A 71,888-nucleotide genomic window follows, 5' to 3' on the forward strand; every position below is an offset into this window, starting at 1 on the left:
CTCAGCTGGGCATGGTGGCTCCTGCCTGTAATTCCAGCACTTTGGCAGGCCGAGGCGGGCAGATCATGAGGTCAGGAGTTCGAGACCAGACTGTTCAACATGGTGAAACCCCATCTTTTCCAAAAATACAAAAATTAGCAGGGTGTGGTGGCACATGTCTGTAGTCCCAGCTACTTGGGCAGACAGCTGAGGCAGTAGAATAGCTTGAACCGGGAGGTGCAGGTTGCAGTGGGCCGAGATTGTGCCACTGCACTCCAGCCTGGGTGACAGAGTGAGACTGTCTCAAAAAAAAAAAAAAAAAATCCCAATTTTTGATCAAATGAAAAAAAAAATCTAAAAAGTAGAAAACCCCACAGACCGTAACACTAGATAATAGTTGACCACTAATGCTTGAAATGATTATCATGAGAGATTATTTCTTTGGGTCTAGAAGGCCTTCGTGTAGAAGAGAGACCACTGTGACCAACTGAGTCCTTGCCTACCATCCAGACGCCTTAGCCTCACTGCCAACAAGCTAAGAGATGCTGGCTGAGTAAGGGCCTACTCTGGCTTGTAAAGACCCCTCCAGCTCCAGTGGTTTATAATTCTAAGTAAACTAATACTTTAGAGAGATGAGTCAAGAGCTGCTTGATGGAACATCACTCCAGGCAAAGGATACCGAGTGCAAAGGAATGACGGGGGCACACATGGCTGGAGTAGGATGATAATATGAATCACAGGCGATAACATCAAGAATGTGGTGTGTGTGGATGGGGAAGAGGGAACAGGATGTGTAAACCTTTGATAGGTTTTGGTTTTTACTCAGAGGGAAGTGGGAAACACTTCAGTTTTTTTTTTTTTTTTTTTCTTTTCCTTTTTTGTTTTTGAGATAGACTTTTGCTCTTGTTGCCCAGGCTGGAGTGCAATGGTGCCATCTCGGCTCACTGCAATCTCCGCCTCTCAGGTTCAAGCGATTCTCCCGCCTCAACCTTCCAAGTAGCTAGGATTACAGGCATGCACCACCAAGCCCAGCTAATTTTGTAGTTTTAGTAGAGACAGGGTTTCACCATGTTGGTCAGGCTAGTCTCGAACTCCTGACCTCAGGTGATCCACACGCCTCAGCCTCCCAAAGTGCTGGGATTATAGGCGTGAGCCACCGCGCTCAGCCTAATTTTCATTTTATAATTTTAACTTTTTTTTTGAGACCAAGTCTTGCTCTGTTGCCCAGGCAGGAGTGCAGTGGCACAATCTCTGCTCACTGCAACCTCCACCTCCAGGACTCAAGCGATTCTCCTGCCTCAGCCTCCCGAGTAGCTGGGATTACAGGCCTGTGCCACCAAATCCGGCTAATTTTTAGTAGAGATGGGGTTTCACCATGTTGGCCAGACTGGTCTTGAACTCCTGACCTCAAGTGATCTGCCTGCCTTGGCTTCCCAAAGTGCTGGGATTACAGGTGTGAGCCAGTGTGCCTGGCCAAATAATTTTAATTTTTTAGAGACAGGGTCTCACTTGGTTGTTCAGGCTGGAGTGCAGTGGCACACTCATGGCTCACTGCAGCCTGGAAGTCCTGGGCTTAAGTGATCCCTCTGCCCAGCCACCTGCATAGCTCGGACTACAGGTGCATACAACCACCCCTGGGTAATTTTTTGTAAAAATAGGGTCTCAATATATTGCTCAGGCTGGTCTCAAACTCCTAGGCTCAAGCAATCCTTCTGCCTTGGCCTCCCACATGTCTGGGATTATAGGCATGAGCCACTGTACCCAGCCTGACTCCAACACTTGATTTGAGCAATTGGAAGGATGGAGTTGTAATTTAAGGAGAGGGGGAAGACTGTGAAAAGGGTGGTGGAGGTGGAATGAATCAGGAATTTGGTTTTGGACTTATGTTTGATATGCCTGTAGAAACATCCAAGGGGGGATTTTGAATAGCTAGATGAATATGCTATATGTCTGGACTGGGGAAATCAGGAGTAGAAATAGAAATTTGGAAGCTGTCAACATATAGATGATATTTAAAACCATGGGACTGAATGAGGTCATCAAAGGAATAAGTGTATGCATTGAGAAGAAAAGAAGTCTGCTGGACGCAGTGGCTCATGCCTGTAATTCCAACACTTTGGGAAGCCAAGGTGGGAGGATTGCTTGAGCCCAAGTGTTCAAGACCAGCCTGGGCAACATAGTGAGACCCTGTCTCTACAAGAAATAAGAAAATATTAGCCAGGCCTGGTGGTGTGTGCCTATAGTCCCAGCTACTCAGGGCCTGAGGTGAGAGGATTGCTTAAGCCCGGGAGGTTGAGGCTGCAGTGAGCCATGATCATGCCATTGCACTCCAGCCCTGGGCAGCAGAGTAAAATCCTGTCTCCAAAAAAAAAAAAAAAAAAAAAAAAAAGGAAAGAAGTCCAAAGACTAAGCTAGGGCACTCACTCCAGAATATAGTGGTCAGGAGGGTAGGTGGGAACTAGCGAAGAATCCACTTCTGAGTTGCTAATGGGGCAGATGGAGAATCAAGAGAAGAGCGGGCCTGGAGGCCAAGTGAATAAAGCATTCCAGAAAGAGGGAGAAATCAATTGTGTCCAATTCTACAGCTAGGCTGAGTAACTGAGAAAGGACTGAGAAAGGACCACAGGACTTACCACGTGGAGGTCATTGCTAAACTTGTCCAGAGTGAGTGCTCAATGAATCAGTGAATAAATGAGTGTAACTTTCTCCAGCTATATTTGATCAGGACCCAATAACTTGCGGACTTTGTTTCTCCAGGAAGAGTTCGATGAATTATTTGAATGAAATACCTTTTCCCTCAGTGTCTAAACTCCTCTTTGGAATTGTAGGTGGCGGAAGATTGCATAGTTCCTAATCTCTGGAAGCCAGGCAGTCTGGAGTTGCCTGTGGTCATTTCTCTATACTGTTCCACACAGCCACACAATACTCCAATCCCTTCAGGGCAAAGGAGTCATCAACCCCTGAAAAACAAACACTATGCTCCCCAAATTACAGAAAAACACCTGCAAACTGACTCAAGTGAGGTAGTTCATTTAGTCAGGCTGTGGGAAGAAACCACATTTTTGAGATAATTAACTCATAGCATTGTTCAATAATGTCTTTTCTTGGAAACTGTGGTGAGTCAAGGCATATTCCCATAAAATACAGTGAAATTTTCTTTTTTTTTTTCTTTTTTTTTTTTTTTTCTGTTGAGACGGAGTCTCGCTCTGTCGCCCAGGCTGGAGTGTAGTGGCGCGATCTTGGCTCACTGCAAGCTCCACCTGGGTTCAGGCCATTCTCCTGCCTCAGCCTCCAGAGTAGTTGGGACTACAGGCACCCGTCACCACGCCCGGCTAATTTTTTGTGTTTTGTTTAGTAGAGACGGGGTTTCACCGTGCTAGCCAGGATGGTCTCAATCTCCTGACCTTGTAATCCACCCGCCTCAGCCTCCCAAAGTGCTGGGATTACAGGCGTGAGCCACCGTGCCCGGCCTACAGTGAAAATTTCAATCGAAAGCAGCTGAACCGGCCGGGCGTGGTGGCTCAAGCCTGTAATTGCAGCACTTTGGGAGGCCGAGGCGGGTGGATCACGAGGTCAGGAGATCGAGACCATCCTGGCTAACACGGTGACACCCCCGTCTCTACTAAAAAAAAATACAAAAAACTAGCCGGGCGAGGTGGCGGGCGCCTGTAGTCCCAGCTACTCCTCGAGAGGCTGAGGCAGGAGAATGGCTTGAATCCGGGAGGCGGAGCTTGCAGTGAGCTGAGATCCAGCCACTGCACTGCAGCCTGGGCAACAGAGCGAGACTCCGACTCAAAAAAAAAAAACAAAAACAAAGATAAAAAAACCCACCTGAACCCTGATGTATTGTTCTTTGAAAGAGGAAGATTCCACCTTAAAGGCAGTCATTCTATAGCACTTCCCATTTCTTAGGTGCTTACTATATACCAGAAACTGTGCTAAGAAGTGCTTTATGGACATTTAGCAAAGTGAATCCTCACAACCACCCTAGGAGAGAGGTACTAGTATCATTCCCAGATGACAGATGTAATACTAATAAGCTACAGGTGAGGAAATGGATGCTTGAATAGTTTGAAGGGACATCTTACCAATCAGTTATCTCCCCTGGGGAGGGACCTTCAGGAATGGCCTGATCCATATCAGGAGAACTGTCTGCTGTTCAGGATGTCAAAGGTTCCTGTTCCGCTTCTAGAAGTCAGCTTTTCCTGGGAGGAAAAGTGGGCATGGGCTGAAGTGAGAGCTGGGGTGCAGGTGGAGTATGAAGACTCCTCAGAGAAAGGAAATAAAATATATTTATTGAGCTTCTACCATGTATCCAACCCAGTCACTAGTCACTATTTTATCCTCAAACACCTTTAAAACACACACGTGTGTGTGTGTGTATATATATATAGTAACTTAAAGTTTAGAAAAGATAAGTAAACTTGGGATCACACAGATATGAACAAGGGGAGAAGCCTGTCCGGGTGTGGTGGCTCATTCCTGTAATCCCAGCACTTTGGGAGTCTCAGTGGGGAGGATCACATGAAGCCAGGAGTTCCAGACCAGACTGGACAAGATAGGGAGACCCCATTTCTATTTTCTAATATAAATTAACATAAAAAAGAGAGAAAATTTCTTTATACATTGAGCTGAAATTAAACCCCACTGTGGCTTCCACCTATTTTTGCTCTCTGGGGCTACTCAAAACACATCCAAATCCTCTTCTACAAGCGAATCCTTCAAATATTTGAAAACACCTATGTCTCCCTTCTGTGCTCTTCCGATACCAATGGTTTAAATTGGTAACAGTAGACTTTGTTTTAATAGATCTTCTAAAAAGCAAATAAAAAGTAAGACATGCGGGGTGCGGTGGCCATGCCTGTAATCTCAGCACTTTGGGAGGTGCAAGTGGGCGGATCACGAGATCAGGAGTTCGAGACTAGCCTGACCAACATGGTGAAACCCCGTCTCTACTAAAAATACAAAAATTAGCCAGATGTGGTGGTGCACGCCTGTAACCCCAGCTGCTTGGGAGGCTAAAGAATTGCTTGAACTCAGGAGGCGGAGGTTGCAGTGAGCCGAGATGGCGCCACTGCACTCCAGCCTGGGAAACAGAACGAGATTCCGACTCGAAGAAAAAAAAAAAAAGTAAGACATTACCAATATGATGCAAACCCTCGTGCACTCATGCACTTATCCCCAACCCCACACTTCTCCTCTCCCACCCCTTCTATCTGCTCATGTATTTATTTAGCCTATGGGATCCCAATACAGAGGAGCCCTGGTGGACGCATTTATAGTGCAGCAATGAATAGAAGACAGTGGCAGTCTTAGACTAGAGTTGAAATGTGATAAACACTTATATACTGTGTTTATAAACCGTGTAACTCTAACCAATTTATCTAGTCTTTCTAAGCTCAATTTCCTCGTCCGTAAAATGGGAAGAATAATCATACTTATCGCGCTGGTTGTTATAGGGATTAAACAAGATAATTCTCTAAAGCTTTGGCACTTGGCGCTGAAAGGAGCCATTCCATGTCTTCTTTCCCGCCCCGTCCCTTGTGCTCCCCACCGCTTTCGTGGTGTCCGCAGCTGCAGCTGCCTCTACAATAAAAAACGCATCCCTCCTCCTGCAGTGTCCACCGCACCGGGAAGCCCTCTCTGAATCAGTTACCAACCACAATTGCAGTGAGTTCGGATCGTGGCTTTCCCATAGTCAGGAAAAGTGAGGGAGACGCACGACCCGGTTCTCTAGGAGTAAGTAAAGGTTAAAGGTAGTTCGCGGCATAACCCAGGCCGGGATTAACCCGAGGTCCCAGCGCTCCTGCTATTTGCATTCCAAAGCGGACACCTCATGCGCTCAACCCCGCCCGCAGGCGGCTCCAGCAGTCTAGGAGACCTGGCGCGCGTCCGGGGACCCGGGGGAGCAGCCACGCAAGGCAGGTGACCGGAGGCGGGGCCAGGGCCCTCGTTCCGGTCCCGGGGCGTGGCCTCCCGCAGGTGAGTCCAGCGGCGCCTCGGGTTTCCCTGAAACCTAACCCGCCCTGGGGAGGAGCGCAGAGGCTGCGATTAGGGACAGACGAGAGGCTGACTTTCTCTCGGTGCGTCCAGTGGAGCTCTGAGTTTCGAATCGGTGGCGGCGGATTCCCAGCGCGCCCGGCGTCGGGGCTTCGGGGAGGATGTGGCGCCCCAGCGCGGCGTGGCTGCTGGGGGCCGCCATCCTGCTGGCAGCCTCTGTCTCCTGCAATGGCACCATCCAAGGTGAGAAACGTGGCCAAGGAGGGCTCTTATCGCTGAGGAGCTGGGGTCCTGGGCACGCTGGGCAGACGGTGATCCGGGCAGGTGCGCGAAAGGGGTTCTGCTGCCGGCACCCATCTCCACGAATCCCTTAGCCTCTCCTTGGTGGCTTTGATGGGGGGTCTCTGCGCCAAGGAGGCACCCAGGTGGGACATGCGGGAGCAGCTGAAGTTGGCAGAGCCCGGCAGAGGCAGAGACTTCCCCAAAGACCCCACTTCCCGTAGAGGCTGTCATGCTGGGCACCCCCAGGCGCCAGCGTGGGTTCGGGGAAAGGGAGTGAAGGAAGGAGTAGCTGTGTCTAAAGGGTACCCAGAGGACCCAGTCCCCTCCCCGGGCTTGGTTGCTTTATAAACACTAAGTCGTTAAGAGCTTTTCACTTAGTTTCCTCTCGCTCCCGCGGGGCCAGTGGAGTTAGCGAGCTGATTGCGCAGGGCAGGGCGGAGTGGGTGGGAACCGGCGGAGTGGGTGTGAACCCGCGGCCCGGGAGCCTTCTAAATTGTTTTTTGCGCCCCCCTCCCCCAACTACTGGAAGCCTTTCTTCGGGTTCTGCCCCTGGCGTTCGAGATCCACCCGGGGCCCGCGGCTCCTGGCACCCACGGTGGAAGGCCCGGGGTATGAAATTCAGGGCTGGACTCTGCTGGGTTCTGGTGGTAATGAGCGCTCAGGCCCGTTGGGCGTCACGAGGATTTACGAGCGGAACTTTTTGGACGCTGCCTTATATTTGACCAGTTGACTCTCTGGGCCTTGGGTTCCGGGACTTGCCTAGTGTGCCACCCGGAGCGACCACTGGCTGCCACCCAGGTCTGCAGGCCGGAGGCTGGCCGCCCTGGGAACAGAGCAGCACTTGCGCCCGGCCGCCGCGTTCCTTGGGTGTGCTGCTCCGGGTTTGCTCGAACTTGTACTGCTCGGAATGTGTTCTTCCGGGCCCAGCAGGCCTCGCTGTAGCCGTGGGGGATGTTTGACCTGCGATCGCGCCACTGTGATCCTAACCGAGGCCCCGCTGTTTGGGGCAGCCTGGGTAGCAAAGGGAGGTTTTAATTTCCCTCAGATGTTCAGACTTTCCGTAAAAGGCATTTCTCACTTTTATCCACCTCTTCATAAAGAGGAGGTAAAAGAGCAAGTCACAGTGGGTTGGAATTAGATGGAAGAATGTGATTCTTTTCCCTCTTCACTTAGGGAAAAGGGTGTTGTGTAAGCTTGAAAACTGTGCACTGCTGATATATTTTTTATTAATCAGCATCAGAATAAAGGCATTTAGTTCCAGGAAGTATTGAAAACTGTAATAAACACCTCTCCTCTATGTCCTTTAAAGTTGGGAACTTAAAATTCAGGAGCAGACCGGGCGCGGTGGCTCAAGCCTGTAATCCCAGCACTTTGGGAGGCCGAAACGGGTGGATCACGAGGTCAGGAGATCGAGACCATCCTGGCTAACACGGTGAAACCCCGTCTCTACTAAAAAAAATACAAAAAAATAGCCGGGCGAGGTGGTGGGCGCCTGTAGTCCCAGCTACTCGGGAGGCTGAGGCAGGAGAATGGCGTGAACCCGGGAGGCGGAGCTTGCAGTGAGCTGAGATCTGGCCACTGCACTCCAGCCTGGGCGACAGAGCGAGACTCCGTCTCAAAAAAAAAAAAAAAAAAGAAAAAAAAAAAAAAAAAAAATTCAGGAGCAAAGGTTAGTATGTGCAAACTTTAAAAAAATACGTGTTGGTATAAATGATTCAACATCTTTATGATTCAGAGGTCCCTCTAGGAAGCATGCCCCGATTATTTGGCTTGTTCTTGTTTACCCCTCTTGATGGGGGATTGGGAGATCCCTGGAGTATAAGGCGAACTTGATTTGACAATAAGGAAAAATCAGGTTACTTGTTAACTAGAGCCACTTAATATTGCACCTTGTTCCTCATCCTCCCCCCACCATACTTTTATTCCCTTGCAGGGTAACTTTCCCAAAGGGTTCGCGAAGTAACACTGAGAATTGATTTAGGCAGATGGAGCTTTCCTCCCACCTTAAAACTAAACTGATTTTAGTAAATACCGTGTCAGCAGCAAAGCTTTTCTGCCCTCAGGGTAGATCTTTGCTCACTGCCTTTTAACCAGTCCTTCTGCGTGCCCCTCAGGTGGCTGCAAGGCCGATTTGGGGTTTGATTTTCTTCCCAAAGCCTCACTCCGAAAGACTGCCTCATAGAAAGGAACTCAGCCTAGATCACAGCCTTCTCAGGGTACAGGTGAGAGACACTGAATTGGGGAGGAGGCAAGGCAAGGAAAACACTTGGAAGTCGCGGCCCCTCTTTCCCCTCACAATAGTAATTGGTAATTATTTGGGTAAATATGTTTAATACATGTCCTCACTGCATCGTTAACTCCTGGAGGCAGGGGACCCTACCATCCTTTCCATCATGTCTAGCATAGTCTCATCACCTATGGGACCTCAGTAAATAGCAGATGAATGAAGTGAGGAGTCTTGCCCAGAGTACCCTGGCTGGTCCATGTGGTGTTCATTTCAGTCAGCTTCTCTCTGCCACTTACTTATTTTTTTCCACCATTTTACAGGCCTAGGTCATTCCATTTATCTTTTTGAGACTGGAACTTCTGTTTTCTTTATAATTGGTTTGGTGTTTTTTTTGTTGTTGTTTTGTTTTTTGAGTCTCATTCTGTTGCCCAGGCTGGAGTGCAGTGGTGCGATTTTGGCTCATTGCAACCTCCATCTCTCCCTGGCTCAAGGAAATCTCCTGCCTCAGCCTCCCAAGTAGCTGGGACTACAGGCATGCACTGCCACCCCCAGGTAATTTTTTTTTTTTAGAGGGAGTCTCTCTCTGTCGCCCAGGCTGGAGTGCGGTGGCATGATTTCAGCTCACTGCAACCTCCGCCTCCCGGGTTCAAGCAATTCTCCTGTCTCAGCCTCCTGAGTAGCTGGGGCTACAGGCACCCGCCACCATGCCCGGCTAAGTTTTGTATTTTTAGTAGAGGCAGGGTTTCACTATATTGGTCAGTCTGATCTCAAACTCCTGACCTCAGGTGATCCACCCGCCTTCAGCCTCCCGAAGTGCTGGGATTACTATAGCCCTAGCTATAATTGTTTTTTAAATTATAAAAACAATATGTGATCACTAGGGAAAAATGAGCCAAAACAAAAAAAGGAAAAATTTAATTAAATCACCCTGAAATTCAGTACCAAAGTAGCCAGTGCTAACATTTCAGCTTATGTCTTTTCCCACTCTTTATTACATCCATGCACAAAATATGTATTCACAAATACAGAAAATATGTTTGTGCAAGTATGGGATTATATAAGCAGATCAGTATCATGTCAATACATATAAAACATTTTTAACGACTCCAAAATGTTATAGAAGGATGTATCAATTTTAAAAATTAGTCCTCTGTTGATAGACATGTGGTATTTCCAGTTTTTCTTTTTTTTATTTCCCCTGAGATGGAATCTCACTCTGTCACCCAAGCTGTAGTGCAGTGGCACAATCTTGGCTCACTGCAACCTCTACCTACCAGGTTCAAGTGATTCTCATGCCTCAGCCTCCAGAGTACCTGGGACTACAGGCGCACACCACCACACCCAACTAATTTTGCATTTTTGGTATAAATGGGGTTTTGCCATGTTGGCCAGGCTGGTCTCGAACTCCTGTCCTCAAGTGATCCACCTGCCTCAGCCTCCCAAAGTGCTGGGATTATAGGCATGAGCCACCGTCCCTGGCCAAAGTTTTGTAAAATGACAGAACACTGCAATGAACTGGAAGATAGGACTTTAAATTTGATCCTTTTGCTTGCCTTGTAGTTACTAAGTAACCTTGATAGATGATGTTTTAGTAAATCTGTATTTGACATTCTTATGGTTTCATTAGCTTGGCAAGTGTTGGGGAAAACAGTTCATTCTGAAAGAACACTTGTGAAAATGTACTAAAAGTTTAGGGAGGGGCACCCCACAATTGAAACCTTTGTTTTTTCAGTCTGTGCTCCCAAAGATTGGGAGCAGAAAAGAACATTTGGGGTGAGGGGATCATAGAGAACAGGGTGAAAGGAAGAGAGTTAATGCAAATAAAGTACTTGTTTTACACTTGGTTTGATGGGGAGGATGGGCCACAAGAGGAGTATACTTAAAGTAAAAATTAAATTAAAAATTTTAGACTGGGCGCAGTGGCTCACGCCTGTAATCCCAGCACTTTGGAAGTCGAGGCAGGCAGATCACGAGGCCAGGAGATCGAGACCATACTGGCTAACACGGTGAAACCCAGTCTCTACAAAAAATACAAAAAATTAGCCAGGCGTGGTGGCGGGCGCTTGTAGTCCAAGCTACTCGGAGGCTGAGGCAGGAGAATGGTGTGAACCCAGGAGGTGGAGCTTGCAGTGAGCCGAGGTGGTGCTGCTGCACTCCAGCCTGGGCAACAGAGCGAGACTCTATGTCAAAAAAAAAAAAAAAAGTTTTACATGCAGATTTTCCCAAAAATTGTGTAAATTAGAAGGGTCTAAAAAAAAAAGTGAAACTCATACTTTCTGTTCTCCAATTTCAGCACAACTTCTCAGGTTTTGTTTGGTTGGTTGGTTGGCTGGTTTGTTGGTTGGTTGGTTGTTTTTTTTTTTTGAGATGTAGTCTCGCTCTGTTGCCCAGGCTGGAGTGCAGTGGTGTGATCTCAGCTCACTGCAACCTGTGCCTCCCAGGTTGAAGTGATTCTCCTGCCTCAGCCTCTCAAGTAGCTGGGATTACAGATGTGCACCAACACCTCCGGCTAATTTTTGTACTTTTAGTAAAGCCAGAATTTTGCCATGTTGGCCAGGCTGGTCTTGAACTCCTGACCTCAAGTGATCCGCCTACCTTGGCCTCCCAAAGTGCTGAGATTACAGGGGTGCCTGGCCATCAGCTCAACTTCTCTATGCATAAATGATTTATAGGAATAGACGGAGCGTACTGTACTGTACGTACTGTGCTATGATTTATCTTTTTTTATCTAATCTATTCAGTCAGTGTATAGAAATTTGTACAAACCTTTTTTTTTTTTTTTTTGAGACGGTGCCTTGCTCTGTTGCCCAGGCTGGAGTGCAGTGGTGCGATCTCGGCTCACTGCACGCTCTGCCTCCCGGGTTTACGCCATTATCCTGCGGCTAATTTTTTGTATTTTTAGTAGAGACGGCGTTTCACCGTGTTAGCCAGGATGGTCTCGATCTGCTGACCTTGTGATCCGCCCACCTCAGCCTCCCAAAGTGTTGGGATTACAGGCGTGAGCCACTGCGCCCGGCCCTGTACAAACTTTTGTAGGAGGGGTAATTGAACTAGTCCTCCCCACCGCACTACTGCCCCCTCGCCCCCTGCAACCCCGCTTTTTTTTTTCAAAGAGACTGGTTCTGGCTGTCACCCAGGCTGGAGTGCAGTGGCAGGATCATAGCTCACTGTAACCATCTCAGCTCCCAAGTAGCTGGGGCTATGGCTAGGTTGCCATTATGCCTGACCTGAACTACTCCCCCTCTTCCCGCCCACCCCCAAACCCCAGATGGAGTCTTGCTCTGTCACCCAGGTTGGAGTGCAGTGGTGTGATCTCAGCTTACAGCAACCTCCGCCTCCCAGGTTCAAGCCATTCTCCTGCTTCAGCCTCCCAAGTAGCTGGGATTACAGGTGCCCGCCACCACACCCAGCTAATTTTTGTATTTTTAGTAGAGATGGGGTTTCACCACGTTGGCCAGGCTGATCTCAAACTCCTGATCTCATGATCCTCCCGCCTTAGCTTCCCAAAATGCTTGAATTATAGGTGTGAGCCACTGCGCCAGGCCCTGAACTACGCCCCTTTTTGATAGATGTTGAAATTAATACCGTTTCACCATGCTAGACAACGTTCCAGTAAATATTCTTGTACATAGAATAACTTTGTGCACTTTAGCTGGTAGGTGCAGGGCAAATTCCTAGAAGTAAATTGCTAGGTCATATGGCAAATACATTTAAAATTTTGATATGTTTTGCCAAATTACCCACCAAAAATATTATACTAATTTATACTCCTTTGAGATACAAAATTCAAATAATATAGAGAGGTGTAAAATAAAAGAAAAGTTCTCTTGTCCCCAGCTATTCTACTTCACAGAGCCAGCCACTTTTTATTGTTTGGTGGATATCCTTCTAGACTTCAGATTTTGCAAATTGTACATTATAATTTTCTTTCTTTTTTTTTTTGAGACAGAGTCTTGCTCTGTCGCCAGGCTGAAGTGCAGTGGCGTGATCTCGGCTCACTGCAACCTCCGCCTGCTGGGTTCAAGTAATTCTCCTGCCTCAGCCTCCCAAGTAGCTGGGAGTACAGGCACACGCCACTACGCCCAGCTAATTTTTATATTTTTTAGTAGAGATGGGGTTTCACCATGTTGGCCAGGATGGTCTCGATCTCTTGATCTCGTGATATGCCCGCCTTGGCCTCCCAAAGGGCTGGGATTACAGGCGTGAGCCACCGTGCCCAGCCAGTTTCTTTTTTCAATTGACTGTTTATTGTGGCTGTCTTTCCATTTCAATATTATTGGCTAGTACAATGTCTTCCCTTAGTGATGGGGACGATGCCAGGGACATGCTAAGTTAGGAATAGGAATAAGGAGCTGTTTGTAACTGAGTAGAGGATGCTGCCTTGAGCATCTGTGAGTGTGTATTTTTGCACACTTGGGCAATAATTGTTTATTACAGCCCTAGAAATGGGAATATAATTGTAGCCAGACACTATATATGTGTTTAAACTTCATTTGTGCAGTTAGTCTCTCCTCAACTCTGTGAAATAGAAATGATTTTACCTGGTTGACAATTGGGAGCTGGGATAGTATCGGTTCTCTAGACAAGCTCTGTGAGTTTTGGTGAGTGGTAAGGACGTTGTACAGAGTCAGAGCCCATGCACTGGGCTGAAAGGGCTTCAGAGACCTTCAAGTAGCGTCTTGACATTTACCAGTGTTATATAACAGTTAATACCAACAATAGTTTTGATGGAGACCATTAAAGGTTATATGTTGAAATATTCTAAGAAAAAAAATCCATTTAAAAAAAAAATTGTTATATTGCCTTTCCTTGTTCCTTTTTTGGTCTTTATTTTAGTGTTCTTATTTAAAATAGATTTTGAGCACTCTTTATGTGAGCTTTCCTGACTTGGTACATGCTTATTTTTATGGAGAATTTTAATCTTATAGCAGTATACTATTATAGTGAATTCCGTGTACCCACCACTCAACTTCAATAACTATTAACTGTCGGCTAATCTTGTTTCATCTATTCCCCAACCCACCTCCCACTCCTCTTCCCTGTTATTTCTTTTCTGTTTTTTCCCCTTTCCTATGATACTGAGCCTGTGTTTTTTTTTTAACAGCTTTACCAAGAATTCCATATCAGATAATTTACACACCATACAATTCACCCCTTTAAACTGTACAATTTAGTGGCTTTTAGTGTATTCATAGAATTATTCAACCATTACCACAAACACTTTCAGAACATTTTTATTACTCTGGAAGAAACACCTTAGCTGTCATTCACCAATCTTCCAGTCTTAGCCCTTGGCAAACGATTCTCCTGCCTCAGCCTCCCAAGTAGCTGGGACTATAGGCGTGTGCCACCACACCCAGCTAATTTTTGTATTTTTAGTAGAGATGGGGTTTCACCATGTTAGCCAGGCTGGTCTCAAACCCCTGACCTCGTGATCCGCCTGCCTCGGCCTCCCAAATTGCTGGGATTACAGGCATGAGTCACCGCATCCAGCCATATAGTAACTCTTTAACCATTTGAGGAACTGCCAGATAATTTCCCACAATAACTGTATGTTTTATTTTATTTTATTTATTTTAAATAGACATGGTTTCACTCTGTCGCCCAGGCTGGAGTGCAGTGGCACGATCTTGGCTCACTGCAACCTATGCCTCCTGGTTCAAATGATTCTCCTGTCTCACCCTCCCAAGTTGCTGGGATTACAGGTGTATGCCACCATGCCTGGCTAATTTTTGTATTTTTAGTACAGGTGGGGTTTCACCATGTTGGCCAGGCTGGTCTCGAACTCCTGACCTCAGGTGATCTACCCACCTCGGCCTCCCATAGTGCTGGAATTAGAAGTGTGAGCCACTCTGCCCAGCCGTGCGCCATTTTGTATTCCTACCAGCAGTGTCTGAGGGTTTCAATTCCTGTGGTTGTGAAATAAATCTCAGATATCATTTCATCCTAAAATATTTTAGAATGTATTAATAAAGTATGAGGGATTTCTTTTTCAAATATAAACATAATGCCATTATAGTATCTACTAACATTAATTTTTAATATAATCAAATATTCAGTCAGTATTCAAATTTCTTTTTTTCTTTTTTTTTAAGAGACAAGGGCCTTACTCTGTCACCCAGAGTGGAGTGCAGTGGCGCAATCTCACTGAATCATTGAACTCCTGGTCTCAAGTGATCCTCCCATTTCAGCTTTCCAAGTAGCCAGGACTACAGGTGTGCGCCACCATGCCTGGCTAATTTTTTTTTTTTTTTAATGTTTTGTAGAGACAGGGTCTTGCTATGTTGGCCAGGCTGGTCTCAAACTCTTGGCCTCAAGCAATCCTTCCACCTCAGCCTCAAAAAGCACTGGGATTATAGGCATGAACAACCATGTCTGGCTCTGCGTTCAAATTTCTAATTGTCTCATAAATGTCATTTTAGGCCGGGTGCAGTGGCTCATGCCTGTAATTCCAGCACTTTGGGAGGCTGAGGTGGGCAGATCACTTGAGATCAGGAGTTCGAGACCAGCCTGACCAACATGGTGATACCCCATCTCTACTAAAAATACAAAAATTAGCTGGGTATAGTGGTGCGCACCTGTAATCCCAGCTACTTGGGAGACTGAGGCAGGAGAATTGCTTGAACCTGGGAGATGGAGGTTGCAGTGAACCAAGATCGTACCACTGCCCTCCAGCCTGGCTGACAGAGTGAGACTCCATCTCCAAAAAAAAAAAAAAAAAAAGGTATTTTTATGGTTTGTTTGAATCAGGATTCAAACAAGGTACATACATATGACTGATATGTCTTTCAGATCTTCTACTCTATAAATTTCACCTCCACACCTTTCTTTTCCTTTTTTCTTCTTCTTTTTTTTTTTTTTTTTTTAAGAGATGGGGTCTTGCTATGTTGCCCAGGCTGGTCTTAAATCCCTGGTCTCAATAAATCCTCCTGCTTTGGCCTCCCAAAGTGCTGGGTATTGAAGGTGTGAGGTACTGTGCCTGGCTCTCTTTCTTATTTTTTGCCTTATAATTTATATTTTGTGAAAAACAGGCCCTTATCCTGTAGCAGTTCCCAGAGTCTCGATTTTACTGACTACATTCGTAGTGTTTAACACTTTGCCGCCTTCATTTCCATTAATTTGGTGTTGGATACATCCCACAATAACTGCACCAGTTGCTCAGTCTATAATGCTGATCAAGCACTGAATCCAACACCAAATTAATTTCCAGTGTGTTACTTTCTAATTGTTACATTGTTGTCATTCTAAGTTAAGTGGCCTGTGAAATCAATGTTAAAGAATAATAACTGGCTTTTTATGATAATGGAATAGAATACAATAGAAAGTATCAGTGCACCCTGTATAATAAGAATAATTATTATTTTGTGAAACTTTTTTCCACCATGGATATGTGTATTGGGAAATGGGTTACTATGTAGAATATGGTTCTTAGGCGTTATGGTCAAATATTTGAAGAACACTGTAATATGTAGGATTTTTTTAAAATTTAAAAACAACATACGTTCTTTTTGAAGAATTATTGAAAAAAAAATAGAACCATTAGAAATAGGACTATCCTAGGCATATTAGTTTCTTGTGGCTACCGTAACAAATTGCCATATACTAAATAAATATGTAAAACAACACATTTATTCTGTCAGTTCTGGAGGCCAGAAGTCTGAAATCAAGGAATTGGGGCCACACGCCCTCCAAATGCTCTAAGGGGGAGTCCGTTCCTCGCCTTTTCCAGCTTGCAGTGGCTGCCGGCATCTTGGCATTCTTGGCCTATTCCTTGACGTGACTCCAATCTCTGCCTCCATTCTCATGTCACTCACTCCTCTGGCTTCTCTTTTTCTGCGTGTTACAGATCTCTTTCTGCCTTTCTCTTTTTTTGTTGTGGTTTGATACAGACTTTAACTCTGTCGCCCAGGCTGGAGTGCAGTGGCACAACCTTGGCTCACTGCAACCTCTGCCTCCTGGGTTCAAGCGATTCTCCTGCTTCAGCCTCCCAAGTAGCTGGAACTACAGGCACACGCCACCACACCTGGCTAATTTTTGTATTTTCAGTAGAGACAGGATTTCACCATGTTGGCCATGCTTGTCTTGAACTCCTGACCTCAAGTGATCTGCCCACCTTAGCCTCCCAAAGTGCTGGGATTACAGGCGTGAGCCACCGCGCCAGGCCTCTGCCTTTATCTTAAAAAAGATACTTGTCGTTGGATTTAGGGCCCACCTAGATAACCCAGGGAGATTTTCTCATCTCAGGATCCTTAATTCTATCTGCAAAGACCTTTTTGCTAAATAATGTTCACGGAGTCTGGGGATTAGGACATAGACTTCTCTTTTGGGGGTACCACCTTTCAACCCACTACACTAAGTGAAAAGTGAAATGTTGATCTCTACATCCCCCAACACTCCACCCAGGCTAGCATCCCAAATAGAAGCGTTAAGATGTGAAAAATTCTGCGGAACATTAGTGTAAAGCTTCTAGTGGAAAAATGATGACCAAGCATAACATTATGAGATCAGAGCATAAGTAGGTTTAATATCCTCCCTGGTAATCTGCAGTGCCAGTATTGCCCTGTCTTCTCTGCCTGGTGAGGCCTACTTTTCCCCAGAATTAGAGTAAAATTCTTCGCTATCCTTAAATTGTCCTTATTTACTCCTGCAGGTTCATGAATACTTATGGGCAGAATGTAGGGAGGACATGCCATTCATTTCTTTGTGGTTTTTAAGATCAACTTCATAATATAAGAGAGGGAGAACAAGTTAGCTTGTCATGCTACATGCTTGGAAGTCAGAACACAAATCTGTCATCAGTACAGCCACCTGTCCAGGCCAGACAGTTTCCCTGCCAGCTGGCCTCCATGGGACGTTCTCCAGGAAGCCAGCACATGAACAGGGGAAATCCCTGCCCACTGTTGAGGCTATCCTTGTGGGTGAAAAGGGAATGTCCCTTGTGGTCCTGGGAATCTCCCTGTGGCAAGGTCTGAGTAGGGTATGATGAATTGAATAGTCCAGGATGGATCCTGGCTCAAGACTAGAGTGGAATAGAAGGCCATTATGAAGTGAGAAATTAGAAAACTGGTGTCAGGAGGGGGATCGCTATTTTACACACTTGAGAATTTGGAAAGGAATTACTGCACATTCCTAAACTGATGTCTCTGTTACCCAGGCTGAAGTGCAGTGGCATGATCTTGGATCACTGCAACCTCCACCTTCCGGGTTCAAGCAATTCTCCTGCCTCAGCCTCCTAAGTAGCTGGAATTACAGGCGCGCCTGGCTAATTTTTGTGTTTTTAATAGAGTCGGGGTTTTGCCATGTTAGCCAGGCTGGTCTCAAACTCCTGACCTCAGGTGATCCGCCTGCCTCAGCCTCCCAAAGTGCTCAGATTATAGGTGTGAGCCACCATGCCCAGCCAAACCAAATTTTACTAATTGATAAATCAAAGGACTGTTGTTGGTCATGTGATAAGAATAGCTAGAGCTGGGTGTGATGTCTCATTCCTGTAATTCCAGCACTTTGGGAGGCTAAGATGGGAGGATCACTTGAAGCCAGGAGTTCAAGACCAGCTAAGTTAACATAGCAAGACCCCATCTCTAAAAAAATAAAAATAAGTAAAATAAAAACAATAGCTGGGGACTAATGAATGTGGACAGTTTGTAAAAATAAATTGAAATATTGTTAGTCTTCTTTATATTCCTAGAAATAAATGTTCCACATGTATCCCACAACTCCTTACAACTCCCAGATACAAAAATACTCACTGTAAGAAAAAAACCCCATAAAACCAAACTAAACCAGACAATAGAAATCCCAATAATCTCATTACACAAAGAAAAGCCCCTATAAGCATTTTGTGTAATCCTCTAATAGTATATTTCTGTTTTCATCTAAGGTACTTTTATTTGAGGCTGGGCTCAGTGGCTCACACTTGTAATCTCACCACTTTGGGAGGCTGAAGTGGGAGAATCTTAAGGCCAGGAGTTTGAGAAGAGCCTGGGCAACATAGCGAGATCCTATCTCTACAAAAAGTAAAAAATTAGCCGGGTGTGGTGGTGCGTGCCTGTGGCCTGGCAGTTCAGGAGGATTGCTCGAGCCCAAAAGTTTGAGGCTGCGGTACATTATGATCGTTCCAGTACGCTCCAGCCTGGGTAAATTAAAAAATGAATAAATGAATGTACTTTCATTTGAACAAATCAGTGTTACTGCTGAAACATTTATTTCTGTAATGACCCTTGTCTTCCTTTCTTGAACAGGAACCAATAGATCTTCTCAAGGAAGAAGCCTTATTGGTAGGGTTGATGGCACATTCCACGTCACTGGAAAAGGAGTTACAGTTGAACAAGCCTTTTCTGTGGATGAGTCTTCTGCATCTGTCCTCACTGGAAAACTGACCACTGTCTTCCTTCCAATTGTCTACACAATTGTATTTGTGGTGGGTTTGCCAAGTAATGGCATGGCCCTGTGGGTCTTTCTTTTCCGAACTAAGAAGAAGCACCCTGCTGTGATTTACATGGCCAATCTGGCCTTGGCTGACCTCCTCTCTGTCATCTGGTTCCCCTTGAAGATTGCCTATCACATACATGGCAACAATTGGATTTACGGGGAAGCTCTTTGTAACATGCTTATTGGCTTTTTCTATGGCAACATGTACTGTTCCATTCTCTTCATGACCTGCCTCAGTGTACAGAGGTATTGGGTCATCGTGAACCCCATGGGGCACTCCAGGAAGAAGGCAAACATTGCCATTGGCATCTCCCTGGCAATATGGCTGCTGATTCTGCTGGTTACCATCCCCTTGTATGTCGTGAAGCAGACCATCTTCATTCCAGCCCTCAACATCACGACCTGTCACGATGTTTTGCCTGAGCAGCTCTTGGTGGGAGACATGTTCAATTACTTCCTCTCTCTGGCCATTGGGGTTTTTCTGTTCCCAGCCTTCCTCACAGCCTCTGCCTACGTGCTGATGATCAGAATGCTGCGATTTTCTGCCATGGATGAAAACTCACAGAAGAAAAGGAAGAGGGCCATCAAACTCATTGTCACTGTCCTGGCCATGTACCTGATCTGCTTCACTCCTAGTAACCTTCTGCTCGTGGTGCATTATTTTCTGATTAAGAGCCGGGGTCAGAGCCATGTCTATGCCCTGTACCTTGTAGCCCTCTGCCTCTCTACCCTCAACAGCTGCATCGACCCCTTTGTCTATTACTTTGTTTCACATGATTTCAGGGATCATGCAAAGAACGCTCTCCTTTGCAGAAGTGTCCGCACTGTAAAGCAGATGCAAGTATCCCTCACCTCACAGAAACACTCCAGGAAGTCCAGCTCTTACTCTTCAAGTTCAACCACCGTTAAGACCTCCTATTGAGTTTCCTGAGTCCTCAGATGGGAATTGCACCAGAGGATGTGGAGCCTGTTTAATGTTATGGGGACATGTCTCTTATTTCCTAACCAAACGCATCTCACCGCATACCATGTGGATGCAGCACCTCTTAGGATTGCTAGGAGCTCCCCTGTTTGCATGAGAAAAGTAGTACCTCAAATTAACATCAGTGTCCGTTTCAGAATTCCTCTACTCAGATGTCCCCAGAAACTGAACCAACAGAAGCAGACTTTTCAGAAGATGGTAAAGACAGAAACCCAGTAACTTGCAAAAAGTAGACTTGGTGTGAAGACTCACTTCTCAGCTGAAATTATATATATATATATATAACATCTGGGATCGTGATAGACTTGTTAGGGCTTCAAGGCCCTCGGAGATGATCAGTCCAATCGAATGACCTTACAAATGAGGAAATCAAGATAAATGAACTACCAGAATCAGGTTTCCAATCAACAGCAGTGAGTTGGGATTGGACAGTAGAATTTCAATGTCCAGTGAGTGAGGTTCTTGTACCACTTCATCAAAATCATTATGGATCTTGGCTGGGTGCGGTTCCTCATGCCTGTAATCCCAGCACTTTGGGAGGCCAAGGCAGGCAGATCACTTGAGGTCAGGAGTTTGAGACCAGCTTGGCCATCATGGCAAAACCTCGTCTCTACTAAAAATACAAAAGTTAACCAGGTGTGGTGGTGCACATCTGTAATCGCAGTTACTCAGGGGGCTGAGGCACAAGAATCAAGTATCACTTTAACTCAGGAGGCAGAGGTTGCAGTGAGCTGAGATCGCACCACTGCATTCCAGCTTGGGTGATAAAATAGTCATGGATCTTGTTAAAATGCAGATTCCTCAGATTCAGTAATGAGAGCTCAGACTCTGGGAACAGGGCCCAGGAATCTGTGTGGTACAAACCTGCATGATGTTTATGCACACGAAGATTTGAGAACCATTGTTCTAAATGCTGCTTCCATTTGACAATGATAGTTTTCAAAAAGAGAAGCAAACAGTGGTGTCTCTTTTATGTTCAGCTTATAATGAAATCTGTTTGTTGACTTATTAGGACTTTGAATTATTTCTTTATTAACTCTTTGAGCTTTTGTATATATTATTATTCAAGAAAAATACAATCAGGATTTTAAACGTGTAAATACAAATTTTGTATAACTTTTTATGACTTCAGTGAAATTTTCAGGTAGTCTGAGTAATAGATTGTTTTGCCACTTACAATAGCATTTACCACTTAGTATTTTAAAAAATTATTGTTGGAGTATTTATTGTCAGTTTTGTTCACTTGTTATCTAATACGAAATTATAAAACTTTCAGAGAGTTTGGACCACATCTCTTTGGAAAATAGTTTGCAACATATTTAAAAGGTACTTGATGCCAAACTGACTTTATACAATGATTATATTTGTGACTTTTAAAAATAATTATTTTATTGTGTAATTGATTTATAAATAACATAACTTTTTTTACAGCTTATTTCTGAGTTGTGTGTTTGTTTTGAGGGAAGGAGTGAGAGAAGGGAGGCAACAGCTTCACCCCTCTAAAAGGAAATGATGGACACTCACACCAAACTCTGTGACAACTGTTTTTCATTTAAAAATGTTTTTAGAGGACTGGCGCTGTGGCTCATGCGTGTAGTCCCAGCACTTTGGGAGGCCGAGGTGGGTGGATCACCCGAGGTCAGGAGTTCAAGACCAGCCTGGCCAACATGGCAAGATCCTGTCTTTACTGAAAATACAAAAATTAGTTGGGCGTGGTGGCAAGTTCCTGTAATTCCCAGCTACTTGGGAGGCTGAGGCAGGAGAATCGCTTGAACCTGGGAGGCGGAGGTTGCAGTGAGCCGAGATCGTGCCATTGCACTCCAGCCTGGGCAACAAGAGTGAAACTCTATCTCAAAAAACAAAAAACAAAACAGTTTTAGAATTCTTTCCACACCTGTATCTGTAGGTTGACCGCTTTTCAAGGATAGAGGCTATTTAACATTTGGTGTACATTGTGATGTATGTAATTTTTTCCCTACCAACGGCTCCTTAGGTTGTCATCCCCCCACCCTTCTTTTTTTGACTATTAAAACTGCTGCATCCAGAAGTCCAGACCGGGCTCGCTGACAGGGCCTCTGTTGTCCAGGTGTTCTCTTCAAGATTCCATTTGGCCATGCAGCCTTGGAGACATAGGAATGGGATGGAACTTGCTATGTTTATGTTTAATCTCTTACCTTATATGCGTAGTGTTTCTTTTGAGTTGCGAATAAATATTCTATTTTTGTTTTCTCAAAAAAAAAAAAGCTGTATGAAATATCTGTGTACAGACATCTGTGAGCATATTTTTTGAAGAGAAGTTTCCAGAAGTAGAATGGGCAACTCAAAAGTTAGATGCCCATTTTAAGTTTTGATAAGTCTTGCCAAATTGTCTTCAGTAGTGTATACTTCTACCAAAATGGTATATTTTGCACCTGTTTCCTGAAATGCTTATCCACATTCCATGCTCTCAATCTTTGGTTTCCCAATCTGATTGGGGGAAAAAAAAGTCATTGTTGTTTTATTGAAGCAGCAGCACAGCCTAGCGGCTAAGAATGCAAGTCCTGGGCTGGGCTGAATTCGGACTCCATCATTGCTTACATTAGGGACGTTTTTATTACCTCAAGCAGTAAGATAATAAAATGCGGCCGGGCGCGGTGGCTCAAGCCTGTAATCCCAGCACTTTGGGAGGCCGAGACGGGCGGATCACGAGGTCAGGAGATCGAGACCATCCTGGCTGACACGGTGAAACCCCGCCTCTACTAAAAAATACAAAAACTTAGCCGGGCGAAGTGGCGGGCGCCTGTAGTCCCAGCTACTCGGGAGGCTGAGGCAGGAGAATGGCGCAAACCCGGGAGGTGGAGCTTGCAGTGAGCTGAGATCCGGCCACTGTGCTCCAGCCTGGGCGACAGAGCAAGACTCCGTCTCAAAAAAAAAAAAAAATGCGACTCATTGTCAAATGGAGATAGTAGTATCTCAGTTTCCCCACTTGTAAAATTAGGATAATAGTATCTTCCTCATAAAGTTATGAGAATAAAAATATTTGGCACATTTATGTGGTCATAAATTTTAAATAATATTATTACTATGCTCTGTGGACGAGACCTGTTTTCTGCTCTGCCCCCTTTCACTTCAGTGTCACTGCTTTCTTTGCCTTCTCTGCTTTGAGTCTCGTTGCAGGCCTGAGAAGTTGTCCCCATTTGTCAGGTGAGAAATGGGAAAATGGTGGGAACAGGATAAAAGGGAGCAGGAACAAATAGCTCACAGAGACCTGAAGGCCATCTGTAGCTGACTCAGTGGAGAACATTCTTCTAGTGTTCGTCATTTCTTTTTTTTTTTTTTTTTGAGACAGGGTGTCAGTCTGTTACCCAGGCTGGAGTGCAGTGGCTATTTCCACATGTGATGCCACTACTGATCACTATGGGAGTTTTTCCTGCTGCATTTCCTGCCTGAGCTGCTTCACCCCTTCTTAGGCAACCTGGTGGTCCCCTTCTCCCTGGAGGTTACCTTATTGATGCTGAACTTAGTGCAGACAATGATCAGCATAGCCCACTACAGCCTCACCTTCCTGGATTCAAGCTGTCCTGCTTCAGCCTCCGTATTAGCTAGGGGCTACAGGAACATGCCAACACTCTTTTGTGGCTATACCCTCTTTTTGTGTGTGTGTATGTAACTATGCAAATCTCACTACAATGTGGCTATACTTTAAGAATAAATATGTGGCAGGGCACGGTGGCTCATGCCTGTAATCCCAGCACTTCGGGAGGCCGAGGCGGGTGGATCACGAGGTCAAGAGATTGAGACCATCCTGGCCAACATGGTGAAACCTCGTCTCTACTAAAAATACAAAAAATTAGCTGGGCGTAGTGGCAGGTGCCTGTAGTCCCAGCTACTTGGGAGGCTGAGGCAGGAGAATCACTTGAACCCGGGAGACGGAGCTTGCAGTGAGCCGAGATTGTGCCACTGCACTCCAGCCTGGTGACAGAGTGAGACTCCGTCTCAAAAAAAAAAATAAATAAATATGTATGCAATATGTGTACATACATATATACTTTAACTCCTAAATCAGTTTATATAAATTGTCCTCATAATTTTTTTTAACTCATTCACTGTTTCTCATTAATTTATTTTTATTTTATTTTTAGTGAGACAGGGTCTTGCTATGTTACCCAGGCTGGTCTCAAACTCTTGGCCTCCAGAGATCCTCCCACCTCAGCCTCCCAAAGTGCTGGGATTACAGGCATGAGTCACTGTGCCCTGACTATTTCTCATTATTTTTAATGACCAGGTAGTATTTCATGTATGAATGACCGACCCAACATTTAGTCAAAAGTACCTATTAAAGAGCAGATATTTTTCTTGGTTTATTTTCACCATTATTTTCACCAAGCCTTTGAATAAAGCAAAAGCTTTTTTTTTGTTTTTTTTTTTTTTTTTTGAGACCGAGTCTCGCTCTGTCATCTAGGCTGGGGTGCAGTGGTGTGATCTCAGCTCATCGCAGCCTCCGCCTTCCAGGTTCAAGTGATTCTCCTGCCTCAGCCTCCTGAGTAGCTGGGATTACAGGCATCTGCCACCACACCTGGCTAATTTTTTGTATTTTTGGTAGAAATGGGGTTTCACCAGGTTGGCCAGGCTGGTCTTGAACTCCTGACCTCAGGTGATCCACCCACCTTGGCCTCCCAAAGTGCTGGGATTACAGGTGTGAGCCACCACGCCCGGCCCAGCAAAGCTTTTCAAATCGTTTTGTTTTGCCTTTGAAAAGTGGCTTAGAAAAGTCCCTGGTCTGTCTGAATTAGGCCCCTGATTGGAAGTGTGAGGAACTCTGGCCCTAGCAGAGTAGTACCTTGGATGTGGTTGTCTTTGCTCTTGTGTTATATGTTATATTGTGGTTTAATTTCTCTAAACGGAGTCCTAAAATGTCTGAAAATGTAAATACTTTGAACTCCACAGGCTTATTTACTAACAGTGAGACCTCTTAAGTTGAAAGTGAACAAAGATTAGCAGTCCTGATGCTCAGAACAAAGGCCAGTGCTAAACTGATTTGGCTGGAGTTGTTTTATGGGCTTTTTCCTAGTGTGTCACCTCAGTGGTTTGCAGCAGGAGTTTCAAACTTGTAATTAATTTCCTGGTTATCAAGATTTCATAAACTTTAGGGCTATAATCTCATCAGTATGCATAGTTTAGTGATTACAACTTTGTTCCTGAAACATTAACCCTTTGGAGCCCCCTGAGAGGACTATAATTTATTGCAGAATCAAAGGTAATCCTTAGTGTCCTCCAGATCTTGATTAAAATGATGAGTTTTTGCTTTGGTGTTTAAATGTCTTCTCAAAGAGAAGTTTCTGATGTGTCCAGTCCTTTCCTGATCCCCAGTTTTGAAGACAAAAACCAAACCCTTAGCGATAAGGGATCTAGCCCCTACATTTTATTCAAGCCTTGGAACTTCACTGAGATGGTTGTCCTACTTAAATGTCAACAATTAGAGTGACTCAGACCAACCTTGGAAAGCCTCTCTGGAGGGACAGTTTGAAATATTCTATGATTTGAGTATGAGCTGCTCTTGCCTCTACCAGTGAGTCAATCTATGGACTCTTTCTCAGCCTCTGTCTTTATTGGTGAGAAATTAAGCCTGACCAGAGTTACAGACCACCTCCGGTAGAAACCACAGCCCATGCTTGTGGGCCCATCAAGAACCCAGCAGCAGTGTGGGTGGTTCATTCCTTCATCCTGTGAAAGGAAAATAAATCCTGGGGCCCCCAAATCACTAAGCTAAAGGGAAAAGTCAAGCTGGGAACTGCTTAGGGCAAACCTGCCTCTCCTATTCAAAGTTACCCCTCTGCTCACTGAGACAAATGCATATCTGGGCCAGACACGGTGGCTCACGCCTGTAATCCCAGCATTTTGGGAGGCTGAGGTGGGAGGATCACAAGGTCAAGAGATCGAGACCATCCTGGTCAGGAGTTTGAGATCAGCCTGGCCAATATGGTGAAACCCCATCTCTGCTAAAAATACAAAAAAATTTAGCTGGGTGTGGTGGTGGGCGCCTGTAGTCCCAGCTACTCTGCAGGCTGAGGCAAGAAAATCGCTTGAACCTGGGAGGCGGAGGTTGCAGTGAGCTGACATTGCACCACTGCACTCTAGCCTGGGCAACACAGTGAGACTCCATCTCAAAAAAAAAAAAAAAATGCATATGTGATTGCCTCCTTTTGAGAGGCTAATCAGAAACTCAAAAGAATGCAACCGTTTTGTCTCTTATCTACCCATGACCTGAAAGCCCCCCGCCGCGTCAAGTTGTCCTACCTTTCCAGACTGAATCTAAGTTCATCTCACATACGTTGATTGATGTCTCCTGTGTCCCTCAAATGTATAAAACCAAACTGCTGTGAGCACTGTGAACCCCAAACATTTGAGACAGTTCTCAGTTAATTTAGAAAGTTTACTTTGCCAAGGTTGAGGACGCATGCCTGTGACACACACAGCCTCAGGAAATTCTGACGACATGTGCCCAAGGTGGCCAGGGCACAGCTTGGTTTTATACATTTTAGGGGGACATTAAACATCAATTTATGTAAAATGTACATTGGTTTGGTCTGGAAAGGCGGGATAACTCGAAGCAAAGGCCGGAAAAGTGGGGAGGGGACTTCCAGGTCACAGATAGGTGAGACACAAACCCTCTTGCATTCTTTTGAGTTTCTTCCTTTCCAAAGAAGGCAATCAGATAACACATTTATCTCAGTGAGCAGAGGGGTGACTTTGAATAGAACGGGAGGCAGGTTTGCCCCGTGCAGTTTCCAGCTTGAGTTTTCCTTTTAGCGCAGTGATTTTGGGGGCCCAAGATATTTTCTTTTCACACCACCTTGGGCACAAGTTGTCAGGACCTCCAGAGGCTGTGTCACGGGCACGCGTCCTCAACCTTAGCAAAATAAACTTTCTAAATTAACTGAGCCCTGTCTCAAATATTTGGGGTTCACAATCCCACAAACATTCATTGCAACATTACTGCATTATTAAATGCAAATAATTAAATTAGGATTTCTACTTTAGCAGCTGTCCAGTTGAGGGGTTGATGTTCTCTGGAATACATCAATATTTAAAAAACAAACTGCAAAACCTAATCCTCCAGTATATGGGCTTCTCCAAAGCCTTTAAAGCATAGTCTATTTCAGAGCTAGATCTTGAGACTGGCAGAAAGTCAAAGTAAACGCGAAGGACAAGAAGGTTCCAGAAGGGCAGCTACTATGACTTACCCCTCTAACCACTGCTTTGTTTACACCATTGCTTGAGCCCAGCAGTTCAAGGCTGCAGTGAGCCATGAAGCCATGATCATGCCCGTGAGTAGCTATTATACTCCATCCTGATCAACATAGCGAGACCTCATATCTAAAAAATGAAAAATAAACAAAAAGCAGAACTGAATAGAATAGATGGCAAATAAGCATATTGAAGCATAAAAGACGCTTAGCATTAGTCATTAGAAAAATGCAAATTAAAAAACCCATACCAAGGCCTGGCGCGGTGGCTCAAGCCTGTAATCCCAGCACTTTGGGAGGCCGAGACGGGCGGATCATAAGGTCAGGAGATCGAGACCATCCTGGCTAACATGGTGAAACACCGTCTCTACTAAAAAATACAAAAAACTAGCCGGGCAAGGTGGCGGGCGCCTGTAGTCCCAGTTACTTGGGAGGCTGAGGCAGGAGAATGGCGTGAACCGGGAGGCGGAGCTTGCAGTGAGCTGAGATCCAGCCACTGCACTACAGCCTGGGTGACAGAGCGAGACTCCGTCTCAAAAAAAATAAATAAATAAAAATAAAAAAATATATATATATATTTGTAGTGATGGGGTCTCCATATGTTGCCCAGGCTATCATGAACTCTTGGGCTCAAGTAGTCCTCCCACTTCTGCCTCCCAAAGTGCTGGGATTATAGGCTTGAGCCACTGCACCCAGTCAAGAGGTTTTCTTTGTTTGTTTTGTTCTGTTTTGTTTTGTCTTGAGACGGAGTCTCACTCTGTCTTCCAGGCTGGAGTGCAGTGGCACAATCTTGGCTCACCACAATCTCTACCTCGTGGGTTCAAGTGATTCTCCTGCCTCAGCCTCCTGAGTAGCTAGGATTACAGGTGCGTACCACCATGTCTGGGCAAGAGTAGTTATTTTGAAAAGAGAGACATTTTAATCTTCAGAACATATCTTTGGCCCAATGCATTGGCTGGTGCCTGTAATCCCTGCACTCTGGGAAGCCAAGTTGGGAGGATCACTTGAGCCCAGGAGTTCAAGACCAGACTGGGCAGCATGGTGAAACCCCATCTCTACAAAAAAATAAAAAAATTAGCCAGGTGTGGTGGCATGCCCTGTAGTCCTAGCTATTTGGGAGGCTGAGGTGGGAGGATCACTTGAGCCTGGGAGGTTGAGGTTGCAAAGAGCTGTGATTGTGTCTCTGCACTCTATCCTAGGCAACACAGCAAGACTCTGTCTCCAAAAAAAAAAAAAAAAAAAAAAAAAAAACAGAAAGAACTTATCTTTGAGTTCTTTCTTTCAATATATTGAATATATTGTTCTCTGTATTTCTGTATTGAGTGCTTCTTGACCTGTCTCTGCCCTTTTCTGTGTATTTATTTATTTATTTAATTGACAAGTAAAAATTGTATATGTTTATGGTATATAACATGATGTTTTTATTTATGTATACATTGTGGAATGACTAAGTCAAGCTATTTGACCTCATTGCCCCATATGCTTGTCATTTTTTCGGGGGGGGGGGTAAAAATGCTTGACACCTACTGTCTTAGCAATTTTCAGTATACAATATATTATTAGCTGTAGACATCATGTTGTACAATAGGATCTCTTAAACTTATTCGTCCTGGGCCAGGCATGGTGGCTCACGCCTGTAATCCCAGTACTTTGGGAGGCTGAGGCGGGTGGATCACTTGAGGTCAGGAGTTTGAGACCAGCCTGGCCAACATGGTGAAACCCTGTCTCTACTACAAATACAAAAATCAGTCAGGCATGGTGGCGTGTGCCTTTAATCCCAGCTACTTGGGAGGCTGAGGCATGAGAATCGCTTAAACCCCCGTGGGGCGGAAGTTGCAATGAGCTGAGATCACACCACTGCACTCCAGCCTGGGTGACAGAGTGAAACTCCATCCCCAGAAATACCAAAAACAAACAAACAAAAAAGCCTTATTCCTCCTGTCTAACCCAAATTTTGTGTCCTCTGACCAACTTCTCCCCAGCGCTTCCATCCCTCTTTCCTCTCTTCTTCTCTAGGCTGAGAGCAGCCGTTAGGCCCAGGGCTGATTGTCCAGGCATGCCCAGCACTGGCCAGTGTGAGGAGGAGGAGCACAGATCGCTACGGTGACTTCCTGGGAGTGGGCTTACACTGGCATCTGAGCAGGCTTCAGGAAAAGACGCGAAATCCCCGGAGTGGGTCTAAGGGGACCAAGCCTCACCTTGAAGGTTCTTCTGGGTCTTTGGCTTGGACAGGAACATGAAACTTGAATTTCTCAAGGTGAGGTGAAGGCCAAGCAGGAAGCCAGGATGGTCACCAGGAAAGGAGCCAGAATGAACTAAGTGTTCTTTAGGGCAAGGAACTTACCAGAACCTTTAGGCTCCGAGCTATGATCAGGCTGTGCTCGCTCTCTCTCTCTCTCTCTCTCTCTCCCCCTCCTACCCCTTTGTGGCCAAGGTAAGGCCACATTTTAGAGTGGAAGCCCCAAGGCAACCCCCCACCTCACAACCTCCACCCTTGTTGCCCTCTCAAATCCAATGCCTGCCAGGCGCACACTTCAACAACTAGACTGAGAAACAAAAATCTTCCACAAAAATAATCTTTTACTTTACAGCTGCCTCCTGTGGAGATGAGGTAAGGAGAACGCTCTTGTCTGAATTTCTGGGCATGGAGATTAGCACGCCTTTTTCCTCCCAGGAGCTAGAGCGAGCAAGAGGCCCTGCTGTGAGTAGTGCTGTTCTGAGGCTGCGTGGTCCAGACTCACCATGTTGCAGATATGTTTGTTCATCAGGTGGGAAAGCAGGAAGAGGTTTAATTTAGGACCTAAAGCTGGTATATCTCTGAGTAAAAGAAATGGGAAGGCATCAAGTCTCTAAAGTAATTGTGCTGGGTGCAGTGACTCATGCCTCTAATCCCAGCACTTTGAGAGGCTGAGGTGGGTGGATCACTTGAGGTCAGGAGTTTGAGCCCAGCTTGGTCAACATGGTGAAACCCCGTCTCTACTAAAAGTACAAAAATTAGCCAGGCGTGGTGGCAGGCGCCTGTAATTCCAGCTACTCACGAGGCTGAGGCAGGAGAACGCTTGAACCCAGGAGGCAGAGGTTGTAGTGAGCTGAGCTCGCCACTGCCCTCCAGATTAGGTGACAGAGTCAGATTCTGTCTCAAAAAAAAAAAAAAAAGAAAAAGAAAAAGAAACTGCTTGTGATCCAACACTCCCCCACTGGTGCGTCCTCATGGTGAAGAGTAATTACTCTGGCACCAGAGTCTCGGGGTTCAAATCCTCACTTCGCCAGTATGTGACTGGAAAAGCTACCTAACCTGCTTGCTCAAGCTTCATGGCTAATCACGCCTCATGGTATTTCTTTCTTTTCTTTTCTTTTCTTTTTTTTTGAGACAGAGTCTTGCTCTGTCACCCAGGCTGGAGTGCAGTGGCGTCATCTCAGCTCACTGCAACCTCCACCTCCACCTCCCTGGTTCAAGCTCCTGCCTCAGTCTCCAAGTAGCTGAGATTACAGGTGCTCACCACTATACCTGGCTAATTTTTGTGTTTTCAGTAGAGATGGGATTTCATCTTGTTGGTCAGGCTGGTCTTGAATTCCTGACCTCAAGTGATCTGCCCGTCTCGGCCTCCCAAAGTGCTGGGATTACAGGCATGAGCCACTACTCCCCAGCCTCCTCATGGGATTTTTGAGGATGAGATGAAGGAATACATTTAAACTGCCTAGAAGGGTGCTTGGCCCAGAATATGTGCTAATTAATGTTGGCTACTATTATTTTCCTTCGACCCAGTGCCTGTGCAGGTCTAGAGGAAAGCATGAGGTGATACAGGGGCACCCAGAGGCTGAGGGCTCCCAGGAGCTGAGGGGCATCGGAGGCTTTCCTGGAGGACTGGCCCTGAGTAGAGGAATGGGCGGCACAGTGGCAGTGTGCCACGTGTGCAGCACAGATGGTGCAGAGGGGATGGGTGGGTGCACTGCGGGGAGTTTAGATTTAACCAGGGGATGGCAGGGCCTGTCCAGGAGGTTAAAGTAGGGAGGAGCTCAGGTGTGCATCCCAGCAGGCAGTGGAGGCTGATTTTGAAGAAGAGCAAAGTAGGTGCAGGAGGTGAGTCAGGATCTCGTACAATAATTCAGTCCAGAAGTGACAAGGGCCTGAACTATGGCGCTAGGGTTGAGGAGGAAGGATCACAGACTAAGGAGATACAACCTGGCAACTGATTGCATGAGAGAGAGAGGGGCCAGGAATAGCATCACAGTCAGGTTTCTGGCCATGCAGTTGGGTGAATGAGGGTATTGTTGTTGATTGGAGCAGCAAAAACAGGAATCCCCTTTGGGGTAGAGGAAGGAGGGGGCAAGGGATTGGAAAATGCCAAAATCAGTTTGCTGTGGTTTGGAGCCTGAGACTCTGATGTGTTATCTAAGTGGAGATGTCCCGTGGTCAGTTTATTTATACTCTGCTGGGTCCTGGGTAGGATTTAAAGTGACATAGGATGATAACGTAATGTAGAGTAAGATATTATAAATTAAGTAGGAGAGAAAGCACACAGAAAAGAACGAGACGTAAACTAGAGGAAGGAATGAGGTTAGATACAAAATACACAGCAGAAAGCAGAAGTCACCAGCTGGCCAGCATTCACTGAATTCACTATTTGAGTTGTCCTGCAGTCTTATGTTTTTGGGTTTTGGTGGGTTTTGTTTGTTTGTCTTGAGTTGCAGTCTTAAAATCCAGGAGTTCTCAAAAATTAAAATTTCTAACTTTTTCTTTAAAAAAAAAAAAAAGGTGAAGTTCTGGGAGCTCTGAGCCATATCCCATCTGTCAATGATTATCTGGGTCTGAGAAACAGTCTCGCCTTCTTGGGAGGGCACGGGCTCTCTAATTTCCCACTGGCCTGCACTTCACTTGGCTCCCCAGCACTGAAGCAGTGTCGGTACTCTTATCAGCATGAACTGTTTCTCTAAACTCACCCTTCTGTCAAATGTAATAAAAAAAATTAGTCGAGAGTTTTTTTTTCTTATTCTCAATGTTGCCTGTTTACAGTAGCAGCCTGGCCGTGGAAGCAGGCTGATGCTCCCTGTTCACAACTGCTTTTCATTCTGCTTAGTGCCTGTGTTGTACTTGTTGTTAAACAGTTTGGGCTGGGTGTAATGGCTTACACCTGTAATCCCAGCCACTTTGGGAAGCTGAGGTGGGTGGATTGCTTGAGGCCAAAGTTTGAGAACAGCCTGGCCAACATGGCGAAAACCCATCTCTACTAAAATACAAAAAAATAGCCAGGCATGGTGGTGCACACCTGTAATCCCAGCTACTCAGGAGGCTGAGGCACAAGACTTGCTTGAACCCGGGAGGCGGAGGTTGCAGTGAGCCGAGATCCCACTACTGCAGTGCACTCCAGCCTGAGTGACAGAGCACGACTCTGTCTCAAAAACAAACAAACAAACAAAAAAAAACAAAGTTTGAACACAACCTGGCTGTAGGTATTTGAGTTTGCAACATGTGGTAAAATCATGTATTCGGCCTAGGTGGTTCAGGAACTTAACTCTAGGCTTTCTAGCAGCCAAAGAAAAAGAGGTTACATTATCTATCTTATCAGCTGGGCTATTCATAGTGTCCATGGGATGATTGCTTAGGCAAGTCAGGACTCTTCTCAACACAAAAACCAGGGCAACATTTTTCCCTTGAGCGTCTTCACAGAGGGGGAATGATAAGTTCAAACAACATTCATCCCAGAGTCGATTCAAGTCTAAGGCTGATGATTCTAAGCTTCAAGCAGTTTTTCCCTTGAAGCACAGCTGCTTAAACAATTCTAGGAGGGGCCAATGTGATACAGTTCAGACACCTAATTTTCTACTGATCTGGCTATATTAATGTTAGAAACTTTAGAAAAATCTGAAGAAATGCCTAGACTCCCCCCAGATAATTCTCCATAGATGGTCTGAGGATGTGATGCCTGGAATTGCAGCAGTCATCTTGTGACTGTGTGGGGACAAGTCAGAGATGAGCGCTGGCACACAGAAGATAGGGAAGAAGAAAGGTAGATCTTGGGCCCTTGACAGCATTGACGAAACACTGAAACAACCAACCTTTATAGTAAGAGATAGCAAATTACCTTATTAAGCTCGAACTACTTTTATTTGCTTATTCTATTACTTGCTAATATGGTTCGGATCTGTGTCCCCACCAAATCTCATGTCAAATTGTAATCCCCAGGCCAGATGTGGCTCATGCCTGTAATCCCAGCACTTTGGGAGGCCAAGGCGGGCAGATCATCTGAGGTCAGGAGTTCAAGATCAGCCTGGCCAACAAGGTGAAACCTAGTCTCTACTGAAAACACAAAAAATTAGCCAGGTGTGGTGGTGCACACCTGTAGTCCCAGCTACTTGGGAGGCTGAGGCAGGATAATTGCTTGAATCTGGGAGGCAGAGATAGTTCCACTGCACTCCAGCCTGGGTGACAGTGCAAGACCCCATCTTGAAAAAAAAAGAAATAAAGAAAGAAAGAAATTGTAATCCCCAGTGTTGGAGGTGGGGCCTGGTGGGAGGTGATTGGATTATGGAGGTGGAGTTCTCATGAATGGGTTAGCACCATCCCCTTGGTGCTGTTCTCATGATAGTGAGTAAGTGAGCTAGCGTTAGATCTGGTTGTTTGAAAGTGTGTGGCACCTCTCCCCTTTCTTTCTTCCTCCTGCTTTGGCCATGCAAGATATGCCTGCTTCCCCTTTGCCTTCTGCCATGATTGAAAGTTTCCTGAGGCCTCCTCAGGAGCCAAGCAGATGCTGCCATGCTTCCTGTACAGCCTGTGGAACCATGAGCCCATTAAGCCTCTTTTCTTTATAAATTACCTACTCGCGAGCATCTCTTTATAGTAAGTAGTATGAGAATGGACTAATACAGAAAAATGGTACCAAGGAGTGGGGCATTGCTGTAAAGAGATCCAAAAATGTGAAAGCAATTTTGGAACTGGGTAATGGGCACAAGTTGGAAGAGTTTGGGGGGCTCAGAAGACAGAAAGATGAGGGAAATTTTGGAACTTCCTGGAGACTTGTTGAATGGTAGTGACCAAATGCTGTTAGTAATATGGACAGGGAAGGCCAGGCTGATAAGGTCTCAGATGGAGATGAGGAACTTATTGGCAACTGGAGCAAAGGTCGTTTTTGTTGTGCATTTAACAAAATGTTGGAGGCATCGTACCCCTGCCCTAGAGATCTGTGGAGCTTTGAACTTGAGAGTGATGATTTAGGGTATCTGACAGAAGAAATTTCTAAGCAGCAAAGCATTTAAGATATGGACTGGCTGCTTCTAACAACCTATGCCCAGAAACTGAAACTTAGGCTGAGACCAGCTTGGTCGGGGAGACCCTAACCCAGCAGTGCTAGAGGAATTAAAGACACACACAGAAATATAGAGGTGTGAAGTGGGAAATCAGGGGTCTCACAGCCTTCAGAGCTGAGAGCCCGGAACCGAGATTTACCCACATATTTATTAACACCAAACCAGTCATTAGCATTGTTTCTATAGATATTAAATTAACTAAAAGTATCCTTTATGGGAAATGAAGGGATGGGGCAAATTAAAGGAAGAGGTTGGGCTAATTAACTGCAGCAGGAGCATGTCCTTAAGGCACAGATTGCTCATGGTATTGTTTGTGGCTTAAGAATGCCTTTAAGCGGTTTTCTGCCTTGGGCGGGCCAGGTGTTCCTTGCCCTCATTCCTGTAAACCCACAACCTTCCAGCTTGGGCATTAGGGCCATTATGAACATGTTACAGTGCTGCAGAGATTTTGTTTATTGCCAGTTTTGGGGCCAGTTTATGGCCAGATTTTGGGGGGGGGCCTGTTCCCAACATGTCCCCCTTCTTTGATTAGTAAATCGATAAAAGCAAAGGCAGCTTTGTCAGGGTGAGCTACTTCTCCCAGGAGTCAGGATCCACATCTGCAGACTATACAAAGACAACACAGATCAAAAGCACAATCATCATTGAAATCACAGAGCTTCCAAGTGTTTTTATCCATTTTAATGGGTTACTAGCTGCTAACTTGTCTGTGACTCCTTTAAGTGCTCCAGTTCCTAGCATTAAGGTCAGGTGTGCCTGGGATGCTTTAAATATTTGTTCTTTCAATTTTGCTATATCCAAAAACAAGTTTGTAGGGTGTCCTTCTAGATGCTTTTTTATTATTTCCCAAATTTTGATCTTATTAAGAGCTATTAATAGTTTCCACAAATCCTTATGTTAAGCTCCTAGAGTGGGCCATATCATTTGAGGTTGAGGTGCCACTATACCACCATGGTTCCAGATAATAGGAACTTTTGTTGTACTTCATATCATTTCTACCCTCTGACCATTTTGTTCAGATCATCTGAACATAGTGTGGCCATGGCATGCAGACTGAGAACTGTGATTCAAGCTAAACATCCCCTTAGGGGACCAATCAATAATGATTCCATAGGAATCATTGTGCAGCACCTCTGCCTGTTCTGCAGTGCAATCTTCCTAAACAAGTACTTTCATTATTTCTGGCTGGGTACCGTTTTGTTTGCAAATAGGTTTTTGAAGGTGGTCAATTATAGGAGCAGATTTGTTATGGTAAATACTGAGATCAGAAAGCATGTGTAACTGTGTCAGAGTGATTGCATCCAGGCAAGCCAAGATTGATCAATATGCCCAATAAGTATAATTGTTATCTGTGTCAGCCCTTTTTGAAGGAATACTCACAGCAATGGTGATCACTTGCTATCATAGCTACCATTAAATTACTCATTGTGACTGGTTGTCCTGCTTTCCTCAGGTTTTCTTCCGTCATCTGTGACAGCTTCTTGATCTGTCCCCAGGTGGGTGGCTGTGTTTGACAGGTGTTGCTCATGACAGTTGGGGTCTTCCTCAGCGTCAGTCTCAACATGGCTGCAACCGGGGGGGTCCTTGGGATCCTCCCAGGGTCTCTTCCTTAGCATCTGGCTCATGATAAGGTTTCAGGTGTCTTGATGGGATCCAAATCAGCTGTTGATTTTGGCCTGGAGAAGCACAAGCATAACCTCTACCCCAAGTTATTATTTTACCTATTTCCTAACTTTTTGTTATCAGATCTCTCCACCAAACTAATTGTTCTGCTTTTGTCTTTGCAGCTGGTTTCTGTAGATGCTCTTCAGCTGCTGATAACATCTGGCCTTTGGGCAGGCTCAAAAAATTTAAAGTTAATAATGCTAGATTCAGTGGTATCTGCAGTGTTCCATATTCTCTATTTTCCCCTTTCTGTTTTTGCAACTGCTGTTTTAGGGAAAGATTCATTCTTTCCACTGTGGCTTGTCCTTGAGAATTGTATGGGATACCAGTAATGTGTTTAATATTCCACAAAGAGAAAAATGTAGCTAGAGCTTGGCTAGTAAAACCTGGAACATTATCTGTTTTAATAGAAGCTGGAATGCCCATCACTGCAAAACACTGCAAAAGATGACATTTAACACAGGCAGAAGACTCTCCTGATTGGCATGTAGCCCAGACAAAGTGAGAAAAGGTGTCCACACATACATGTACATAAGCTAGTCTCCCAAATGAGGGAACACGTGTAGCATCCATTTGCCAAAGAGAGTTAAGTTCCAATCCTCGAGGATTAACTTCTCCTATAAAAGATGAGGAATATACCATTTGGCAAGTTGGGCATTGCTGGATAATAGCTGTAGCTTCTTTTCAGGTAATGCTGTATCTGCATTTGAGACCAGAGGCATTAACATGGGTTAAACTGTGAAAGTGTCTAGCATTAGATGTTGCATTAGCAACTAGGCGATCAGCCATTTGAGTCCCTTCAGTCAAAGGTCCTGGAAGAGGTGTACGAGCCCTAATGTGAGTGACGTAAAAAGGGCGCATTCTACTTCTAACTGCTGTTTGCAGTTGGGTAAATAAAGTCATCAGTTGTTTATCTGTATGAAATCATAACTGAGCATTTTCAATTAACTGTGTGGAATGAATCATGTGTGAAGAATCAGAAATCACATTATCAAAAGCAGTCAATACCTCAATTACCGCTACAAGCTCCGCTTTTTGACCTCAAGTATAGGACGTCTGGAAAACTTTACTTTCTGAGCCAAAATAAGAAGCTTTACTATTACTAGTCCCATCTGTAAAACAATGAAAATGCTTAGCAGGCTGCAGGTTGTTTACTGCAGGAATTGTAAATGCAAACGATTCATAGTTTTGCTCAGCTAAGGGGATAGTAAAATGATATCCTACTCTTTGGCGGGAATTTTGTCTTTCCACTTGAAGCGGTTTTTTTCAAACCTTGCAAATTTTTTTCTAGTCCCATACCAGGGACTACCCCATTTCATGCATCGTATGTTGACTTTGAGGGCTATATAATTGTTCTGGAATTAGAACTTGTGCTCCCCATTGAAATGTCCGCTCCTGTATCTACCAAACTTTTAAATTTCTTTCCCTGAATAGTTATTTCAGAGGTAGGACGTTTATCGGTAATTTGATTTACCCAATAAGCTGCTTTGCCTTGTTTATTTGTGCTTCCAAATCCTCCTGTTCGTTTAATTTCACTTTTTCTCACTCCCACTACGGCCCAATCAGGAGCTGTGTTATGCGCTCTGCTGGCTCTGCTTTCCAGGGAACAGAAGTAGATATAACAATTTGAATTTCCCCATTGTAGTCTGAATCAATGACTCCTGTATATATTTGTATCCCTTTTAAACTTAAACTAGACTTTCCTAAAAGTAATCCTATCATATCTGCTGGCAAGGGTCCACAGACTCTTGTTGGGACCTTTTGCGGGGATTCCCCAGGCAGCAGGCTCACAGTTTTTGTGCAGCATAAATCTACTGCGGCACTACCAGTTGTGGTGGGGGACGGACATTGTACAGGGGTGAGGGAATGGCCTGAGCTGGAAATGCCCCGGTTTAGAACAGGGTCCGGAACATGGCGTTTCCCGAAATCGGGTTCCCATCTTTATCAAACTTAGAGGGACACTGACTAGCCCAATGGTTTCCTTTTTTACATTTTGGACATATTTCAGGCTCAACAGTTTTCTTTTTTCCCCCATCTGGTGGCCTGACTCGCTGATTTTTTCTACATTCTTTTTTAGTATGACCATGCTTCCCACAGTTAAAACAAGCTCCGGGAAATGGAGTATTTCCTTTATCCACTCTCAGTCCTGCCATTGCCTGTGCCAACAAAGTAGCTTTATGCAGATTACCTCCAATACCATCACAGGCCTTGATATAATCAACTAAATGTGCTTTCCCTCTAACAGGTCGCAGAGCAGCCTGGCAATCGGGATTAGCATTGTCGAAAGCTAATAACTGCAACACTATATCCTAAGCAGCCGAATCTGCAATCATCTTTTTAAGAGGCTGCTGTAACCGAGCTATAAAATCAATGTGTGGTTCTCTTGGTCCCTGTTTTATATCACTAAAGGAAGGGTATTGTTCCCCACCTGAAGTGATTTTTTCCCAAGCTCTAATGCACACTCCTCTACGCTGTTCTATGGCATCATCCTGCATGACTAGTTGTGCCTCTAAACCAGCCCAGCTGCCAACCCCCAAAAGTTGGTCTGCAGTTATATTAATTTGAGGTTGGGCCTGGGCATTGCAAGCAGCCTCAATGGAAGCTTCATCTGCCCACCAAGTTTTAAATTGTAAGAAATGAGCAGGAGTTAGACAAGCTTGAGTAAGAGTGTCCCAGTCAGTAGGAATCATCCGACTGGAAACAGCAACATTCTTTAACAGTCCCATTACAAAAGGAGAACATGGTTCATACTGATTTATAGCTTGTTTAAATTCTTTGAGTAATTTAAAAGGAAAAGGCTCAAATGTAGCCGTAATATTTCCTTGTTGATCTGGGGGGTGTATTCTAACAGGGAACTGTCAAGCCTCTAAATCACCCTCTTGTCTAGCTTGAATAGAATTCCTGCCTGAATAGAACTAAGAGCGGTCGCTCGAGGCGCTGCTCAAACAGTCACTGGGGCAACTACTTTTCACCCAGTGTCCTCCGGAAAAGAAAGATCTGGAGGGTCATTTTCTTCAAAATAATAAGAAGGGGGTGCAGAAGGGTAGGGATGAACCTCTCCTTCCTTTGCCACTTTAGCTTTAGCTGGTAAATAAACATGTTCTGTAACCTCTTCTGTTACTTCGCTATACCCTCCTTCCTCCTCATCATCAGTGTGAAAAAGTTCCAAGGTGGAATGAACCAGACCCCACACCTGTCCCATCATTACCCTGACACCTCCGAGCTCCCCTTTTTACTCACCACGGGGATTGCTTTAAGAGTACTTGGGTGTCCTCCAGCTAGTTTTCTGTTCCAACCATCGCTCTGGCGACCCTTTGACCTGGATTCGAGCCTCCATGAATGGACGCCCCTTGCCGAGACCTGCTCAGTCAGGGAGACCCTAACCCAGCGGTGCTAGAGGAATTAAAGACACACACACAGAAATATAGAGGTATGAAGTGGGAAATCAGGGGTCTCACAGTCTTCAGAGCTGATATCTCAGAACTGAGATTTACCTACATATTTATTAACAGCAAACCAGTCATAAGCATTGTTTCTATAGATATTAAATTAACTAAAAGTATCCCTTATGGGAAACGAAGGAATGGGCTGAATTAATGGAATAGGTTGGGTTAGTTAACTGCAGCAGGAGCATGTCCTTAAGGCACAGATGGCTCATGGTGGTGTTTGTGGCTTAAGCGGTTTTCTGCCCTGGGCAGGCCAGGTGTTCCTTACCCTCACTCCCGTAAACCTACAACCTTCCAGCGTGGGCGTTAGGGCCATTATGAACATGTCACAGTGCTGCAGAGATTTTGTTTATGGCCAGTTTTGGGGCCAGTTTATGGGCAGATTTTGGGGGGCTTGCTCTCAACAAACTTATATTTAAAAGGGACACAGAATGTAAAAGTTTGGAAAATTTGCAGCCTAGCCATGTGTTAAAAAAGAAAAGCCCTTTTTCAGGGGAAGGATTCAAGCAGGCTGCAGAAATTTGCGTAACTGAAAGGAAGGCAAACGCTAATAGCCAAGACAATGGGAAAAAGGCCTCAAAGGTATTTCAGAGACCTTCCAGGCAGCCCCTCCAATCACAGGCCCAAAGGCCTAGTAGGGAAGAATAGTTTCGTGGGCCAGGCCCAGGGCCCCATCACCCTTCCCTGTGTAAGCAGGCTTGGGACACTGCTTCCTGCATCTCAGCCATTCCAGCTGCAGCTCCAGTTCCAGCCATGGCTCAAAGATCCTGCCACTTCAAAGGTTGCAAGCTGTAAGCCTTGGTGGTTTCCATATGGTATTAAGCCTGTGAGTGCACAGAATGCAAAAGTTGAGGCTTGGAAGCCTCTGCACAGATTTCAGAGGATGTATGGCAAAGCCTGCATGTCCAGGCAGAAGACTGCCCCAGGAATGGAGCCTTCATAGAGAACGTCTACAAGGGCAATGTGGAGGGGAAATGTGGGGCTGTAGCCCCGACACAGAGTCCCCATTGGGGCATTGCCTAGTAGAGTTATGAGAAGAGGGCCATTGTCCTCCAGACCCCAGAATGGTAGATACAAGGACAGCTTGTACCCTGTGCTTGGAAAAGCTGCAGGCACTCAATGCCAGCCTGTGAAAACAGATGCTGTACCCTGCAAAGCCTCAGAGGCCGAGCTGCCCAAGATCTTCAGAGTCCACCCCTTGCAGCAGTGTGTCCTGGATGTGAGACATGAAGTCGAAAGAGATTATTTTGGAGCTTTAAAATTTAATGGCTGCCCTGCTGGGTTTCAGACTTGTGTGGGGTCTGTAGCCTCTTTTTGGGGGCTGATTTCTCCCTTTTGGAACAGGAGTATTTACCTAATGCCTATACCCCCAGTTTTATCTTGGAAGTAACTAACTTGTTTTGATTTTACAGGTTTATTGGTGAAAGGGAGTTGCCTTTTCTCAGATGAGACTTTGGACTTTGGACTTTTGAGTTAATGCTGGAATGAGTTAAGACTTTGGGGGGACTGTTGAGAAGGGATGATTGTATTTTGCAGTGTGAGAAGGACATGAGATTTGGAGTAGCCAGAATAATATGGTTTGGCTCTGTCTCCCCATCAAATCTCATGTTGAATTGTAATCCCCACCGTTGGAGGTGGGGTCTGGTGGGAGGTGATTGGATCATGGGGGTGGAGTTCTCATGAATGGGTTAACATCATCCCCAAGGTGCTGTTGTCATGAAAGTGAGTGAATGAGCTAGCATGAGATCTGGTTGTTTAAAAGTGTGTGGCACCTCTCCCCTCTCTCTCTTCCTCCTCCTTCCTCCTCCTTCGGCCACATAAGATGTGTCTGTTTCCCCTTTGCCTTCTGCCATGACTGAATGTTCCTGAGGCCTTCCGAGAAGCAGAAGCTGCTATGCTTCCTATAGAGCCTGTGAAACTGTAAGCCAATTAACCTTCTTTACTTTTTTTTTGAGATGGAGTATTGCTCTGTCACCCAGGCTGGAGTGCTGTGGCATGATCTCGGCTCACTGCAACCTCTGCACCCCCTACCTCCGAGTTCAAGCGATTCTTCTGTGTCCGCCTGTTGAGTAGCTGGGACTACAGGTGCATGGCACCACGCCTGGCCAATTTTCGTATTTTTTAGTAGAGATGGGGTTTTGCCATGTTGGCCAGGCTGGTCTCAAACTCCTGACCTCAGGTGATCCACCTGCCTCAGCCTCCCAAAGTGCTGGGATTAAAGGCGTGAGTCACCGCACCTAGTCTAACCTTCTTTTCTTACAAATTACCCAGTCTCAGGTATTTCTTTATAGTGGTGTAAGAACAGACTAATAACGCTTGCTGACAAAAGCACTGTAACTAGTTGAGCCATAACCAATTAAAGTCCAAAGAAAGAGAACCAGAAGCCACAAACAATTTAAGTTTTTCAGAAGAGTTTAAGTATAAAAGCAAGATAGGCAACAGCTGGCTATGAAAAACGCTGGCATGTTGCAAGAAGGTGTAAGTCTATGTTCCAGGTGAGTGGAAATAAATTGTACTGATATGACTCTCAGGGGCCTTGGGTTAGGATTGGGGAAGTAGAGTTGAGAATTGAAATAATTTAATTTATAGGTAAAACCATCACAGTAGATGAAATTGGCTAGGTTGACCATGTAGAGCCCTGGAGAATGCTCACATCCAAAGGGCAGTTCTTAAAAGATAAGGCTCTGGCTTAGGAAAGAGGATGAAGGGAGAAGAATTAGAGAAGTTGGAGGAAATCCAGCATAGTGAAAGGTCACAGAGGCTGGGTGTGGGGGCTCACACCTTTAATTCCCGCACTTTGGGGGGCCGAGGTGGGCAGATCACAAGGTCAGGAGTTCGAGACCAGCCTGGCCAACATGGTGAAACCCCGTCTCTACTAAGAATACAAAAATTAGCCGAGTGTGGTGGCAGGTGCCTATAATCCCAGCTACTCGGGAGGCTGAGGCAGGAGAATCACTTGAACCCGGGAGGTGGAGGTTGCAGTGAGCCAAGATTGCACCACTATACTCCAGCCTGGGTGACAGAGCGAGACTCCGTCTCAAAAAAAAAAAAAGAAAGAAAAGAAAAAAGAAAAGCAAGAAGAGTCATAGAAACCAAGTGAATAGAGGCTTTCAGAAAGGTAGGAATAGGGAACAGTATAAAATACAGCCCAGTAATATGAGGATGCACATATCAAGTGATATCTGTGCTTCCATATGTATACTCTCTGAGATGGCATTTTGTCAGAACTGTCTTGAGTAGGATTTGCCCACCCCCCTGTTCCCCCCCCCCTTTTTTTTGAGACAGAATCTTGCTCTGCCACCCAGCCTGGGGTGCAATGATGAGATCTTAGCTCCAACCTCCACCTCCCAGGTTCAAGCAATTCTCATGCCTCAGTCACCTGAGTAGTTGGAACTACTGGCATGTGCCACCATTCCCAGCTAATTTTTGTATTTTTTTAGGAGAGACAGAGTTGTGCCATGTAGGCCAGGCTGATCTTGAACTCTTGACTTCTAGTGATCTGCCTGCCTCGGCCTCTCAAAATGCTGGAATTACAGGTGTGAGCCATCATACCTGGCCCTATTCTTGTTTTGATAACCAAACCTGTGGTCTTCTACAGGAAATTTCTTACCCAGTAGTTTTTAGAAGTAATTAATAATTAATAAGTTTATAATAAAATGTAACTCCATGAGCTCCTAGGAAGTTCTTCCTTATTTGGTATTAACTGCCATTTTCCTAAGCTAACTTAAAAAGTGGCTTCCTGGAAGTTTTTATTTAACCAGAAGTGATAAAGCCTGTACTTGCTAAAAGATGGGACTGCCAGGGCCAGTTTTGCTTAGTCAGTTATCTTTTGATGTAAGGTCTAAGGCATGGAGCCCCTCTCCTGAGGCTATCAAAATGAGGTTCCAGACGTGTGTGAGAGTGCAAGCTACTCGACCACACTCATTCCTTTCAGGCTTCTGCCATCTTCTCTTGCCAGTTCAGTCATGGCACCAACTGGCTCAGGGAACATGTCAAGAATGAGATGATGGGCTGAGTGTGGTGGCTCACACCTGTAAGCCCAGCACTTTGGGAGGCCGAGGTAGGTGGATCACCTGAGGTCAGGAGTTTGAGACCAGCCTGGCCAACATGGTGAAACTCAGGCCTCTACTAAAAATACAAAAATTAGCTGCGTATGGTGGCTCATGCCTGTAGTCCCAGCTACTAGTGAGGTTGAGATGGGAGGATCACTTGAACCAAGGAGGCAGAGATTGCAGTGAGCCGAGACCACGCCACTGCACTCCAGCCTGGGCAGCAGAGAGAGACTCTGTCTGGGGAAAAAAAAAAAACAGGGGGTGATGGGAAATGACTGATCCAACTTAGGTCCAACGTGCCCATCATCCGTTGTCCTGCCTGGACAATGACAAGTGAGGCAGGGGCTAATTGTTACAAAGTCTAAAACACAAAGTCTTCACAATTAGCTTCTCAACTTTTATTTCACAGTGATAAATTATGTTTATAAATGATTAAGACTGGGAGTTTTTCAATTCACATCCCTATACAGAGATGATACAAAATAAACAATCCTTCTGGTGACATTGTAACTTTCAAAGAGAAATATCTCAACTTGGTGGATACATAGACTATAAAATAATTTGAGGCCCAGCTGGGTGGCTCAGGCCTGTAATCCCAGCACTTTGGAAGGCCCAGGCAGGCAGATCATTTGAGGTCAAGAGTTTGAGACCAGCTTGGCCAACATGGTGAAACCCTGTCTCTACTAAAAATACAAAATAATTAGCCAGGCATGATAGTGCATGCCTGTAATCCCAGCTACTCAGGAGGCTGAGGCACGAGAATTGCTTGAACCCAGTAGGCGGAAGTTCCAGTAAGCCGAGACTGCACCACTGCACTCCAGCCTTGGTGAAAGAGCGAGACAGTGTCTCAAAATAATAATGATGATGATGATAATCTGAAAGATTATTAAATTATAGCCAGAGAGTTTGCGTTGGCTGGAGAAATGTAAATATTAGAGCATATGATGCTCATATAATTAAGAGTAAAATCAAGATAGGAGGAATATATCCTTATTGCAGGAACTTTGGAACCCAGACTTGACTAAGATTACGATTCGGAGCTGCTTTTACCACCACACAACTATGTCTGAACTGCTGAGAAAAGAAAGAGCACATTGAAAATAAGAGAATGCTCTTTCTAGAATCGAGGTCTTTTGGAGACAGGTAGTATTAAAGGTCCCAATAAAAGCAAATAATGCAGGATCTTTACCCCCCCAGACCGCATTCAGCTCTGTTTGAAAGTGAGAAGCCTTGGCTGGGTGCACTGGCTCACGTCTGTAATCCCAGCACTTTGGGAGGCTGAGGTGGGCAGATCACCTGAGGTCAGGAGTTTGAGACCAGCCTGGCCAACATAGTGAAACCCCGTCTCTACTCAAAATACAAAAAATTAGCTGGGAGTGGTGGCGGGCACCTGTGATCCCAGCTACTTGGAAGGCTGAGGCAGGAGAATCACTTGAACCTGGATGGTGGAGGTTGTAGTGAGCCGAGATCACGCCACTGCACTCCAGCCAGGGCAACAGAGCCAAAAAAAAAAAAAAAAAAAAAGAAAAAGAAAGAAAGACAGTGAGAAGCCTTCATCACAGAGAGGCGAACTCCCAACTCCAGGGAAACTATCTGTCTAGAATGATGCAACCATAATTAGCCTCTGCAACTTTGGGACTTTGAGTAAATTGGGTTTGTGACCTAACCTGAAACTGGCAAATCCAGTCTTTTTTTTTTTATGTTTTTAACTTTTTAAAAAATTTTTTATACTTTAAATTCTAGGGTACATGTGCACAACGTGCAGGTTTGTTACATATATATACATGTGCCATGTTGGTGTTCTGCACCCATTAACTCATCATTTACATTAGGTATATCTCCTAATGTTATCCCTCCCACCTCCCCCCTCCCCACGATAGGACCCGGTTGTGTGATGCACCCCTTCCTGAATCCAAGTGATCTCATTGTTCAGTTCCCACCTATGAGTGAGAACATGCAGTATTTGGTTTTCTGTTCTTGCGATAGTTTGCTGAGAATGATGATTTCCAGCTTCCTTCATGTCCCTACATGAAGGAATGACACGAACTCATCCTTTTATATGGCTGCATAGTATTCTATGGTGTATATGTGCCCCATTTTCTTAATCCAGTCTGTCACTGATGGAAGTTTGCGTTGATTCCAAGTCTTTGCTATTGTGAATAGTGCCGCGATGAACATACGTGTGCATGTGTCTTTATAGCAGCATGACTTATAATCCTTTGGGTATATCCCCAGTAATGGGATGGCTGGGTCAAATGGTATTTCTAGTTCGAGATCCTTGAGGAATCGCCACACTGATTTCCACAATGGTTGAACTAATTTACAGTCCCACCAACAGTGTAAAAGCATTCCTATTTCTCCACATCCTCTCCAGCACCTGTTGTTTCCTGATTTTTTAACCATTGCCATTCTAACTGATGTGAGATGGTATCTCATTGTGGTTTTGATTTGCATTTCTCTGATGGTCAGTGATGATGAGCATTTTTTCATGTATCTGTTGGCTATATGAATGTCTTCTTTTGAGAAGTGTCTATTCATATCCTTTGCCCACTTTTTGATGGGGTTGTTTGTTTTTTTCTTGTAAATTTGATTGAGTTCTTTATAGGTTCTGGATATTAGCCCTTTGTCAGATGAGTAGATTGCAAAAATTTTCTCCCATTCTGTAGGTTTCCTGTTCACTCTGATGGTAGTTTCTTTTGCTGTGCAGAAGCTCTTTAGTTTAATTAGATCCCATTGTCAATTTTGGCTTTTGTTGCCCAAATCCAGTCTTTTTTTTTTTTGTTTGTTTTTTTTTGAGACTGAGTCTGGCTCTGTCGCCCAGGCTGGAGTGCAGTGGCCGGATCTCAGCTCACTGCAAGCTCCGCCTCCCGGGTTTACGCCATTCTCCTGCCTCAGCCTCCCGAGATGCTGGGACCACAGGCGCCCGCCACTTCGCCCGGCTAGTTTTTTGTATTTTTTAGTAGAGATGGGGTTTCACCGTGTTAGCCAGGATAGTCTCGATCTCCTGACCTCATGATCCGCCCGTCTCGGCCTCCCAAAGTGCTGGGATTACAGGCTTGAGCCACCGCGCCCGGCCCCAAATCCAGTCTTTTAAGGCTAATTCTTTGTGGAGAATCTGCTGGTTTTCTGGATCAAGGGCAGGGCTCTTTGGAGATTCAACCAGCTTGGCAGATATCAGTCTTGAATGAGGTATATATATCAGGCAGGGCTCTTAATTGCAGGCAATGAAAGTTGACTCCAGATGCTGAAGCAAAGAAAGAACTCTGGGTGGCTCATAGAACTCTTTTGAGAGCTTCAGGTGAATCTTCCAGGAATGATGTCCAAAACCACAGAACAGAACCGGCCAGATGAGAAGACCGCTCCCACTGTGGCCACCAAGCACCAAGGCTCTGCTTGACTCTGCAGTCATTGCCACCGTAGCCAGTACAGATGCTATATTGACTCCAGCAACTTTCACCTCATCTGTGGCAGAAAACAGAGGGCAAATATGGGCTTGCATCACAGATCAAATTTCAAAGATAGAAAACTTTTAGAGTTGCCATTTATTGAAGGGAGCTATAGATAGAGCGAGGAGAAACTTTTCTCCTGGAGGCTCTGAGATGGCCCGACCCTCTCAGCTGCTCAAGAGGGGCTGGCAGGAGGCTTTTGGAGTTCTATGTTGCATATCACAGAAACAGACTCACGACAAGTAAGCCCTAATTATTTCAGTGAATTGTGGGAAATAATCAGATATGCTCCAAGCAGACATTGCTCAGCTAATGCTGAGGAGGGACAGAGTAATGCTTTGTGATGTGAGGTGATGCTTCAGAGTCAGCAACAATGATTTTTGTTTAAACTGTGATAAGTTAAAAGCCTATTATTAATTCTGTTAAGATATTCAAAGAGGTCATTTGCAGAAAACTCATTGCTACTTCCCATAACTTTTCATTTCCTTGGTTGTAATGAAAAGTGCTATAGAAAATAGGAAACAGCGCCCTCTCCTGTAACAGCTTGGCATGTGTGCTCTTTGAGAGGCCACACATGATTTCATTACATATTAATTTGTGGAACATTCTAATAGAAGAAATGTATCTATTTACATTGCACTATTTTTGAAGAGTCATGTAAAAAGGATTCCAAACTTTTAACTAACAAGCTATATTAGTTATCTATTGTTCCATAACAATTTATCCCTAAATTTAGTGTAAAACAACAACAAACATTTATTGTTTCATACAGCTGTGGGACAAGAATTCAGGAGCTGTTTGGTTGTGGTTCTGGCTTTTGGTTCTCACAAGGTTGTGTTGCAGTCAGCAGAAGGCTTGACCCTGGCTGAGGATCCACTCCTAAGGTGGTTCATTGCGTGCCTGGTCAGTTGGTGCTGGCTGCCAGCAAGTAGCCTCAGTCCTTTGTCCGGTAGATCTCTTTGTAGGGCTTCTTGGATATCCTCACAAGGTGGCAGCTGATTGCCTCCAGGGTGAGTGATCCAAGAGGAAGCGACGCAAGAGCCAGAATTTTTTTTTTTTTTAGACGGAGTCTTGCTCTTTCGCCCAGGCTGGAGTGAAGTGGCGTGAACTGGGCTCACTGCAACCTCTGCCCCTTGGTTCAAGTGATTCCCCTGCCTCAGTCTCCCGAGTAGCTGGGATTACAGGCACCTGCCACCATGCCCAGCTAATTTCTGTATCTTTAGTAGAGACGGGGTTTCACCATGTTGGCCAGGCTGGTCTCAAACTCCTGACCTCAGGTGATCTACCCACCTCAGCCTCCCAAAGTGCTGGGATTACAGGCATGAGCCGCTGCACCTGGCCAAAGCCAGGATGTCTTTTATGCCCCTGTCTCAGAAGTCACTCACAATTTCCCACTGGGAACACAGGTCAGCTCTACTCATTGTGGGAGGGCACCACACAAAGGCAAGGATGCTAGAAAGCAAGGATCACTGGAGACCGTTTGTTTGTTTGTTTGTTTGTTTTTTGTTTTTTGAGACAGAGTCTTGCTCCGTTGCCCAGGCTGGAGTGCAGTGGTGCGAACTCGGCTCACTGCAACCTCTGCCTCCGGGTTCAAACGGTTCTCCTGCCTCAGCCTCTCAAGTAGCTGGTATTACAGGCACCTGCCCCTACACCTAGCTAATTTTTGTATTTTTAGTAGAGACAGGGTTTTACCTTGTTGGTCAGGCTGATCTTGAACTCCTGACCTCAAGTGACCCACCTGACTCAGTCTCCCAAAGTGCTGGGATTCTAGGCGTGAGCCATCGCACCCGGCATGGAGGCCATTTTGAATGCCAGCTACCACAGGAAGCTTGTTGGTCTTGCTGCCGATAATGGGTGTGGCTTGAGGTGACAAGGAAGTGTCACTGTTGGACTTGCTGATAGCTAGTCCTGACGGTAAACATGAGCTGGGGTTCAGACCTCTGGCATAGTTGCATGCCACTTACCTAAACACATTCTGTGTGTTTATTTTAGGCTTGGCCAGTGTGACTGGCAGAGGTTCAGATCAAGATTCATCTACTTCATTTGACTCAGGAATAAATTTGGGAAATAAATAAGCATTCATGTTATACTTCTTAGTCATCAGTATAAATAATGCATTTTCACTCCCTATTTTCAGAGAAAGAATCTTCTTAGCTATCTTCTCCAGTATCTTATTTCAATGTTTAACAGCCTTCATGGTTAGGGATCTTTTTTTTTTCTTTAAGATTGTTTAAGTTATTCACCTTCATCTGATTGCAGCAGTGACACAAAGAAGTTTTGTATTTCTCCTCTGTCATTAATCCTCCATGTACTCAATGCCATGAAATTACTTCTCTTCTTCCGGTGAAATAATTCCAGTTTTGTTACCTTTTTTCTCATGCTGGCAGGGATGAGAAGTGAGTGTGTGTGTGTGTGTGTGTGTGTGTGTGTAAACTTTTTATTAAGTAGAATTTCAAATATATGGAAAAGTAGAGTAGCCTAATGAACTGCCATGTATCCAGCTGAGGAGAATAGGGAATTAGGGTAACCAAGGGTTGGGGCATAAGCAAAGGAATAGCAGGGGCAGCCAGATCGCATAAGCAAGACAACAGCAGGTACAGCCAGTTCTAGGCAAGATTGGGCAGCATACAGGCCACATCCTCACTCCTGTGATAATAAGACAGAAGTCTCCACTTCAGCCGCTGATTGGTCGCAGGCTAATCCTTCCTAGGGTGTAGCCAATTGGAGGCCTCTGAAGAGCACCTAGGGGTGTTACTGAATTCTCTTGGCTTTATAAAAACCCTGAGGAGCTGCCAGATGCAGTGGCTCATACCTGTAATCCCAGCACTTTGGGAGGTCGAGGTGGGTGGATCGCCTGAGACCAGGAGATCGAGACCAGCCTGGCCAACATGGGGAAACCATGTCTCTACTATAAACATACAAAAAAATTAGTGGGGTATGATGGTGCATGCCTGTAGTCTCAGCTACTCTGGAGGCTGAGGCGTGAGAATGGCTTGAACCCGGGAGTCGGACGTTGCAGTGAGCCGAGATCAAGCCACTCCACTCCAGCCTGGGCAACACAGTGACACTTGTGACTCCATCACAAAGCAACAACAACAAAAACCCTGAGAAGCATTGCAGTAAAGGGGGCTCTTGAGCTGCTTGCTTAAGTTCTCTCCTGCTCTGTGAATTATACTTTCGCTTAAGAAATCTGTGCCTTCCTTACTCTGTTCTTTGGTTGTTTTGTCTTTCGTTGCTTCTTTTTTTGCTTTGTTTGTGTGTTTTGTTCAATTCTTTGTTCAACACACCATGAACCTGGACAACTCACAGTCGAGACCTTCTATCTGGTAACAACAGGCGACACCATTTAAAGAAGAGAGAACACTTTCTGTAGTTCCTTGGAGTAGAGACATCTGACTTTCCTGGCGGAAATGTGGGGCAAATTCTCTAAACCTGTTTTTCTGGACGGTAGAGGCCAGGAAGAAAAGAGTATAGTCAAGGCTTTCCTTGAACTTCCTCCAGGGACCTTTGACCTCTACTTCATTGTCTGAATTGTTTTGCTGAAAGAGGTAAAACATGCACAACAGTGTGCACACACACAAGCACTCACACACAGTGGTCCTTAAACACATTTTAGAATCAAAAAATTGTTTAAAGGAAAGGGAACTTCAAGGTCATTTAGCCCAAGGTTGTCATTTTACATGTGTGAAAAAGGAGGCCCATTTATATCACATAACTTATGGTTGGTTAGCACTTAATAATAATCTGTAATGCATTTTTAGTAATATTTTGAGCATGTGTCCTCAATTATATTATCTCTTGAAGGCTGCAGCACAGGGCAAATGGTTGCCCTAAGTATGTGAAAGAAACCTGATAAACTGGAAACTTAAATCTAGAATTTTATATGCTAAATCTTTATTCAACATTATACCTTAAAAGACAGTGCTTAATATGGAGATAGGTTACAATTTTAAATACTGTATTATTACAATTAATGTTTTAACTGAAAATGCAATTTGTCGGCAGCATTAAAGAATTTCCAAATCATCCATAATTCTATTAAATAATGATTAAAACTACAGTCATGTGCTCATAATGACATTTTGCTCAATGATGGACCAACCACACATATGACAATGGTCCCATAAGATTATAATAGAGCTGAAAATTCCTCTTGCTTAGTGAAGTCACATCCCTCACTGGCATAACACAACACATTACGTACATGTTTGGGGTGATGCTGGTGTAAACAAACCTGCTGTGTTGCCAGTCATATAAAAGTGTAGAACATACAGTTATTTATACTACATGATACCTGATAATAAACAGCTATGTTACTGCTTAATGCATACTATACTTTTTTTTTTTTTTTGAGATGGAGTCTCACTCCATCACCCAGGCTGGAGTGCAGTGGCACAATCTTGGCTAAATGCAACCTCTGCCTCCTGGGCTCAAGCAATCCTAACACCTCAGCCTCCCAAGCAGGTGGAACCACAGGCATGTGCCACCACATTCAACTAATTTTTGTATTTTTAGTAGAGACAGGGTTTCGCCATGTTGCCTAGGCTGGTCTCAAACTCCTGAGCTCAAGCGAGCCACTCGCCTCAGCCTCCCAGAGTGCTGGGATTACAGGTGTGAGCCACTGGCCTGGCCTCATTTACTGTACTTTCTTTTTTTCTTTTTTTGTTTTTGAGAGGGAATCTTGCTCTGTTGCCCAGACTGGAGTACAGTGGCGTGATCTTGGCTCACTGCAACCTCCGCCTCCCGGGTTCAAGCGATTATTCTGCCTCAGCCTCCTGAGTAGCTGGGATTACAGGTACCGGCTACCACACCTGGCTAATTTTTGTATTTTTAGTCGAGATGGCATTTCACCATATTGGCCAGGCTGGTCTCAAACTCCTGACCTCGTGATCTGCCCACCTCGGCCTCCCAAAGTGCTGGGATTATAGGCATGAGCCACCGTGCCCAGGCTACTATACTTTTAATTGTTAGTTTAGAGTGTACTCCCTCAATTTATAAAAAAGCTAACTATAAAGCAGCCTTGGGCAGGCCCTTCAGAAGGTATTTCAGAAGGTGTTGTTACCACAGATGACAGCTCCACTGGTGTTATTGTCCCTGAGACCTTCCAGTGGAACAAGATGTAGAGATGGAACACAGCAATGATGATTCTGACCCTATGTAGGCCTAGGCTAATGGGTGTGTTTGTGTCCTATTTTTCTTTTTCTTTTTTTAGATGGAGTTTCACTCTTGTTGCCTAGGCTGGAGTGCAGTGGTGCGATCTCGGCTCACTGCAACCTGTGCCTCCTGGGTTCAAGTGATTCTCCTGCGTTAGCCTCCCAAGTAGCTGGGATTACAGGTACACACCACCACACCTGGCTAATTTTTTTTTGTATTTTTAGTAGAGACAGGGTTTCACCATGTTGGTCAGGCTGGTCTCAAACTCTTGACCTCCAGTGATCCACCTGCCTCGGCCTCCCAAAGTGCTGGGATTACAGGCGTGAGCCACTGCACCCGGCCCATGTCCTAGTTTTTAATGAAAAAGTTTACAAAGTAAAAAAAATTAAAAATAAAAAAAACGTATAGAATAAAAATATAAAGAAAAAACTTTGTACAGCTGTACAATGTGTTTGTGTTCAAGTTAAGTGTTATTACAAAAGCATCAAAAAGTTTAAAAAATTTAAAAGCTTATAAAGCTAAAATGTTGACTGGGTGCATTGGCTCACACCTGTAATTCCAGCACTTTGGGCAGTTGAGGAAGGCAGATCACTTGAGGTCAGAAGTTCGAGACCAGCCTGGCCAACATGGTGAAACCCCGTCTCTACTGAAAATACAAAATATTAGCCTGGTGTGGTAGTGGGCACCTGTAATCCCAGCTACTCAGGAGGCTGAGGCAGGGTAATCACTTGAACCCAGGAGGCAGAGGTTGCAGTGAGCCGAGATCGCACCACTGCACTCCGGCCTGAGTGACAGAGTGAGACTCCATCTCAAAGAAAAAAAGAAAAAAAAAGTTACAGTAAGGTAAGGTTAACTTATTTTGAAGAAATAAAAATTTTTGTTTGTTTGTTTGTTTGTTTTTGAGACAGGGTGTTGCTCTGTTGCCCAGGCTGCAGTGCAGTGTAGTGATCTTGGCTCACTGCAACCTTCACCTCCCAGCCTCAAGTAGTCCTCCCACCTCAGCCTCCCAAGTAGCTGGGACTACAGGCATGCGCCACCATGCCCGGCTAATTTTTGTGTTTTTAGTAGAGACAGGGTTTCACTATGTTGCCCACACTGGTCTTGAAACTCTGGGCTCAAATGATTCACCTGCCTCAGCCTCCCTAAGTGCTAGGATTATAGATGTGAGCCATAACACCTGGCCATGAAAAGTATTATAAAGTAAATTTAGTGTGGCCTAACTGTACACTGATTATGAAGGCTATAGTAGTGTACAGTAGTGTCCTAGGCCTTCACATTCACTCACCATTTACTTACCAACTCACACATAGCAACTTCCAGTCCTGCAGGCTCCACTCATGGTAAGTGTCCTATAAAGGAGTACTATTTTTTTAAATCTTTTATACCATATTTTTACTGTACCTTTTCTACGTTTAGCTACACAAATACTATTGCATTACACTTGCCTGCAGTATTCAGCACAGTTACATGCTGTTCAGGTTGACAGTCTAAGAGCAATAGGCTATGCCATATGGCCTAGGTGTGTAGTGGGCTGTACCATGTAGGTGTGTGTAAGTATAGTCTATGATGTTCACACAATGACAAAATCACCTAATGACACATTTCTCAGAATATGTTTGTCATTAAGTAACACAGGACTATTTCATTTTCCCTCTTTAGGTACACAAAATTTGTCCATTACAGCATATGTATAATTTCTGCTTTGCTATTTTTACTTACCATTTTCCTGATTTTTTTTTTTTTGCATTTTTGTAGTCTTTATAACTCTAATTTTAAATGGCTGCATGATTTTATCTTTTTGTCAGATAAGCATGGGTTTGAATCTCAGCTCTGCTACAACATAGTTGTGCAATTCTAGGAAAGCTTCTTTCTTTCCTTTTTAAAATAGCTTTGAGTTATAATTGACACACAATAAACTACACATATTTAAAATCTACACTTTGGTAAGTTTGACATCTGTATACCCCAGTGACACCATCACCACAGTCAAGATAATAAACATACTCACCACCCTCAAAAATGTGCTCACGACCTTCTGAGGTCCATGCCTCCCACTGAGATTCCTCATGCCATTGCTAGGAAAGTGATAGAACATTTGAGTCTGGTTACATAAAAAGACAGAAACTGGAGACTTTAGGAGGAAGCGACTTAGCCTCCTGTATGACTGCAGTCTTGGCCCCAGGGCAGTTCCTGGCTCAGACACCCTGGGGATGTCCTCAGTTGAGGAGGGTGTCTGCCTGCCTGGTTGACAGGATGCCTCTTCCTCACATATGTCTTGTCTGTCAGGCTCCATGACCAATGCCTCACTTACAAATACCTTTTCTCCTTTTGCTCCCACCTTTGTGGATTTGTACCATTTTTTTTCCTCTAAAATTGTCCTTTTACTTTTATTTATTTATTTATTTATTTATTTTTAAGACAGGGTCTCACTCTGTCTCCCAGGCTGGAGTGCAGTGGCGTGATCTCAGCTCACTGCAACCTCTGCCTCTCGGGTTCAAATGATCCTCCTGCCTCAGCCTCCCAAGTAGCTGGGATTACAGGTATGCATCACCACACCCAACTAATTTTTGTATTTTTAGTAGAGATGGGGTTTCGCCGTGTTGGCCAGGCTGGTCTCAAACTCCTGACCTCAGGTGATCCACCCGCCTTGGCCTCTCAAAGTACTGGGATTACAGGCGTGAGCCACTGCAGCCAGTCACAGTCCTTACTTTTAAGCTCCCCCCAAATCTGATCATCTCCCCGATTCTTTGCACACTATCTCAGACCTTTACAGCCTAAGGGCTATGACTCATACCAAAATTGCAAAGTACAATGGAAATAATAGAGCAAGCAAGGTGCACAGGATAACCCTTCTGTGCTATAAACAGGTGTGTCTCCCCATCCTGGATTTCATGTCACCTGTAAATTTGTGTCTCTAGCCTGACAGATTCTTGTTGAGCCTTTTGACATTGCCTTTGTTTCTGAAAGCCTTCTGCAGGGCAGGGACTGAGGCTGGGTTATATAAAGATAAGCCCCTGAAGAAGGGGCGTTATAAACAGGATTTCAAGTGCATTCTGGGAATTAGAGGGCTGCCAGATGCAGTCCTGGAGTTTGACACTAAGGGGCAGCGTGTACCAAAGGATATATTTAGCGCTGCCACAGCCCATCAGAAACAAAGAGAAAATCACCTTGCTTTTAAACCTCACAAGCACAAGATGTAGAGGCCACATTTTCATCTCTGGAATCAAATTACAGCATTACAATTTTCAATATCTATTCTATTAGGAGTTTTACCTGCCAATTGAGTTCTCCGAGTAAATTATTTTATGGTTAAATATGATTTCAATATAATACTGTTGAGAGCCATATGCTCTGTAAGATTTACTAATTTTAGTGCATCTATAACTTCAACAACTTAACCTGATAATATTTAATTCCAAATTCAAACTCTTTTTTTTGTTTGTTTTGAGACAGAGTCTCCCTGCAACGCCCAGGCTGGAGTGCAATGGCATTATCTCGGCTCACGGTAACCTCCGTCTCCCGGGTTCAAGTGATTCTCCTGCGTCAGCCTCCCGAGTAGCTGGGACTACAGACGCACGCCACCATGTCTTGCTGAGTTTTGTATTTTTAGTAGAGACGGCATCTCACCGTTTTGGTCAGGCTGGTCTCGAACTCCTGACCTCAAGTGATCTACTGCCTCAGCTTTCCAAAGTGCTGGGATTACAGGTGTGAGCCACCACGTCCAGCTCAAACTCTTTATATTCATTGACATGACTGTTGTCTGTCTGTCTTTTTCTTTTTCTCCCTTTGATGAAGCAAATTTTTATGTGGAATAAAGGCAATCAAATAATTATTTGGCAGTTAAACGAGACAAGGCTCAACTCTTGGGGAATCTTATGTTTCTCTCTGATTGATTTGTTTATGAATTCATCCATCAGTGAGGATTTCTGAGCACTTCCATATGCCTGTTCCTGTGCTTAATGTTGTGGAATGCATGGATGAACCAGATATCAACCCTGACATCAAGGAACTCATTCAAAGTGTGGAGGGTGGGGAACATACGGCAGACAAAAAAAAAAACGTGATGTTGGGAATGTATGGTAAGTGCAATGATGAGAAAGACAAACATGAGGTAGGGAATAGGAGAGGACAGAGAAGGCACCTATCAGAGATGGGGGATGTAGGATGGGTAGTTGGGAAGAGTGCAGGAAAATGTCCAAGAGGAGATGACACTTGAACTGATCTTAAAGGAGTAGATAGAATTAGCGTTCCACACAGTGTGCTCAGAACCTGCAAAGGCGTGGAAGAATGGGAGCTCCCAACACCATGGTCAGTTTGCAGGCAGGGCCAGGCCTTTGAATGCCCAGGAGCATGGGCGTTGATTTGTGTTTTAGATCAGCTTCTCTGGCAGCAGAATAGAGGTGAGAATGGAGGGGGATGGTAGAAAGTAGAGAGAGCAGTAAGGAAGCCTCGGCAGCAACAGAGACCAAAAATTAAAAGGCCCCAAAGGTGGTGAAGAATGGAGAGAAACAGACCAGTTTAGTTGGTATTTAAGAATTGTGGCTGGGTGCAGTGACTCACACCTCTAATCCCAGAACTTTAGGAGGCTGAAGCAGGTGGATCACTTGAGGCCAGGAGTTCAAAACCAGCCTGGCCAACATGGTGAAACCCCGTCTGTACTAAAAACACATAAAATAATTAGCTCAGTGTGGTGGCACACACTTGTAATCCCAGCTACTTAGGAGGCTGAGGCAGGAGAATTGCTTGAACCTGGAAGGCAGAGGTTGCAGTGAGCTGAGATCCTGTCACTGCACTTCAGCCTGGGTAACAGACTAAGACTCCGTCTCAAAAAAAAAAAAATTGTGACAGAAGCTGGTGTGACCAAGGAACTGGATGCTTGAGATGCCTGAAGGGATGAGTTTTGCTTAGGTCCCGTGAGATAAAGTAGCAACTGTAAAAGACGTATTTGCTCATTTTGCTTGCCAGTATAATTTCACAAGCCCCTGACTCTGTGTAGACATCCAGCTCTCCAGAAACATGCTTTGAAGACAAAACAGGGTACAGCATACAGTCCTGTGTCATGCTGAGTCATCGCATTCCTTAATAGGTAAATAAGCCTAATTAATGCCTTTTCCTATAGGTAACATAATGACTGATGGGGTTAGGGATGATGCCCCTGTAACCTATACCAGATGTACTCTTATACATAAACCTTGATGTGATTTGGCTTTAATGTAACTTCTGCAAGTCTGATGTGACTTTGCATGTAGTGAACCCCCAAGGCCTGTGTAGAAGCTGTGGGCTGAGCTACTTTGCCGGAGCAGTCTCACAGAACCCCTCTGAAGGGCTGTTCCCAGAATGTAGACCTTGGTCTATAGCCCTCAGTAAGATTCCTGAGTAAACTAGTTTTAACTTTCTAAAAGCTTGTTTTTTTTTTCTTTAGTGGATGGTCCAAATTGAGTTTGAAAATCTTGTGGGACATTCAGATAGAAATGTGGTCCAGCAGGCTGTTGGATAGATGGTTCTGGAGCTTAGCAGAGAGATCTGGGCTAAGAAATATAATCTTGGGAGAGACTGAAATTTTAGGAGTAGCTGAGACCTCAGGGGGAACAACATTTAAGAGCTGGAGAGGGGAAAAGAGAAAGAGGCTGGGCATGAAAAAAAGAGGAGGAGTCTGGCGCACTGACTCACATCTATAATCCCAGCATTTTGGGAGGCTGGGGTGGGAGGATTGCTTGAGGCCAGAAGTTTGGGAGCAGTGTGGGCAACATAGCAAGACCCCATTTCTACAAAGAAAAAAATAAAATAAATAAAATAAAACCTTAAAATCCTCAACTGACCGAACAGACCCTCTTGGCCCAGGGGACCCCAGAGAAACCTGAACAACTGAATTCCAGGCCTTGATGGGAAGGGAGGTCACACAGGCCTCATTGTACCCTGTTTCCTTTTGGAGTTTAGTCACAACTGACCAGCATTAACATTAAAATAGAGATCGTAAGAGTAAAAAAACAGACTCTTTGTGACAATAAGATACCAAATTCCAACCTCACTCTGGTAGCATCACATGACAGATAGCAGACCATGAAGGAAATCAAAATGTTTTACCCCAAAATAGACTTCTCTGACATATTTGAAATGGTCCTGTAAAACCGTCTTTTATGGGGGAAATTTTGCATCTATAGAGAATCTCCATTAATGCAGCTAGGCCTTTCCTAGATCTAGGAGAAATCAACTAACAATATGACACTTTTTAAGGTCCAAAAAGAAACATTTATCATTTGTTCTCTCTGAAGGCTGCTACCTGGAGGTTTCATCTACATAAAAAGAAACTTGGCTTCCACAACCCCCTTTATCTTAACTCAAGAATTTCTTTCTGCTGACTTCAAGTCTTTAGACAATGCTTAACTCTTTCAACAAATTGCCAATCAGAAAATCTTTTTTTTTTTTTTTTAGACAGAGTCTCCCTTTGTCACCCACCCTGGAGGGCACTGGCACCATCTCGGCTCACTGCAAGCTCCGCCTCCCAGGTTCAAGTGATTTTCCTGCCTCAGCCTCCCGAGTAGCTGGGATTACAGGCATGCACCACTACACCTGGCTAATTTTTTTTTTTGCTTTTTTAGTAGAGACAGGGTTTCACCATGTTGGCCAAGCTGGTCTTGAACTCCTTACCTCAGGTGATCCACCCACCTCGGCCTCCCAAAGTATTGGGATTACAGGCATGAGTCACTGCACCTGACCCGAAAATCTTTAAATCCATTTATGGTCTGTAAGCCCCACACCCCTGCCTTTTTGAGCCAAACCAATGTACACCTTACATATACTGATTTATGACTTCACCTGTAACTTAATGTATAAAACCAAATTTTAACCAGGTGCAGTGGCTCATGCCCATAATCTCAGCACTTTGGGAGGCCAAGGCAGGAGGATCACTTGAGCCCAGGAGTTTGAGACCAGCCTGGGCAGCATAGTGAGACCTCATCTCTAAAAAAAACTAAAAAAATAAAAAATTAACCAGGAATGGTGGTGTGCACCTGCGGTCTCAGCTATTCAGGAAACTGAGGTGGGAGGATTGCTTGAGTCTGGGAGTTTGAGGCTGCAGTGAGCCATTATTGCACTAGTGTACTCCAGTCTGGGTGACAGCGTGAGACCCTATAAATAAATAATGAACTAAATTGTAATCTGCCACCTTGGGCATACTTTCTCAGGACCTCTTGAGACAGTTCCCTGGGCCATGGTCACTCATATTGGCTCAAAATAAACCTCTTTAAGTATTTCACAGAGGCAATGTAAGGTGGCTAAAGCCTGTAATCCCAGCACTTTGGAAGGCCAAGGCAGGAGGATCACTTGAGGCCAGGAGTTTGACACCAGCCTGGGAAACATAGGGAGACCCCATATCTACAAAAATAAAAAAATTAGTCAGGCATGATAACACATGCCTGTTGTCCCAGCTACTCAGGAGGCTGAAGCAGGAGGATCGCTTGAGCCCAGGAGGTTGAGGTGCAGTGAGCCATGATTGGGCCACTGCATTCCAGCATGGGTAACGGAGCAAGACTCTGTCTTAAAAACAATAAATAAAAAAAAGGCTGGGTGCGGTGGCTCACACCTGTAATCCCAGCGTTTTGGGAGGCCAAGGCAGGTGGATTACTTGAGCTCAGGAGTTCAAGACCAGCTTGGGCAACATGGCAAAACCCCATCTCTACTACAAATACAAAAATAAAAATTAGCCAGGCTTGGTGGTGTGAACCTGTAGTCCCAGCTACTTGGGAGGCTGAAGTGGAAGAATCATCTGAGCCCAGGAGGTCGAGACTGCAGTGAGCTGTGATGGCACCACTGCACTCCAGCCTGGGCAACCGAAGTCAGACCTTGCCTCAAAAATAATAAATAAATAAATAAACAAATAAAATAAATATTGTATAGAGTTTGTTTATTCCATTCTGAGTAGGTGCTATGGTTATCCTCATTTAGACTGATGGGGAAACTGCAGCATAGATGCTAACTGACCAGCACAGGATCACACAACTAGTGGCAGAGGTGAGAGGTAAGGCCAGGCAGTTCATGCTTTTAGCCACCATGATACTGCCTCCCACGCAGGAAAAATTAACAAAGGGTAATTACCAGGGTAGGGAATGGTGAGAGAGAATTTTACTATTTCATACTCCTAAGTATTCAAAATACTGTTTTACCTATATTACTTTGACAATAAAAACTAACAACTTTTTTTTTTTTTTTTTTGAGACTGAGTCTCAGTCTGTCACCCAGGATGGAGTGCAGGGGCGTGATCTTGGCTCATTGCAACCTCCACCTCCTGGGTTCAAGCAATTCTCCTGCCTCAGCCTCCCGACTAGCTGGGACTACAGGCATGCACCACCACATCCAGTTAATTTTTGTACTTTTAGTAGAGACAGGGTTTCACCATTTTGGTCAGGGTGGTCTCCAATTCCTGACCTCAAGTGATCCGCCTGCCTCGGCCTCCCAAAGTGCTGGGATTACAGGATTGAGCCACTGTGCCCAGCCTAAAATATGTTTGAAAATTGTGTGTTAGGTGTACAGTGAACACCTCCTAGGGACCTTGCAGGGAGGGTGCAGTGGAATTCCCAGGCAGTAAGGCCAGGAGCAGATGGGATGGTTGAGGTTACATACCAACTGCTTTGTTGAAGGGAAATGATAAGGAGATCCTGGCTTGCTTTCCGTGTAATTAAGTTTCAGTCCTGAGAGTACAGGCAGCATTTAAAATCACAGTTGCCAATATCTGGCTTTGGTTTTTACATGGACTCTTTCTTTATTAAGTTTCTCTCACTTGGAAATCCGTTGTGGATTCCTGCATGCACACCTGCTCTGAGGTTTATTTCAATTTTTTTATTAGGTCATACATTCCTATAACTGAAAAAGTTAAAACCAGTTAAAAAGTGTACACTGGGAAGTCTTACCTTCAACCACTCTGTTCTACCCTTTCCTCCCTTACCCCTGACAGCTCCCAACATAGTATTACATTATTTCTTTTTTACACAGTTGGGAGCACTGCTCTGTACCTTTCTAAATCAGTGCATGGAGCACTTCTTTTTTTTTTTCAACTGTCCTTTGGGTTAGTTTAATCTACTATGAGTTTACTCCCTTGTCCTTGTTATTGGCTTTGCTGAGGCATCTCCAGATTGGAACTAGTGTTTCTTCTCTGCTCCTCTATTTTTAGAGTTCTTCCCCATCATCAACCTCCTAGCAACTAATTGCATTTCTATCCACACTCTCCTAATGAAAGATAACGGAAGGCTTCCTCTTGCCTTCTCATCTAATGCACCCAATGAGCACCAGCCTTCTTCAATGACCCGTGGGGCAGCAGCTCACACCTGTTCATTCTGACCATTAAGTACAGAGCAGAGGCACCTCCCGTTGAATCTCTTGTCACTGGCAATTTTCATCTTCCTGGAAACAGATGTGCTAGGGAGAACTCCCCCCCCTTTCAGGTATAAATGCTTATAGTTTAATGGTAAACAACCATTGACAGAGCTGTGTATCTGTTGAACAGGTATGAAGTTAGGTATTTTCCTTCTTATTTTTATTTATTTTTAAATTCTGTATTTTAGTACGACTCTGTACCTGTTATCTGGCTGTCTTATGAATATGCTGGAGCTGCTACCTCCTGGGGGTGTAGGGGTTAGAGAGGAGAAACAACTCACCTGCAAAGTGCTTATTTGCAGCTTGCCCCAGCATGGGTGGAACACTCTTTAATGAAAGACTATTATGTTTTTAACAACCATCACTTGTGTGGTGGGCTGCCTCAGAGGATTGTAATATTCTGTTTTAATGAAAGTGTTGGTGTTTCCTCATTTGTTTATTTGGAACAAGTGTCTTCTCCCTGGGTTTGGTGGCCTGCTTCTGGAGTGGTCAGTTCTGCTGCTGACATGCCCACCCAGCTCGAGATGGCCATGGACACCATGATTAGAACCTTCCACCGCTATTCTTGCAAGGAAGGGAACTGATTCAAGCTCAGCAGGGGGAACTGAAACTGCTCCTGCAGCGGGAGCTCGCGGAATTCCTCTCGGTGAGTCAGGCCTTTGCTGTTGCATTCAGTTGAGGGTAGATGAGGTGCAGATTCCAGGACAGACTTTGGGTTCATACTCTCCTATGATTCTGTCACAAATGCAGTCATATTTGTACAGAGACTCAAAATACAGGGGAAGCAAACACTGGAGACGTTTGTTTTCTGTGTACATAGGCACGTGCCCTTTTTCATGTTACCTGGGGTTAGGGTTTCCAAGTGTTAAAAATTATATTTTTGGGCCGGGTGCGGTGGCTCATGCCTGTAATCCCAGCACTTTGGGAGGCCGAGGTGGGCGGATCACGAGGTCAGGAGATCGAGACCATCCTGGCTAACACGGTGAAACCCTGTCTCTACTAAAAATACAAAAAAAATTAGCCGGGCATGGTGGCAGGTGCCTGTAATCCCGGCTACTCGGGAGGCTGAGGCAGGAGAATGGTGTGAACCCAGGAGGCGGAGCTTGCAGTGAGCCGAGATGGCGCCACTGCAGTCCAGCCTGGGCGACAGAGCAAGACGTCGTCTCAAAACAACAACAAAAATTGTATTTTTGACTTTCACTAATTAACATTCTGGTGCAGCAATCAAAGATGTAGCTAGTTGTAACCAGAGTTATAGTTATAACTAGTTATAGCTAGTTATACCTGCAGCTTGGTCCAGCTGTCTGTAAATTATGTATTGGGCCAGAGGTGAAGGGGCACTTCACCTTCAGAGGTGGGGTACTTCATGCTATGGTGGCAAAGTTTCTAGCGAATGACAAATACTAAGAGAGCTTTGTCAGCCGAGCACAATCTGATTGGGATTGATAGAAGGATGTGTTTGGCCAGTGACCAGTGGGGTAGCAAACAGATTCATTTCTCAAAATAGCCAGGAGTTCGAGAGATCAATATATGAAGCTGTACATTGCAGTGTTTGGGGCTTCCTCCAAGGAAAACACTTCACTGTGGTGTTTATAGAGTTGACTTAAATTGATTTTTAGCACAACATACTACCTTTGTGTGATGTTAATCTCTCCAAACCCTGTGTTAAGACTACAGAGACTGTAATTACAACACACGTTTCTTCCCACCCTCTATTTGGGAAAAGCTCTATAGAGTAAAATTTCTTTTAACGTAGTCTTCATGACATTTTTATAGTGATCTTAGAATTACCCACAAACTTTTCTTTTCCTCTCAGTTTGGCTACTGTTTTTTTTTTTTTTTTTTGAGATGGAGTCTTGCTATGTCAGCTAGGCTGGAGTACAGTGACACAATCTTGGCTCACTGCAACCTCCACCTCCCAGGTTCAAGTGATTCTTGTGTTTCAGCCTCCCAAGTAGCTGGGATTACAGGCATGCACCACGACACCCAGCTAAGTTTTTTGTATTTTTGGTAGAGACCATGTCATTCTGGCCAGGCTGGTCTCGAACTCTTGACCTCAAGTGATCTGCCTGCCTCGGCCTCCCAAAGTGCTGGGATTACAGGCGTGAGCCACTGTGTAGGGCCAACTTTGGCTACTGTATTGTTTAACATTTAGCATAAAATCTCAGTAGGTCAAACTTGGCACATTGATTTAATCAAGTACAATTTATAATTGTTTTAATCCAGTCGGTTTTGATCAATTAAGTTTTTCTCTGACCATTTAATGGTTAGCAGAAAATGAGGGGAGCATGGGGAATTCCTAGAGGAAATGAACTGCTTTTGGAAACACTCCTCATCATTTCCTAGCCTCTCTAACAGCTGGTGTGGGGCTTGTAACTGTTCTGGACAATGTGAGACAAGCAGAAGGTTACTAGGAATTTCTGGGAATGTTTTGCTATTGTAGACAAGAACCCATGTAGCTCTTTGTCTTCTACCTTGTTGATTCTTTCCTTGTCTTTTTTTGTTGTTGTCGGGATGTGGATGTGAGACTGGAGGTGGAACTGCCATCTTGCAACCATGAGGACAGTGGAGAAAAAAGATAGAAGGAGCCTGGGCATTGTTGTCATTGAGGAGCCTCTGCACAGCCTTGCTTGCCCACTTCTGGTCCTCTCATTATGGGGGGGGGGGGGGGAAATGACAGCTCTCTGGTTATCTGGGTTCTATTACAGGCAACCAAACACAACCTGTACAGTTTTGCTCAAGCAAATGATGCATTTTACTAAATGGGAAAGACTGAGGGAAGAATCACTTTGGTGTGAAAGCATGTGGGCAGATCAATAGCTCTGTTTAACGTGGTGTTGGACATCCAGGTGGAGATATCAAATGGGAAGTTGGATATATGATCTGGTCTGGATCTCAAGGTAAATGGGGGACTGGAGATAGAGTTGGGAGTCATTCGTGGTCTTAAACCACAGGATTAGAGGACGTCACTCCGGATGAGAATGTGGATATAGAAGAAGAAACATCTGACAGTTTGCTATAAGGAAAAAGAGGAGCCCATAAATGATACAAAAGAGGCATGGCCAGGGAGAACGAAGGAAAACCAGGAGAGTGTGGTGTTTCAGAAGTCTAGAGAAGACAGCACGTGGAGAAGAAAAGAGAAATCCATTGAGAGGTGAAGTAGGATGAGAACGAAGACTTAACCACTAGATTTGGGAAAGTGGAGATTGTCTCATGCGTCTGTGTGAAGAGACCCCCAAACAGGCTTTGTGTGAGCAACATGGCTGTTTATTTCACCTGGGTGTAGGCAGGCTGAGTCCGAAAAGAGATTCAGCAAAGGGTGGTGGATTATCATTAGTTCTTACAGTTTTGGGGACAGGCGGTGGAGTTAGGAGCAATGCTTTTCGGGAAGGGGGTGGATCTCACAAAGTACATTCTCAGGGGTGGAGAGAATTACAAAGAACCTTCTTAAGGGTGGGGGAGATTACAAAGTACATTGATCAGTTAGGGTGGAGCAGAAACAAATTACAATGGTGAAATGTCCTCGGTTAAGGCTATAGTCACTTCTTTTGTGGATCTTCAGTTGCTTCAGGCCATCTGGATGTATAGTGCAGGTCACAGGGGATATCATGGCTTAGTTTGGGCTCAGAGGCCTGACAGAGATCATCTGCAACATCGGTAACACTGACAGCAGTCAGGTTTTGCTTCCAAAAGAGCATATCTTGAGAGGAGCCGGGCACATTCCTCAGCCCCGGGCTCAAAACAAACAAGCCCAATACAAACACATCCCATCCTCCCATCCCACCACATATCGCCATATATCTCTCAAACTTCCTGAGCCCAGTACAAATACATCCCATCCTCCCATCCCACCACATATCGCCATATATCTCTCTAAACTTCCTGAGCCTAGTACAAACACCACCTTGAAAAAGTCTCCTCGCATGGCAGGCAGCCGCTCAAAGTTTTATTTCAAGTTTCTGAACCAAAGAATTCCCTTTGTTCCCTGTAACTTTGGGCTACAGCAAACACTGCATTGTTCGGGCCCCCAGGTGCTGTGTAATGGAGGGACCAAGTTCGAACTTGTCGTAAAGATCCTTGCCGCTTGGCTTTGACTCTGGACTCTGGTGGTCTTCTTTGGGGAATAGAGGGTCTGGGCACAACAATCTTTCTTTCTTTTGTTTTGTTTTGTTTTTTGTTTTTTTGAGATGAAGTCTCGCTCTGTCGCCAGGCTGGAGTGCAGTGGCGCAATCTCAGCTCACTGCAACCTCCGCCTCCAGGGTTCAAGCGATTTTTGTGCCTCAGCCTCCTGAGTAGCTGGGATTACAGGCACCTGTCACCATGCCCAGCTAATATTTGTATTTTTAATACAGACAGGGTTTCACCATGTTGGCCAGGAAGGTCTCGATCTCCTGACCTCGTAATCCACCCACCCCAACCTCCCAAAGTGCTGGGATTATAGGCGTGAGCTACTGTGCCAGGCTTTTTTTAAATTTAATTTTATTTTATTTTTGAGATGAGGTCTCACTCTGTGCCCAGGCTGGAGGGCAGTGGCGCTGTCTTGGCTCACTGCAACCTCCACCTCCTGGGTTCAAGCGATTCTCATGCCACAGCCTCCCAAGTAGCTGGGCTCACAGGCACACCACCATGCCCGGCTAACTTTTGTCTTTTTAATAGAGATGGGGTTTCACCATGTTGGCCAGGCCAGTCTCCAACTCCTGAGCACAAGTGATCCACCTGCCTCAGCCTCCCAGAGTGCTGGGATTACAGACACGAGCCACCACACCCAGCCCAGAAGAGCCTTTCAATCTGGCAGGTAGTAGTTGCTCAATAAATCTATGCTTAGGGAGCAAATGAAAGAATATGCCAATTGCTGACTTTCTAGTGCTAAGACTTGCCATTTTCCCCCCGCCTTAAATAGAATATTTTTGTTTCCCTTAAACCAGTTCTGAACAGATAGGACAGGGAGAATTTAGAGGGCAGAGCATTTAAGAGAAGAAATGTAGACCATGGGTGTTTACTCACTTCTGTCTTTCAAAAGGTTATGTTGTAGGAGTTATTAAGAAATTATTGGCCAGGCACAGTGGCTCACATCTGTAATCCCAGCACTTTGGGAGGCTGAGGTGGGCAGATCACAAAGTCAGGAGTTGGAGACCAGCCTGGTTAATATGGTGAAACCCCATCTCTACTAAAAAATACTAAAATTATCTAGGCATGGTGGCGTGTGTCTGTAGTCCCAGCTACTCAGGAGGCTGAAGCAGGAGAATCGCTGGACCCCAGGGGGCAGAGGTTGCAGTGAGCCGAGACTGCGCCACTGCACTCCAGCCTGGGTGACAGAGCAAGACTTCATCTCAAAAAAAAAAAAAAAAATTATTTTAGGCAGATAGAGAGGAAAAGGGGCCCTTGGGAAGTTTTCTTTTTTTTTTTTTTTTGAGACAGAGTCCTGCTTTGTCGCCAGGCTGGAGTGCAGTGGCCTTAAGGGAGGAGACCACCCCTCATATTGTCTTGTGCCCAATTTCTGCCTCCAAAGAAAGAAGTAAAAACTAAAAGGCAGAAATGAAATCCACAGGCAGATAGCCCGGCGCCACACCCTGGGCCTGGTAGTTAAAGATGGACCCCTGACTTAACTGGTTCTGTTATCTATAGATTACAGACATTGTATAGAAATGCACTGTGAAAATCCCTATCTTGTTTTGTTCGGATCTAATTACCGGTGCACGCAGCCCCCAGTCACGTACCCCCTGCTTGCTCAATCAATCACGACCCTCTCACATGCACCCCCTTAGAGTTGTGAGCCCTTAAAAGGGACAGGAATTGCTCACCCGGGGAGCTCGGCTCTTGAGACAGATGTCTTGCCGATGCCCCCGGCCGAATAAACCCCTTCCTTTAACTCGGTGTCTGAGGAGTTTTGTCTGCGGCTCCTCCTGCTACAGCCTGATCTTGGCTCACTGCAACCTCCACCTCCTGGGTTCAAGTGATTCTCCTGCCTCAGCCTCCTGAGTAGCAGGGATTACAGGTGTGTGCTACCACGCCCAGCTAGTTTTTGAATTTTTAGTAGAGATGGGGCTTCACCATGTTGGTCAGGCTGGTCTGAAACTCCTTACTTCGTGGTCCGCCCTCCTCAGCCTCCCACAGTGCTGGGATTACAGGCGTGAGCCACCGTGCCTGGTGGAAGTTTTCATTTTTTAAAGCATCTCTGGAAAAGTTTCTTGTAAAGCCTGGGCTCTTAGACCCAGGCTGGCAACCTTTGATATGCAAATGAAGGCCATTAGAAACTGGGTTCACCCAACATGGCCAGGCTGGCAACCTTTAATATGCAAATGCAAGCTGTTAGAAAATGGGTCCACCCAACATGGTGATTTCCCCACCTTCAAGGTGATTCCCCTGCCTTTTTGCCCTTGCCCCACATGTGCCTGGTAACATGACCGCCCCATGTGTCCCCATGTGTGTAGAACATGAAGGTGCCCTATATTTGCATATTAAGAGCCTAGGTTGGGAGGGCCAGCGTTTTTGGTGCTACCTGAGTGACATGTCACGTCAAACCAATCCCCTGAGCCCTATGCAAATCAAACACTGCCTCCTCTAGCCATCGCATATAACTGGCTGATATTACCCGAGCAGGACTTCCCTCTCTCAGCTTTGGAGCCTCCTTCTGTCTGTCTCTGTACAGGAGGGCTTCCTTCTCCCTTCCTTCTTGCCCCTTCTTGCCTATTAAACTCTCTGCTCCTTAAAACCACTTCATGTGTGTCTGTATTGTTTTATCTAGTTCAACGTGAGACAAGAGCCCTGGTGTTCCTCTGCTCATCAAAGCCGTATCATTTAGAAGAAAAAATTTTTTAAAAATGAACACATATGTTGGATGTGTTTAAGTTCGTTTTTTACAAGTTGATATACTACTCATGCAAGAGAAGATCTGGACATTTTGCAGGGGCCTTTAAGGTTTTCATTTTAATTTACTGCAAAGTTCACATACTCTAAAGTAAGTCACTAAAACATGAAACGTAAATCCAGAATTTTCTTCACCTTCTAGTCTAGGACAGACATTATTAACATAGAGAAATAAATGGAAAAAACAGTGTTAATTTCATGGCATTTCTAAAAATCGATTAAAAGTGGAGAAAAGCAACCTCTGTTTCAAACTAGATTTCAAATGAGTAAGAACTACATGATGTACCAAAAGCTCTTTTCCAGTAAAGGAGAGGCTTTCTTTTCCTCATGTTAGGAACACACAGTCTTGTAGAGGGCAAAATTGATTGTTTCTTATGCCCAGGGGCACTGTCCTTTGCATTTGCTGGAGTTTAAATAAACTTGAAGTTTAAAATTCAAGGAGCATCTCTGAATGAGCATCTAACATTTAACATTTTCTCATTGTGGTTATTAGATAGAGCAGCTTATGAAGACAAAAGCCCAGGCCTGCTTGAGACCCTGGTTTTGAGATGTGACTAACAATGCCAGTAGCGAGAAAGCTTAAACAAAACAAAACCTTAAAATTTAATTTTGTTTTGTTTTGTTTTTCTTTTTTTTTTTTTTTTTTTTTTTTTTTTGAGACGGAGTCTCGCGCTGTGTCACCCAGGCTGGAGTGCGGTGGCACGATCTCGGCTCACTGCAAGCTCCGCCTCCCGGGTTCACGCCATTCTCCTGCCTCAGCCTCCGAGTAGCTGGGACTACAGGCGCCCGCCACCACGCCCGGCTAATTTTTTGTATTTTTAGTAGAGACGGGGTTTCACCATGTTAGCCAGGATGGTCTCGATCTCCTGACCTCGTGATCCACCCGCCTCGGCCTCCCAAAGTGCTGGGATTACAGGCTTGAGCCACCGCGCCCGGCCCTGTTTTGTTTTTCTATAGGAGTCTTGCTCTGTCACCCAGGCTGGAGTGCAGTGGCACAATCTCAGCTCACTGCAACCTCTGCCTCCCAGGTTCAGGCTATTCTTCTGCCTCAGCGTCCTGAGCAGCTGGGACTACAGGTGCGTACCACCATGCCCGGCTAATTTTTATATTTTTAGTAGAGATGGGATTTCACCATGTGGGCCAGGCTGGTCTTGAACTCCTGACCTCAGGTGATCCACCCACCTTGGCCTCCCAAAATGCTGGGATTACAGGTATGAGCCACTGTGCCCGGCCTGCAATTTAATTTTGAAAACATATTTCTTTTTCCCCCCAAAGATAGTGGGAACAAGGAAGGCTTCCCAGAGACAGAGGCTTGAGTCAAGTCTTTGATAAGGCAATGAAATGCAGGATGATTATTTAAAAAGAGAGAGAATGTGACCCAAATCACACAGGTATGAAACAACAGGATCTGCTGATGTGGTGGTGTGTACCTAAAGTTCCAACTGCCTGGGAGTCTGAGGCTGGAAGACTGCTTGAGCCCAGGGATTTGAGGCTGCAGTAAGCTATGATTGTGCCACCACACTAGCCTGGGTGACAGAGTAAGAACTCCGTCTCAAAAACAAACAAACAAACAAAAACAGGATTTGTTAGGGAGAATGCAAGTTCTATTTGTGGCATCCCTATCATGTGGGGTGTCCGAGAGCAGGAGATGGGGCTAGAGAGGTGAACAGGATTCAGAATCAGAAAAGGCCTTGGGTGCTAATGTGAGAAATTTGAAATTTATCCTTCATATTATGGAAAGCCATTATCGGATTTTACAGTTTCTTCTTTTATTTATTTACTTTTTTGAGACAGAGTCTCGCTCTGTTACCCAGGCTGGAGTGCAGTGGCACAGTCTTGGCTCACTGTAACTTTCGCCTCCAGGTTCAAGCAACTCTCCTGCCTCAGCCTCTTGAGTAGTTGGGATTACAGGCATGTGCCAGCAGGCCTGGCTAATTTTTGTATTTTTAGTAGAGACGGGGTTTCACCATGTTGGCCAGGCTGGTCTCAAACTCCTGACCTCAGGTGATCTGCCTGCCTCAGGTTCCCAAAGTGCTGAGATTACAGGTGTGAGCCACCATGCCCAACCCCCAGTTTCTTTTTTAACTTAAAGCAGTTTTGTTTATATTTCTAAATATCCTCCTAAAAATTTTACATCTTCAAAACAGTGGGTTTGAACCCTTACTTTACATTACATTCATCTGTGGTATTTTTAAAAATATAGATGAATAAACCCCACCTCATTCAGATTCCGATTCAATTAGTCTGGGGATGGGGCCCAGGCATCAGCATTTTTTAAAGAGCATCAGGGAATTCTAAATTCAACCAGGGTTGAAAATTATTGCTTTTATGGTGAATTGCTTCAACCAAATAATCAGATCAACATCTGACTGAGAACTGTCTAGGACAGCAGCTGCTTCAACTTTGATGTGCATGTGAATCACCTGGAAATGTGACTCAGCTTCAGTAAGTCGGGGTGGAGTCTGAGATTCTGCATTCCTAACAAACTCCCAGGTGTTGCTGATGGTGCCAATAGAGATGGTCTAGACTCTAGGATGAAGAGGAATGGGTTTGAATGGAAGTATGGAGGAGTCGTTTGGAAACACTGGCACCTGTAGAGTAATTCTTGCTGGGGCATACTTTCTTTGGAAGAAATCAGACAACACAAGAACATTAGATAGACAGAGGGTGCAGGGGAAGAGGAGAGAGACAGGAGACACCAAGGAAGAACATGCCTTAGGGGCCTGGGAGAGGAGGAGGGGGAGGGAAAGGATGTCACCAGACCATCTCAGAGTAAAGGTCTTGGGCAAGTTATTTAATTTCTTTAAGCCTCATTTTCCAGCATGTCTCAAATACAGTGGCTCACCTGCATCAGAACCAACTAAGGGTACTTATCAAACATTAGGATTCACAGGTTTTCCAACCTAGTCCAAATGATTCAAAACGAAGGAGGAGGAAGGGTAAGAATCTGCACTTACAGCAAGCACACCAGGTGATTGTTATGCACTTTCAAGGTGGAGAACTGGAACTTTGATGGTTAAAATAAGATAGCAAGCACCCAGAACACATGAAGTGCTCAATAAGTAGTAACCATGGTGATGATGATGTTAATGGTGATAGGGTAATCATCTCTGGTCCAGCCCAGACTTGGAAGAACATGGGTTTTATGCATCCTACTCTTTCAGACAAGATCAGTAGGGTGGTATGGCCGTAGACCATCCTACTCTTTCAAACTGGTCCCTACCAAAGATGTCTGCCAGCTGCTTGCCACAGGAAAAGTGGGGGCACTTCCACTTGACTATATTTCTCTTGACTTCTCCAGCTTTCTCAAAAGGTTCCTTTACAAGAGGAACTCATTAAATAATGTGTTTTCAAAGAACATTTATTATGATTGAGAGAAGAGACACAGACCTTCTCATATTGTTTTATATTGCTTTATACTCAGAAAAAGAAAGAGAAGTGGAACTAAAGGCAGGTAGCC

At 44.9% G+C, this 71,888-nt stretch overlaps 1 protein-coding gene across 1 annotated transcript; it reads left to right on the top strand.

Annotated features, from left to right (window-relative positions):
- Positions 1-5,938: 5,938 nt before the first annotated feature.
- F2RL1 (F2R like trypsin receptor 1) lies at positions 5,939-21,333 on the top strand. The gene is made up of 2 exons (XM_003899833.3): positions 5,939-6,222; positions 18,727-21,333. Exons 1-2 carry the CDS (start codon positions 6,141-6,143, stop codon positions 19,836-19,838), a joined length of 1,194 nt encoding a protein of 397 aa, XP_003899882.1. The 5' UTR covers positions 5,939-6,140; the 3' UTR covers positions 19,839-21,333.
- Positions 21,334-71,888: the final 50,555 nt, after the last annotated feature.

Source organism: Papio anubis, chromosome 5 (genome assembly GCF_008728515.1).
Source record: "Papio anubis isolate 15944 chromosome 5, Panubis1.0, whole genome shotgun sequence".
NCBI lineage: Eukaryota > Metazoa > Chordata > Mammalia > Primates > Cercopithecidae > Papio > Papio anubis.

Bases quoted from the DNA above. Each gene is read 5' to 3' on its own strand.
- F2RL1 (XM_003899833.3), top strand. From the start codon at position 6,141: ATGTGGCGCCCCAGCGCGGCGTGGCTGCTGGGGGCCGCCATCCTGCTG. The intron at 6,223-18,726 runs GTGAGAAACGTG...TTTCTTGAACAG, and splicing joins CTGCAATGGCACCATCCAAG to GAACCAATAGATCTTCTCAA.